Here is a 68,926-nt window from a genome sequence, read left to right as displayed (position 1 = left end):
GGTTTGATGCCCAACTCAGTCCAGTGAAGAAAATGTCAAGTCATGCTCAATGCAGTCTGGTGAAGAAAAACTCAGCCTCCTGGAATTTTCTTCAAAGTCCTTATTGTAATTGGGATCCTCCTTGCTCCTGATGCTTCTGGCGCAACACTCGCAGAACTCGAGTTGCCCTGAAATCGCGACTACGATCAATAACGGTGATACTAAAGAAGAATCAATTAACACCAAATAGAAAACAAAATGAGCCTTAATAGATACCATAATGTGACAGCTGATTAGATCTCGATTTTAGATGAATTTTGACGAAAGAATCGCCGAAATCGGAGCCAGAACGGAGAAGTTACGGTTCCCGAAAGATTTAATCAGAATTTAAATCGAGAAATTAAGAATGGAACTGTTCATAGGTGGGGCCTACGGGTGGGACCCACTGAACAGTAATTTGACCCCACATGAACAGTACAAATTTGGGTCGAATGGGCTTGGATGGGCCTGATACGAGCCTGGATGGGCTTGGACAGGGTTTGTACGGGCCGAGCTGCATAGTGTTAGGCTGCACAGTGACGTCCTGTTCGGGTTGGGCTAGGTGGCTTAGCAGGCTCTGGGAGCTGGATGGCCTTTGGCCGGCCCATGCAAGCGCGACATCTAGCTAAGAAAGAGCACAGGGACGCCTACACGCTATCTAGGAGGGGGTGCTAGGGGGTTGGGGTGCTCACCGTGCTCAAGGACGATGACAAGCAGGTTTGCGGCGGTGTTGCTCGGCTATTGGTGCGGATGGGCTCCCGTCGGGCTTTCGGTGAACAAGCAGCGACACAGAGACGGCGAACGCCCCCTGGTACCCCTTAGCATCACGTTGACTGTGAATGGGCGACGACGAGGTCGCAGCGGCGAAAATGGCGGTGGCGGCAGTGTGGTGGCGAGGTGAAATGGAGAAGAAGGGCGAGAGAAAGACCGGCTGCGCTATTTATAGACGGTGAGGGAGCACGAGGAGGCGGTGCGCGCGCTGGCATCATGGGGACGTCGGCGGTGAGGTGGCAGCCGGCGCCCACCTTATTTCCCGGATCATGGGCATGCTCTACGCCAGCCAAGCGCGTGGGCTGCGAAGTCATGGCGCAGAGGCATGGGTAGCAGAGAGAGAGAGAGAGGGAAGGAGAGAGAGAGAGCGGAGAAAAGGGGGGCCGGTCGGGAGAGCTTCCCGGGGAATGACGACCAGCAGAGGTATCGTCGCACTGGAAAGGGAAGGAGGGAGAGAAGGCACGCGGAACGGAGGCCGGATCAGTGACGCGTGGACAAGCGGACGGTCAAGCGGCGCACGGGGCACGGGCGAGCATGCACGGGTTGGGCCGGCAGTGTTGTGACATGGGCCGAGCACGGCGAGAGAGAGAGAGAGAGGAAGGGCCGGCGTGCGGGAGGAGAGAAGAAGGCCGGCTGGTGGGCTGAGAAAGGGAGAGGGGAGGGGAATTCGGCCCGGTGAAAAAGAGAAGAAGAAAAGGAAAAGAGAAAAAGAAAAGAGAGAGGGAGGAATTTTGGGAATAATTCAAAATGGAATATTTTGAATTTGAATTTCGACTTGGGATTAAGATCAATTCCATTTGGAATATTTGAACTTTGATTTGAATTTGGAATAAGATCTTTGGAGAAGGATTTGAAACAAAGGACTCAAACTCAATTTGGATTGGAGCTGAAAATAATCTAAAAGTAGATTTGAAATTCAGAGACTTCAATTTCAAACCTCCACACAAAGAACCAAAGAAATCTCAAACTAATGCATATGAACCAACTTAATGAAGAGACTATTTTGAAATTGATTCTAGTGCACTTTGAATTACTTATGCAACTTAGCACAACTTATAAATATGAATGTACATATATACTGGTATATATACATCCACTTACATATTCTCTTAACCCATAGTTAGCTTAATTAATCCTAAAAAGTTTTAATTTGGAGTGAATTTTGTAATTAATTAACATGCTCAAACTCAGTATGTTACACTATTGGCCTTGGAACAAGTAGTGCAATAGTTCCCACGGATGATGAGAATGATCATGCACTTTATTTTCTCCACCAATATCTTTGCCCCACTTTGAAGGATGAGTACATGGCAATAACCAACGCTAAGGCACTATGAGACGCACTGCACGAGCGTTTTGAGCATCTTAAATACACCATCAAGCCTCTTTGCAGAGTAAGAATGGGTCAATCTCCATTTCTGTGACTACAAGTATGTCAGAGAGTACAACTCCGAGCTGCACCATTGTCGGTGACATGAGAACCAGGGGTCCCCGAGTCCCAAGACCAGAACAGCAGAGTGCCACGTGGCGCCCTCCCTCGGGGGTTATCTCCCCGAGGTCCGAGAAGACCAAGTTTCGAGAGAGGGTGCTCGGGGTCATGAACAGTGGTCCCCGAGTACCCGAGTTCCCCGATAATCTGAGAAGACCGAGTTTCGGGAGGGGGTGCTCAGGTCATGAACAGTGGTCCCCGAGCACCCGAGTTCCCCGATGACAAGAGAAGTCAAGTTCCGGGAGAGAGTGATCGGGGCCGCGAACAGTGGCCCCCGAGCACCCAAGTTTCCCGAGGAACCGAGCAGTCAAGTTCCGGGAGAGAGTGCTCGGGACCGCGAACAGTGGTCCCCGAGCACCCAAGTTCCCCGAGGACCAAGAGAGGGCATTCCCGGGAGAGAGTGCTCGGGGCCATGAACAGTGGTCCCCGAGCACCCGAGTTCCCCAAGGACCAAGAGAGGGCATTCTCGGGAGAGAGTGCTTGGGGCTATGAATAGTAGTCCCCGAGCACTCACAGTTTCCCAAGAGCCTGAGAAGTCCCTCACCGTTGGTCCCCATAAGGCCTCAGCGGTGAGGTGTCAATTGGTGAGAGGCCCGATGCTGCATTTAAGAGGGCGCGTAGCCTGTCACTTCCAACCACTCCCCCCACGCCTGTTGTCAGTCCCTGCCACGGTCTGGCAGGGAGGCGTGGGGACATTTAATAAGCGGGTCCCATCGCGCGTCATCTGGCGCGCCTCGGGATAACGTCGCAGGGCTCGAGGCGCAACGCCTGCCGCCCTGCTGTGTCAGATTCACTCTGACCGGGCGGGCACGCGGGGCTGCTCGGTGGCTGCCTAGCGGGCCTGCCCCGCTGCCCCCGCTGAAAAGCGGAATGATGACGATGAAGACCAGACGGGGGCGCGTTTTCAACCCTCCCCGTCACCTCACGCAGCAGCCCATGGCGGTTGCTTTCAATTTATGACGCCTTGGAACTTGCGCCAATCCGTTTTGGGCACGCCACCCGCCCCGCCGGGTATAAAAGAGGGGCGGGATCCCCGGAGAGAAAAGAGAGAGATAGGACAGAGCACATCGGACGAACTCCGGTCGACGACGACGGAAGAAGCACGAAGCTCTAGACTTAGACAAACATTCTTGTAACACAGCAGATCCTCAGAGAGACATTCTCAGAGTATGTATAGCATACACACAGGAGTAGGGTGTTACGCTCAGTGTGGCCCAAACCTGTCTAAAAATCCCCTGAGCATTTACTTCCTCCTGCATCCAATCATTCCACTCCACATGCGTCTCATTTACTCCCATTTATTTCACGTACGAGGCGGGTTCAAAATCATCCCCCCCCCACCGAATCTCAAAGGGGGTCCCTCCGGATCCCCGCTTGAGGAGTTCACCCTCCGACAACCGTATTTGCACATTTTTGTGTCTCTATGAAAAAAAGATCACATAAGAGGAGAAAATTGAGAAGACTCTTCACTTTTCACCCGAATGCGGCAGAATCTGGATAGAATCATTGTCAATCAAAATACAAGAAGTATTCCGAACTGATTGACATGTTATATCTTAATGAAGTTCATGATGAAGTCATGAACATGAATTTCTTATCCTAGCCACAAGGAAAGAGTAGTGTCCTAGAAGTCAACGATAGCTTTTTGAAAGCATGTAAGAACCACAATAAGAAGCTATACAAAGAAAACAAGGTTAAACCTAGTGATGATAATGGCTAGACAAAGAAAAAAGTCAAGCTATATTGTGAGCAAAATCAGACATGCTATAAGTGTGATGTTTGGGACTTTTGGTCTCGAATCTGCAAAGCACCAAAACATGTTGTGGAAGCATATCGTAAGAAGAAAAAGGAGCAGCCAGAAGCACACATCACCATTGCAATGGGATGGAAGTGGACAAAGCAACAACAGTTGAAACGGAAACATCTCACATAGAAGTTGATGATGCTCCCACACTAGCAGTAAAAGACCTCCCAATGAAGGATGCAGAGGCCTCTACTTTGCCCTTCTCTACTGCTATAGAAGATGCCATGAAGGATGAAGCGGAAAAGGAAGCCATTATAGATGAAGTGGTCAGATATTTCGCAGACTCTATCTAGAATTAGAGTAATTAGCTATTTACTTAGTTGCTGAATTTAGGAGGATTGAATAATAAATGTAAGCTTTAGAAGAGCAAGCTTAGCTACAAACAATATTTTTCAATAGTTAATAAAACATTTAATCTCGTTGCTACTTCCTCACATGTAAATGATTGAATGCTTTATTTATAGAATATACGTGGCGCCTGTATAGAGGAAGTATGTATTGTGTATAGTGGAACCACAAATACCATCTTAAGAGAAATATCTATGGAACCACAAATACCATCTGAAGTGCATAGTAGTTTCTGGAAGAGCCACAGTCATACTACCGATGAGAACTACTTTGCACATTGAAGAAGCATTGTTGTACCCCAAATCTACAAAAAAATCTCTTAAATTTTAAAAATATTCACGCTAACGGTCTCCATGTAGAGACTAGTAAAGAAGATGGTAGGAAGCACCTACTCACCAGTAAGCATGATAGTGAAATGAGAATACTAGAAAAACTTTCTTCCATGAGCAATGGCTTGTTGATGAGCCCATGACTCTCATATTATTTCTACTTTTATTCGGTGAAAAGGAATACAATGCATCAAATAAATTTTTATACAACTCGGTGCATTTTCTTTTGCTGTGGAGGATGCCAAGGTGAGGGAAGGTGAAACCATAGCTGCTTCTAATGTTACGGTGAGCAAAAAATATGTTTTAAGGAATTAATTTTCAATGTAAGAACAATGAGGAGAATCAAGCAAAGAGGCTAACTGTAGCGAAAATGGCCATAATTAGGTCATGATTATGATTTTGATGATTAATGACAACATAGTCAATGAGACTAATATGTTTATCAAAAATATATATTAGTAGGTCTTATGGATGCAATACATGAATAAGCCACCATAGTCGGGACAAAGTTGGACTGAGTTAGAGAAATCCCAGCAAGATTTTCCTCACCAGATGGTCCGCTATTCTGGGTGTTGAACTCACCGGAGTATGTTTGACAAAGGGGGGGAGAGGCCTGAAGACCTCACCGGAAGGTCTAGTGATTAACAAATATGCTCACCGGAGCAATTCTTCTAGAGAAGGGTGCTGTGCTGAAGCATCAAGATAAGATGATCGGATAGTCCGGTGATGAAGGTATAAAGAACCGAACTAATTCTTGCAGAGAAGAATTCAAGCACAGAACAACGAAGATCACCTCACCGGATGGTCCGATGATAGATGTTGTGTACACCGGTGGTTTACACCGAAGCAATTTAAACAGAGAAGCCGCAAAGGCGTGATATGGCTCAGGATAACTCATCGGATAGTCTGGTAATGGGGATGAAGTATACACCAGATTATCTAGTGTTCAGAATGACTTTGAGTGGAATCCAACGGCTAGTTTTTGATAAAGTACTCACCGGATTGTCCGGTGCTTGTACTACTGTTCTCACAGACAATCCGGTGTTAACAGCTTTTCTGAGCCGTTAGGAAAATGACTAGTTGATGGATTTGAGGCTATAAATATCCCTCTACTCAGTCATTTGAAGGTGTGGCATGCTGCTAGAGTCCTGAGAAGTTCATGCACACATGAGAAGATATCCAAACCACCAAAGTGCTTAAATTGATGATTCAAGACGATTAAGCATAATATTAGAGAGTGTTTAGTGCTTATAGGCCTAGAGTGAGTTGTAACTAGGTATTGCAGTTTGAAGAAGCGATCAAGGAGTGATCTTAGCTTGTACCAAGTGGTACGTTGGCGCCTTGGAGTCTTGGTGACTCGCTTGTATTTTAGGCATTGGTGGCTAAAGCTTGTTGACCCTCTAACATGGTGTGGAACGGTAGCAAGATACGTGTACACGGACATGAAGATCCGTGCATGTGTGGCTCAAGCTCTGAAGTGATCACAACGGCAAGGGATCGGAAGAGAGACTTGTGGTGAGGTCTTATCTTGATGGCTTGGCAGCTCATCCTGGTTGAGACCTTGTCTTTATCACTTAGTAGCTCAATAGCCATGATCGGGTGCCTACTAGGAGCATATCCTTGCTAGAGCTCTAACATGAACTAAGGGTGGCATTCATGCCATCGGTACCACAAGAAAAATCCCTGCGCCGAGTTTACTCTCTCTACCTTATTTATGTTTCTGCATTTACTTAGTTGCAATTTAACTTCTTAGATAGGTTGCAAGTGCTTTGAACGGTAGAGTAGCCATACTAGATAAACCTAGAGCGCATTTAGATAGAAATTGATATAGGTTTATCTTATATTGTTTTTTGGAGCCCAATAGATTCTAAGTGTCCTAATTCACCCCCCCTCCTCTTAGGATATCATCGATCCCTACACAAACAAAGTTTATTTAGGTTGGTACTATGCGATTGGAGCTGCCGACTTAATTATTTTGAAAGTTTGAGTTTAGAGTCAGCAGATCAGCTAGCTAGTTTAATTAGAGAAGTCATAATAGGAGTATTAGCAAGTTAGCCACATTATTTTATTCATGGTATGAGTTATGGTTGAGTCTAAATTCTGGTTGAGTACACTTAATGCATGGATGAGTCAGACTTGTCTGCGTGAGTTGTTTTTGGTCAAGTCAGATCATGGTGTTCGAGTTGAGTTGTTTTTGGTTGAGTAAGGTCATGGTGTTTGAGTTAATTTATTTTTGGTTGAGTCAGGTCATGGTGTTCAAATCCAAGTCGAAGTCGAGGCATGCGTGTCTATATCTGGGTGTCGTCCCTTGTATGAGGGTCATATTTGTTTTGCGTGTTTCATCTTGGGCGTTCCTCCTATGAGTAGACGATGGCGCTCCCATTGCTGATGTTTTACTAAAGGTTGCCAATCTTGAGAGAATTGCGTTGATGTGTGATCAGGTTGTCAAATTCCTAGGCACACAAACGAAATCTTGCTAGTTCCTCATTCTCTGATTGTGTTCTTTCCTAGATCACAGGTGGAGAAATCCTAATTTTGGGTTGAATCTACTTCAACCTTGTAAACCGAGTTGCTGATCCATCTTCTACAGGTTACTTTTGTTGTTTGTGTGAGATTGATCTCCAAGCTTGCACAAGTTCTGGTACCATCGTGCTGTTATATTTGATCTTGCCGAGATAGATTGGTTCTAGTTCAATCTACTAGGTACTATTGCTGTCGTTCGAGTAAAATTCAGAGAATGAGTTTAGTGTTGTGGTTTGTTGGTACCGTGAAAGAGAGAGCCAAATCAAGGCATCAACATCGGTGTTCTCATCACTTGTACTACAATCACATTTAAGCATATGAAGTGATCACTACATTGAATATTGTGTTTATAGTGCAGAATTATTTTCCCTATGGCATGATAGATTAGGTCATCTTGATCTTAGAATGATGATCAATATAATTACTAATTCACAATGTCATGGTATAAATGAAAAGAATTTCCTGAATCATGAAGATTTTATATGCCCTACATATGGTATCGGGCAATTATAATAAGACCGTCTACCTTGAAGGTACAAGATGAAATACATGCATTCCTGAACCGAATCTAAAGGGATATTTATGGTCTTATTCAGTCGCTCTCTGGCCCCATTCCGATACTTTATGGTATTGATAGACGCATCCTTGAAGTTGCCGCATGCATGTCAATTATCTACTTGTAACAACGCCTTTGCAAAGTTAATATTGCGGACCATACAAATCAGGAATAATTTTCCTGACCACCGAATGAAATCCATTAGAATGGACAACGCTGGAGAATTTACTTCTAAAGCGTTCGATGATTATTGCACTGGTATATGAATTAAAGTTGAATATTCTGTACCACACGTCCACACTCAGAATGGACTAGCCGAAGCACTGATAAAAAGAATAAAATTTATTGCTAGACCTTTGTTGCAGCACTATAATTTGCTTGCTACATGTTAGGGACATGTAGCCTTACATACGGCATACCTCATTAATTATATATCATCCTCCTGCAATATTCATTCTCCTATGCAACTAGTTCAAGGGGTAATTCTGAAAATTTTCAATTTACACAAATTTGGATGTATGGTTTATGTGTCAATATCGCCGCCACAGTGAATCGCTATGGGACCTTTGCGAAAAGTTAGAATATATATCGGTTATGGGACTACATCCATAATCCGATATTTAGAACCAACCACTAGAAATTTGCATACGACCCGCTTCACTGACTACATTTTTGATGAAAATAATTTTTCATCATTAGGGGGAGGAAATATACCCTTGGATATAAAATATCGGGAAATTATTTGACAGGCCAAAGGAATTGTGACGCATGATACTCGCACTAGTGAAATGAATGATGAAGTATAGAAAATTATCGAATTGCAAAAATTAGCAAACGCTACGATCATTTTTGTGATTTGAAGAGCGTGACTAAGTCGTATGTGCCTACACGCAATACACCAGAGAGGGTAGAAGTACCAAAAGAAGGCACCTCTCATCTTGTCCTAGGAGCTCCAAAAAATAATAAAAGGACAAGAAATTTGGTTTCTTAAGTCCCAAATAGACGGAGATGTCTAGCAAAAGTGAAAAATGAGAGCTTAACACAACCAATCATAAAAGTACCCTAAAGAAAAAGAAGGAGAGTCAGTTGAGACCTGACGATGATATGAAACCTAAGGAAATATGTATACCAGATTTGACTTCCTACGCAGGAAGAAACCAGCGAAAATGCGTACGTTGAAATTATTTTTTGATAAACTAAAGGACCTTGCTCATGTAGTAAGAAATATTAAAGAGTAAGATGTAGACGCACCTAAAAGTGTAACCCATGATAAAATAACAATAAACTATGTGAATTCAGAAGAATCCTAGAACAGAGCAACCACAATAGTTGATATATATTTCGCAAATACAATTGACGTGGTTATAGATCATGACCCTGAGCTAGCATTGCTCACTGAATGTAAAATGAGGTCAAATTGAAAAGACTGGCAAAAGACAATAACAACTAAATTGTTGTCTCTGAACAAAAGAGAAGTTTTTGGGCCAGTATGTCGCATACCTCCCCACATCAAACCAGTAGGATACAATTGGGTCTTTGTTCATAAGAGGAATGAAAGGAATAAAATTGTAAGGAACAAAGCATGACTAGTGGTACAAGGTTTCACTCAACGACCATGCGTTGATTATGAAGAAACATATTTCTCGGTGATGGGTGATATTACCTTTAGATATTTAATCTCGATGACAATCAACCTGGAGTTGAAAATAAAACCGATAGATGTTGTGACCTCATATCTTTATGGGAGCATTGATTCTAACATTTATATGAAGGTACTTGAAGGAATACTATTGATGAGTCAGGATAGAAGAAATAGACACATTTATAGTGTATAATTGAAGAAGTCGCTATACAAGTTGAAAAAATTATATATAATGTGATACAAACGTTTGAGTGATTTTCTCGAAAAAGAGACTACACAAATAGCACAGATTGTCCATATGTATTCATAAGAAGGTCCCAAAATAGATTATGCATAATATCTGTATATATAGATGATCTGAATATCATCGGTACAGAAGAGGAAATTGAGGAAGCAAGCTCGTATTGAAGTCTGAATTTGAAATGAAAGATTTGGGTAAAACTAAGTTTACTTTAGGCTTGTAGCTAGAGCATGTGGAAGATAAATTTTTTGTAAATCAGTCAAGCTACACTCAGAAGATGTTAGAGTGGTTTGATTTTGAAAAATTATTTCCCGCTAAAACCCCCATAGTCTGAAAGTCATTGCAAGCGGATCAAGATCCCTATAGACCTAGAGAGGAGGGAGAGAAAGTATTGGGACCTATACTTAAGTACAATAGGTGCGCTGATGTATTTAGCTAATTGAACTAGGCCAGACATAACGTTTGCAGTAAACCTATTTGTACGATACAGTGCAGAGCTCACTAAAATATATTGGAAGGACGTGAATGATATTCAACGTTACTTGCAAGGTAGCAAAGATCTAGATCTGTTCTACAGAAAGAATTATGATGTAAGTCTGATTGGATATACAAATACTGGGTATCTGTTAGACCCGCATATAGTGAAATCATATACTGGCTATATTTTCTTATGTGGTGGAAGTATGATATCCTGAAAATTGTCAAAGCAAAGCCTTTTATCTATTTCGACGAACTACTAAAAAATAATAGCTTTTATACGAAGCTGCACGAGAATGCGTATGGCTCAAAAGAGTGATTAATTATATCCAGCAGTTATGTGATTTGAGCATTACTAACACCCTCACTATTATTTATGAAGATAATGCAGCATGCGTTGCATAAATGCAATCGGGATATGTGCAAAATAACTTAACGAAGCATATTAACCTTAAGTTCTTTTATGCACATGAATTGCATAAAATAAATAAAATAAAGATAATGCATATCAAATCATGTGAAAATCTTGCAGATTCATTCACTAAGTCTCTCCCTACATCTAGTTTTCAAAGATGTGTTCATAGTATTAGGATGATAAGGCTTAGAGAGTTGTATATTTTAGAGGGAAATTTTTCACATAATACCGATACAATGAATTAAATCTTAGTCAAGAATACTGAGTGCACAAAGTTAATCATGAAGATTATATGAAGTATTTTTGGTGTGTTGTACTATTTTTTTTATTAGATGAGTTTTCCTGAAGTTTTTCATTATAAGATTTTTAATGAGGCAATTTGTGTGACTATGTTACGAGTTATGTACTCTTTTTCTTAATTTTTTCTATTGAGTTTTTAGAAAATTTTGATGAGACATGTATTTCGCGAGAAGTGACTAAGGAGGAATGCTCGAAAACCTGAAGTTTCATAGCAGAATATGGGTCTATCTCGATCTCTTAAAAGATTTAATTCTATCTCTTAAAAACTTTTAGCTATATAAATACAGAAGTGAACGCCTCATTATAAAACATAAATGAATAAAAAAGAGAAATTTTTTCCTCTATATTATATCTCCTTAACAATAATTACTCAACAATCTCTAACTAGACCAATAACAATAATTACTCAATATCTATATCCGTTTAACCTACCTCTACTCAACTAAAATATAAGCTACAACTTAAAAAAAAAACCTATACGATAACCAATCACAACCAAAAGCACCCGCCCCCACCCTCCTCGATTCCTATCCACTCCGCTTGCTCCTCCATTTCTCACCTCCTCCGCGCCCCGCCCCGCCTCTCCCCGACACACCTCTTTAACTCGCTTCCGATTCCAAAAAATTCTCCTGTAAATTAAGCGATAAATAGACCACGCTCGGATCTCCACCCGGATCCCAGGACCGCCCGCCGACGCCGCGCGATCAGCTCCGTCTCCGGCGGGGTTCGGCGGTCGCTTTCGGGTGGCCGGGGCCGATAGAGGCTAGCGGTGCCCGGGCAATGCGGTCGGTCTGTGGGGCTGTTTGAGGCGCGTGGCTGGGATCTGGGTGTGGGAAGGTGGGTGGGAGCGGGCTCTGCCGGTGGGGAGTTTGGCGGTGGGTGTAGCGCGCGCGCCGGGTTGTGGTGACCGGTATGGAACACGTAATCCAGGGCAAGTTCAAGCTCGGGAAGAAGATTGGGAGCGGATCTTTCGGGGAGCTCTACCTCGGTACGCCCCTGACACGTTGTTGATTTGCTGTTTCACTGGGCGTGGTTTGGTATATGCATCTTTTTGTCATGACTTGTTTGGTTCGTTTGCAGGCGTGAACGTACAGAATGGCGAGGAGGTGGCCGTCAAACTGGTACGTGACGAGCAATTCAATTACGTTTTGTGCGATATTAGTCTCCGTGATCCATTATCTAGGTCACATGTTCTGCATGAAGCAATTAGCTCCAATGGAGCTGTTTGCATATGCAGTTAGCCATGTCGTTACTATGCGGCCTTGCAGCATTTCGGCTTGTTAGGAGCTGGCCAATTTACAACAAGACGTTCCTATACAGAAATGATGCTGTCCAACATTTTCTACTGCCCTTCTCACATACTCCTATTGTCAACAGTGCGTACCTTGGACCATTGGGAATACCGTTCACCCTTGGGAAAGTAATAATTTCTGGCATACAGTTTTATTGTGGACATAGTTGCTCATTGGAGTCAATGAACCAGTAATTTTCCTTTGAAGTGAGGTCTGAGGGTACCAATGCTTAAAAGTAGCCATAGGAAATTAATCTCTGGTTGGTTCTGAAAGGATGAGTCTAAAAGTTGGATTTAGTTTCTTTTGCGTTATGTTTTCTCTATTTATGCTAAATTAAATTAATGTGTTAAGTGAAGATAGAATGCTGCTCCAAGCCTCCAAGGCAGTAATATCAATAGTGGAATACAAAAACTATTTTTTTATCATATACATTTAATATATCTTTTAATTGCTAATTGATCCAAGCATTGATGTTGTTTGCCAGCCTTACTTGCTATTAGGAATTTAAGGCAGCTTGCTTACCTTATTTTGTGTGTATGTAACTTCTTATTAGGAATCGGTTAAATCACGGCATCCCCAGCTTCACTACGAATCAAAACTATACACGCTTTTGCAGGGGGGAAGTAAGTACTACCACAGTACAAGTTGGTTAGTCCATTTACTCTGGTATTTTACTGATTTGTTTCTTTTCCACTCTGAAATATAGCTGGGATTCCTCATCTGAAGTGGTATGGAGTGGAGGGGGAATACAATGTCATGGTGATTGATCTGCTGGGTCCAAGTCTGGAGGACTTATTTAACTACTGCAGCAGAAAGTTCTCTCTTAAAACAGTACTAATGCTTGCTGATCAGATGGTGAGCCTGTCTTACTGTATCATACTATTCTTGTGTTGTTTTGGACATTTTGAAACCAAATACCACCAATGATTAGAAAGATAATGTAAATGAATTCTTCACTTCGCTTTTGATTGGGCTTTTGCATGCAAAAGTAACATGTTTTCTTGGTATTTCATACAGATCAGTAGAGTAGAGTACATGCACACAAAGGGGTTTCTACATCGTGATATCAAGCCCGACAATTTCCTTATGGGATTAGGACGTAAAGCAAACCAGGTTTGTGCTATTTTCAAAAAGAAGTATTTAAGAATCTTATTATGTGATGTCTAATGGTAATTCAAAATTGAATGATAGAATCATTAATCTCTCTCATTATTAACTAATTTGTAATGTAACAGTTATATCAAATGCTTGGGGTGATAATGTTTTTTTGAGAGAAATAACCATAAAATTTCTTATACTGGCTACTGTCTTGTTCCAAAAGATGGATATGCCATTTGTATAGGCTGTTGTGTGCTGGATATAATTTATGTTCAATTTGCTGGCAAAGTTACAGTCTAAAAACAGCTAAGCACCTTCCACAGGTGTTTGTCATCGACTATGGCCTTGCAAAAAAGTACCGAGATCTCCAAACTCATAAGCACATACCATACAGGTAAAAAAGAATCTACAGCTCTAAAAATTATAAAGGAATTCCATAGTTTAGTGTTTGTATTACTGCTTTTCATTTCTTAATTTCTTTTATACCATTCTCATTTTGACACGATTTATGTACACAAATTTTCTGTGGTGCATTATGGTGCAACAGCTTGTTAGCAGTTATTAGATGGCTAGGTTATTTTTTCTGGACCTACAGGATTATGAAGTTTTGGGTTAACAGTACCTTTTGTCTTGGACTAAATTTGGTCCCTCTACTTCCAAAATGACTAAGTTTGGTCCATCTACTTCCAAAACTGAGTGAACCTGGTACCTGGTAAGATAGAAAGCTATTGGGGCACTGTTTGTAGCCAAAGTGGCGGATTTGGTTCATATAAGCAGCATATATCACAAAGCTCCAATTTATTCTCTCCTTGCCCATGTTTCCATTGTCCATCCTGTCTTGCTTCTATGTTGTTCCAAGCGGCTGCTGGCTTATATGGCTTGCAGGCTAGGGGCAACCAATGTTATCTCAAACATATGGGAGTAAAAAACAAACGTTAATAAGCAAAAGGATAAAATGTTAAACATTTTAAAAACTACTGCAAGGATCAGCAAGAACGTTTCATTTTGACATGGAAACTACTATTATTTTTTTCCCCTGAAAGGCTCCTTTTGTTCTAGGCTTGTAGCCATGCTTACTTTGTGTGTATAATCATTTAAAGAGCTAAGTACACTTTCTTTGTCATGCCACAGAGAAAACAAAAATCTCACAGGGACAGCACGATATGCCAGTGTAAATACCCATCTTGGAGTAGGTGAGTTTATGACTTGTAAGTACTGACTTGTGCTACTGTATCATCAGTGTCGGAACATCAAATGATAGAAGCTAAGGGCCAAGTGGAATTAGAAAAGACAAAATTAGTGAATACTTTAAAATTCTCCAGCAATATTGATCCTTCAAAACCTGAAACACCAAACCTTACCTTGAAGTCAATTTATAGCAGACTATATTCATCCACAAATCTGAATGCCTTGCTGCATACATTCATGTTAACCTTTCTTGGTTTTCTTCCAGAACAAAGCAGGAGAGATGATCTGGAATCTCTTGGATACGTTCTGATGTATTTCTTAAGAGGAAGGTGAGATATGAAATTGTTTTACTAGCTTTTCCTAGTAATTTTTTTCTGCACCATTAAATTTTCTTGTCATCTTGGAATACCCCAGTCTTCCTTGGCAAGGTCTCAAAGCTGGTACGAAGAAGCAAAAGTACGATAGAATCAGTGAAAAGAAAATGTTGACCCCAGTTGAGGTACTTGATTTTTCCGATCAAGGGACAATCCAACACAAAGTCCCCATGATCCCATGACTTAATGTGCTGTTCAAACAATATATCGCAGTATCGATTGTTTATAACAATAATGTGCACAAATTTGAAACAGGTCCTCTGTAAATCTTATCCGACAGAGTTTACTTCATACTTCCATTACTGTCGATCACTACGATTTGAAGATAAACCAGATTATTCCTATTTGAAGAGACTCTTCCGTGACTTATTTATCCGTGAGGGTATGGCTAAGCATTAGAAATTTGTAACTGATGGTACCTTGTGGGTGTACTATTGACATGACATCTTGTGGATACTTGCAGGGTACCAACTTGATTATGTATTTGATTGGACCATTATGAAATACCCTCAATTTAGAGATAAAAACAAACTTCAGGTACGTATGTTATTCATTTTGCCCCAACCCTTCATTAATCAATGTGACTTTCAATGTGCTGAGTTTATTGCATTTGTTCTTGACAATTAGTCTAGCGGAAAGGCAACTGGGTTGGCCGGCCCTTCTGCAGAACGGACTGAAAGAACTGCAGGTCTGTGAGTTTTTTAGAATTACGTATTCTGGGAAATAAGTTAGTGAAACTTAAGACCAAACTACCAAAGTTCTGAATCAACGAGCGGTACAAGACATCCCTGATAGATTCTCTTCTGCAGTTGAAGCTTTGACTAGAAGAACTGGATCTGGCTCTGGTCACAATGGAGAGCACACCAAGCACAGAAGTCTTCTAGATTCACTGATGCCATCCAAGGCGGTAAGAAATTGATGCACTGTTCTGTACCAAGTAATCATTCCTGCAGTGATTACGGAAGATCTTACTACTGCATCTTGTGTTTTGTAGACTGTTGATTCAGATAAAACAAGGCCAACATCATCACGCAATGGAAGCTCGTCAAGAAGAGCCGTCCTTTCATCAAGCAAACCAAGCTCCTTTGGAGATCCCAGTGACCCAAATCGCGCGAGCCGCCTAATTTCGAGTCGCAGCAGCCGCCCATCAACTGCCCAAAGGGCACATCATTCGGGTGGAGTTGAGGCAAGGTCCTCATCTTTATCTAAAACCGCAAGGGATTTGCATGATGATACCGTAAGGAACTTCGAGCTGCTCACAATTAGTGCTGACAGAAGAAAGTAAGGAACTGACAAAACGGTGCTATGGGCCAAGGGGTCTCGAGGATGAGGATGGAGTGCAGGAGTGGTGTTCTGAGCAGGCAGCAGCTCCAGTATTTGTACGTTGAAATATTCTTTTCGAAATAAAACAGATGATTCGACTCATGAGATAGTTTCCCAGAGCTTTGTTGCTCCAATGTCATAGGAGAGTTAAGTAGCTAAATATGCTCTCCTACATTACTGTATGGGGATCCATCCCTGCAAAGAACAGGCGGCGGGGGTTGATCGTCGCTATGGTAAACTGGCAATTTGTTTTGCAAGTGCCGTACCGACACAATTACTGTAGGCTCATCAATGGTGCAGGCTCCCCGCGGTAGTATCACGACTCATGGTAGCTTGCTCGTTGCTCCACCTCGTCGAGAGTCCTCCACTCGCTCAGGAAAGCCGTCAGAGGCCGAGGATTCAGCCTCTTTATACAAGTTTTGTATTTTTTTTTAATCATTAGATCAACTCAAAACTAAAAAAAAAAAAACTAGAGTCACTCTCACCTAATTATGTTAAGGAAAAAAATGAGCTACTTAGTGATCTAGAACTACTCATTGAGTACCCACATATATCTCTTATCATTCGTGGATCTCTATTGCGCATGCGTGGTGTACTTGACAACCACGTCAATTGGTACTGTTCCAAGTCCACCGGCAACTTCCGCTCGTTGCTTCCTTGGTGACTATTCGCGACCAACCGGCGGCGTGAAGAAGCACTGTCGCTACAAACCTAGGACGATGACACGGTGCGAGATCCACGAGCTCTTGAAGAGTATCGGGTCTTCGTCCTACCACCTCATCGGGGCAAGCAACATCGGTGACCACATCATCGCGCTTGCTCCGACTAGGAACACCAACGTCCACGCTCACTGCACCGTCCCTATCTCTACTAGTGCTACCGCTGTGTCAACCGTCATGCCTACTTCCATCACCGTGCCTACATTTGCGTCTACGTTGAGCCCTTGCTCTGGAGCCACCACGGAATTCCGCATGGGCTCATAAGCGTTAGGCTTTACTACTACTGTTGTGAACCTCCACATTGTACAAATCTGGGGCCAGACGAGGGTGGCCAACATGCTGCACGCTTGTGCAGTGCTGCTCCGCCGCAGCGGTGATTGGGACCGCTTGATCAACTTCTCCGCCTCCGACTACCCGCTGAAGTACTTCATCGACTTCGTGTCTTCGACGAAGGGCTACTTCCAGACCATGCTTTGCGATGAGCACCACCCCAACCTGTTGTTATGGTGGCGGAACCTGGCCAACATCATCGAGGTCGGCACGGGCCCCGATGGGCTCTTCGACCTCACCGTGCTCCGTCACGCGCTTGCCAACGACAATGCTCATGATATGCTCGGTGTAATGATACAACTGTGGCCACCACCTTCGTGGATGCACTGTGTTCCATGCGCGCTCAACGTCGACACCACCGTGCTCAATGGGCTAGTGCACAAGTTACCTGCACGTGGCATGCCTCCGGGGCTTGTTGCACTGATCTGCGCGAGTGACCTCCGTGTCGTCGAAAATTGTGACCATGCGTCCCTCCCACTCATGCATTTCTCACAACTTGACAGTGACATCAAGAAACGTGCAACGACGTCTCCGCAGAGGCATTGGCGAGGTGCGTGCTCCGGGTGTGGCTAGGCCTGTGCCAAGTGATGCACCTACTCCTGCCCCGCGTGGTGCCCACACTGACAGAGTTTGCCGCCGCCAAACAATCCATCTTGGAGACAATAGAGTCCAATAAGATCATGTGCATTATCGACTTCGATGGCGTGGACACCACCCAACGGCTCAAGCTCCTCCACCTTCCAGCGACGCGACTAGAGGGCTCACCACATCTCCGTCTCACCACCATCCACGAGCTCAAGGACGCTCCATTCTAGTTCAACCCCATGGTATGCTACCTGGATACACTCAACTTTGAGTATCTTCGCATGAAGATTGATGAGGCGTTGTTGAGGCGCACACGGCCTACTCGGTGGCCACCGCCGTGATAGCCCGCTCGGTCTACTGTGCATGCCGCTAGGCGACCACAACATGTGAAGAGGGTGAAGGTGTTTCGGCTCAGCAAGATAGTGTTCACCTACCGTGACATCGTGGTGGTCACAGGCAACTTCTCGGATGACCTGGTGATTGGCCGCTGCAGCTACTATGTGGTGTACCACGGCGTGCTCTCCGATGGCCGTACTATGGCAGCCAAGAAGGTTGTGAGGCTACGTGATGGTGACGGAGAGTACGAGTTGCACGCCGAGATGGAGGTGCTCATTGTAACGAGGGCTCCCACAAGAGCTAGGACTTCGAGACCATTTCTAGCCATGGTCGCCTGTGCCACCGCATTCACGTGGATCCCCAGCACACGCAACAAGAGCGGGCCAACTCTTGCATATGTCGATCAAAGTAGACAGTGACGTTGGAGAAAGGGGGAGTCACAATAAAGGGAGACTAGGTGGTAAGAACATGCATCCAAACAATGTGGTAAGACTTTGTGCTCTTTATAATTGATATCACTTATTACTTGCCACTTGCTTTGGTTGTGTTGTCATCAATCACTAAAAAGGTGATATTGTAGCAAAAATGAACCTATTAGGCTATTATTGTGATTAATGACAACATAGTTAATGAGATTAATATAATTAATGACAACATGGTCATGAGAATAACATGTTTGTAGCGAAAATGACTCTATTAGACTATTATTTTACTTGTTTCTTCATGAGAGACCACACTAAGAAGGATGTTGGATATAAGTCTTTTGTGGTAGATGGTTGGAATAATTGGCATAATAAAGATAGATTAAGGGATCATGTAGGTGGTGTTAGTAGTCCTCACAATGTAGCTTTAAAAAGTTGTGATGCTTTGTTGCAAATAGAACATCACATTGATGTTGCTATTCATATACAAAGTGAAACTTCTAATAATGCATATTTTGTTTGATTTAATAGCGCAATTGATATCTCCAGATTGCTACTGAAGCAAGGATTGCCTTTTCGGGACTATGATGAGTAAAAAAATCCTACAGCAAGGGGAACTTCAGGGAAGTTTATGCTTGCTTACTAGAGCAGAATGTAGCTTTAGCAAGGCATTGACAATTGATGCTGCAGATAATAGTCTCATGGTGTATTCTTATATCCAAAAATACATTGTTAAATGTTTTGTTGATGAAATTTTACATTCCATTCTTGAAGACCTTGGGCATGATTTGTTTTGCTTGCTAGTTGATGAGTTTAGAGATGGCTCCTGCAGAGAACAAATGGCGGTGGTCTTGAGATATGTCGACAATTGTGGACTTGTGAAAGAGAGCTTTGTTTGTCTCGTTTATATGAAAGAGACAACTTCTTCCAATCTCAAGTCATATATTGATTCTCTATTTGCAAAATTTAAGTTGAGCTTAAAGAAAATAAAAGGCTAAGGATATAATGGTGCTAGCAACATGCGGGTGAGTTCAATGGATTGCAATCATTGATCATGAGAGAAAGTAATACTATATATTATGTGCATTGCTTTGCTCATCAACTTCAACTAGTAGTTGTAGCTGTTGCTAGAAAGCATATGTGCATTGATAATTTTTTAGTATGATTTCTACCTTGTTGAATGTGGTGGGTGGATCTTCAAAGAGAAGAGACATCATTCAAGATTTCAATCTTGAAGAAGTGCGTAAGGTCTTAGGTTGTGGGTTGCTTAAAATGGGGATATGATTGAATCAAGAGCAATATCTTCAAAAACCTAGAGATACACATTGGAGTTCTCGCTATAAATCTCTTAAAAGTTTTCTTAACTTGTTCCCAACAATTATCAAAGTGCTAGAATTTGCTGAAAAAGAAGACAAGGATGGTAAAAATAGAGAACAAGTGTATGGTCTTCAAGTGTACTTCTAGTCTTTTGCATTTATCTTCTATTTGCATCTCATGTTGACTATTTTAATAATCATAAACACCTTTTCAATTGCATTGCAATAGAAAGATCAAGATATTATGAATGTTGTTAAATGTGTGAAAGCAACTAGAAGCCATTTGGATGAACTTCGAACAAATGGGTGGGACAAAATCCTAGGTGAAGTGTATGCATTTTTTTTTTGACAGAAATGCTATTTCCAAGTTAGAAATGGGTGAGGCATATATTAACCCACGGAAGCCAAGGCAAAAAAACTGGAATAACCAACTAGCATCATCTTGAAGTTGAATGCTTTAATGATGTTCTTGATTGGCTACTTCAAAAGCTGGATAGCCGTTTCAATGAAAGTATCTCTCAACTGTTTGTTTGCTTGGCTACTTTCAATCCAATAGATTCATTTCGCGATTTCAATGTGGAGAGTTTCATAAGCCTAGCTAAATTATATCCCAATGAATTTGATTATGGGAAATTGAGGGAACTTAACCATATTCTTTCTCTTTACATTACTGATGTGCGGGAAGATGATGGATTCTCCAACATACAAATTATAGCTAGGCTTTCCAAAAAAGGTAGAGACAAGAAAACACCTTTGTTATGGTTTATCGTCTTTTGAAGCTAGTACTTATATTTCCTATTGTCACTGCTAGCGTTGAGAGATGTTTTTCGGCTATAAAAATTGTGAAAACATATTTGCGCAATCATATTGGTAATGAGTTTATGAGTAGTAACCTCATTGCTATGTTTAGAAATAAGAAGTGCATAAATTACATATGATGTTGTGATTCGTCGCTTCAAATTCTTAAAAGAACATAAATACTAAAAGGTAATGTATTACTTTTAATCTTTTCAATACAACTTCTCATTCAAAAATATAAAATCATTTTTCTTTATATTTTGTAGGCCATCTAGGTTGAATGGTGTATTTTGCTAATGAGTAATGCTGATTGTATTTTGTTCGTGATTTATCCGTTATTTACCTTTACTATGCTATTTAAACAAATCTTATGAGATTTTTCATTTTGGTATTGTTACTTTTTTGTTATTGTATATTATATTAAGAGGGATCAAGTCACATGATACGGTGGACCGGAGTAAGAGGGAAACATATGTTTAGGTGTGCAGTAGGGGACACTTGCCACGATGGGTTTCCAGGGGCACGACATAGAGGTGGCAGGTGACGTGAGGGGTGATCGTGCGCCCCTCCCGCCACTGTCACGATGAAACCTGGCAACGCCACGAGCAGCGAAAGCTCTCGGCATGGCACCATTTGGTTACAGAGCAGGAGTAGGTGGACACCCGTCTAAACTTCGAAGACTTCGAATCGGACTGGTCAATTTGTTCCCTATTCAGTCACTGCCAACTTGGATCCACATCTAGCCCCACAACCGAATCATTCATGCGGCGCGCGACTAGCTTGCCTAACAGCGAGGTCACCATCATCTCCCACCTCCAAATATAATGGGATTGGTTGCTCGCATTGTGATTGGCTGCCAGTATTTTAAGATCCTGTATTTTGAGATGCTGGAGTGACATATACATATAATCTCATAAAAAACGTATTTGGTTGTTCGTATTCATTATTCAAGCCTAGCCTAATAAATGCAAATATATGTCTTCAGCCTGGTATATGAGTCTGCGGCCTAGCTCGACGAATACAAGCTTCTGCATCCGCTCATGCAGTTGGACACACTTGTCAATGTCAAAATCATCTTCATGCGAACAATCAATCATAATCTCAACTTTTATATCTGCTTATGTGACCTCAGATTTGATTAATGAAACAGAAACTTAGCTCAGTCTATCCAAACATATACAATCGGTAAGTCAATCATGCTTTCACATTTAAGGTGTTTGATAATAGAACGAGTAAAATGAAGAATTAAATTTAATATCAAATATTTTTCTTTTTAAAAAATTACGACGGTGCATACAAGCTAAGACCACCACCAATCACACTCCAGGTCAAAGCTGCTGCCTTCCGCAGGCGAAAAATCCCACTGCCAGCCCAGCAGGCGTTGCAGAAACCCGCGGGTGGAGAAACCAGAACCGAACTTACTAGGCGTGTACGCTTGCGCAGGAGAAATGGCGCCGCACGCAACGTGTTTGACGGATTGCCTCTTCGAGATCAGCCCGCCACAGCACGGCATGGCGGCCGTTGCTTCGCTTGGGATGTTCTTCTCAGGAAAGGACGAGGAAACTGGGTCATGGGGAGATGTTCTGCTGCCTGCACTCGGCTTCGACCGATGGGCGATGGGTTAACCAGGTCTTCCTTCCCAAATGATGACTTTTCGTAGCTCCAAACGCCCGACTGGCGCGTGGATACTTTCCTCGCAAGAACCGAGTCCTGACATGCCAATCATCATCGGCAGAACGTGTCGGCCATGCCCGTGTTGCCCAATTCGCTTCAGGGACCGCGTAACGTGTCTCCTCTGCACTGCATGCTTCCTTTATAAGCTTCAAGAACTCTGCTTTTTGCAGAATCCATGTTCGCCTGCTGCACGCTCACTGCCGTCCCCAATGGCTGATGCAATCAGCGCGGCCGGCTCGTGCTTGCAGCCCCTGTGGGAATGCCTGGATGCCACAGGTGTGGCCGACGCGGTGGCCCAGGATGTCGCCTCGTTCCTTCGCCTCAAGTCTAACTGGGGTGATCTAGACAAGGCCCGGGGCAGCTTGAGAGCCGTCGAGACGAAGGTTAGAGGTCGCGTCACCATGGAGATAGACAAGCTGAACGTCTGCGATCCTCAGGTGCAGGTGTGGCTGAATCATGTCGATGAGCTACAGCTGGACACCATTGACGAGGATTACAGCCAGTTTATGAAGTATTCTTGCCTCTGCCAGTGCACCGTGCATGCTGCGCGCCGTGCATGGATCGGCAAGCGTGTTGTGGAGGCGCTGGAGGAGGTGAACAAACTGACCGAGGAAGGGGAGCGATTCAACAATTTTGGGTTCAAGCCGCTACCGGAGATTGTTGAGCGCTTACCCCAAATCGAGACGTTTGGGTTGGAGTCCATGCTGACTAAGCTCCATGATCTGCTTGAGAAGGGAGACTCGAACATAATTGGTGTGTGGGGTCAAGGCGGCATTGGTAAGACAACTCTCCTCCACGTCTTCAACAATGATCTCGAAAAGAAGGCCCGTGACTATCAGGTACTATCATGCTTCCTCAAAAGTTGCAATTGTTAGCGTATTCAGAAATGATATGTAGAAACGGCTATAATTAAACTGCAAAATTATGTGTTTCAGTAATGGTTGGATAATGCTGTTGTTCTTGTACCGGAAAAAACAAATTTAACATTTCTCTCACATGTTATTCAAAAGCGCTAGTTCAAACTGAAGATTTTGCAGCTTTTTAAGTATATGTCCGTCTGTACAGTAGCCATTTATATTAGAGGGGTAGAGGAAAGTAGCATCATCGTTTACGGCATGAAGTGTGTGTGTGTGATTCTTTTGTCTTTTGCAAGTTTCTTAAGTTTGCTATAAAAGCTAGTTTGGAGCTAATGCAATTGCATAAATTATATATTACTGTCACTGGAATAGATTAATGAGTATAAATGTTGCACTGGAGAGTGGAGACACATTCAATAAATGTTGCACTTGTAACTTATATGTTAAAGTGGTATTGAATTAGTAAATTTTGCATCTTTGCATACAAATTCCGTACATACTTCCCTAGCTTACTGTTTCGGCATTTCTACTTTGCTAAGTTGTGTTGTCAATTACAAACTACTTGTGGACTGCAACTAATATTGGTATTTTCCCTCAAATCGGTTGTGCCAGGTTGTTATTTTTATTGAAGTATCCAATTCAGAGACACTAAACATAGTGGATATACAACAGACTATCTCCGAAAGGCTTAATTTGCCATGGAATGAAGCAGAGACAGTTGACAAACGGGCCAGATTCTTGGTAAAGGCACTGGCCAGGAAAAGATTTGTATTGCTGCTTGATGATGTAAGGAAGAAATTCCGACTGGAAGATGTCGGTATCCCAACTCCAGATACCAACAGCCAAAGCAAGCTGATCCTGACATCACGTTACCGAGAAGTATGCTTCCAGATGGGTGCACAGAGGAGCCTGATCGAGATCCAGGTTTTAGATAATGTTGCTGCCTGGAAACTGTTCTTGAGCAAGCTGAGCAATGAGGCTTATGCAGCAGTTGTATCACCCAGTTCTAACAATGTTGTTAGGGAGCGTGCTATGGCAATATACCAACGTTGTGGAGGTCTACCACTTGCACTCAATATCATTGGGACTGCTGTGGCAGGCTTGGAAGAACCAAGGGAATGGATTTCAGCTGCGGATGCAATTAACACCAATTTGGACAACATTGATGGTGTGGATGAAATGTTTGCTCAGCTGAAATACAGCTATGACAGGCTCACACCCACTCAACAGCAGTGCTTTCTGTACTGCACTCTTTTCCCGGAGTATGGATCTATTAGTAAGGAGCAACTAGTTGATTATTGGTTGGCTGAAGGTTTGCTACTCAATGATTATGACAAGGGTTATCAGATAATTCGCAGTCTTATTTCAGCTTGCCTGTTGCAGACCAGTAGTTCAATGTCATCAAAGGTAAAAATGCATCATGTAATCAGGCATCTGGGGCTTTGGTTGGTTAACAAGACAGATCAAAAATTTCTTGTTCAAGCAGGGATGGCTTTGGATAATGCTCCATCATCTGAAGAGTGGAAAGAAGCTACAAGGATCTCCATCATGTGTAATGACATCACAGAGCTTTCTTTCTCACCAAAATGCAAAAACCTCACCACATTGTTGATCCAGAATAACCCAAATTTGAACAAGCTGAGTTGTGGATTTCTCAAGTTTATGCCCTCCTTGAAAGTGCTAGATCTTTCTCACACTTCAATAACATCACTTCCAGAATGTGAGACGTTGGTTGCATTGCAGTATCTCAACTTGTCACATACACACATTATGAGATTACCTGAGAGACTGTGGTTATTGAAAGAGCTGAGGCATCTGGATCTTAGTGTGACTGTTGCACTTGAAGATACCTTGAACAACTGCTCAAAGTTACTGAAGCTAAGAGTGCTTAATCTCTTTCGCAGCCACTACGGGATTCGTGACGTCGACAATCTGAACCTGGATTCCCTGAAGGCACTAATGTTCCTCGGAATCACTATTTATGCACAGGACGTGTTGAAGAAGTTGAACAAGACTAGTCCGTTGGCAAAGTCGACACATCGCTTGAATCTGAAGTACTGTGGAGAAATGCAGTCGATCAAAATCTCCGATCTCAACCACATGGTGCACCTTGAGGAGCTGTTTGTTGAATCATGCTATGATCTGAACACACTGCGTGTCGATGCTGAGCTGACGACTTCATGCCTGCAGTCCCTGACCCTCTCGGTTCTTCCATCATTGGAGAATGTCATTGTTGCACCAATGCCCCATCATTTTTGGTACATCCGCAAACTGGTCATTTTGAGATGCCCCAAATTGCAGAACATCACATGGGTTCTAAGGCTTGAAATGCTCGAGAGGCTTGTCATATCCCATTGTGATGAGATGCTGAAAATTGTGGAAGAAGCTGATAGTGATGAGGAGTCTGGGGTACAAGAAATGAAAATTCAGGATCATCCTTCTGAAGAGCAAGAAGATGACGCTATGGCAGAAAATCCATGCGAGGAACGGGATAATGATTATCAAAGCATAGGCAAGAGCAAATTAACCATTGGCACAATCCACACCGACTTCCCGAAGTTGAGATCAATCGTATTGACTGATGTTAAGAAGCTGAGAAGTATTTGCAAGCCAAGAGATTTCCCCTCCCTTGAGACCATCCGGGTGGAGGACTGCCCAAATTTGAGAAGCCTCCCACTGAGCAGCACATACAATTGTGGGAAGCTGAAGCAAGTATGCGGTTCCTTCGATTGGTGGGAGAAACTACAGTGGGAGGACAGGGAGGAGGCTGCATCCATGGAGAGCAAATACTTCATTCCAATCTGATACGATCCCATTTTTGTGTATGGTTTCTTCGTCATAGACAAGCGGCTTCGTTCTGTATTGGCATAAACAGGCGGTTCGGAATATGCGTAGGTGATGAGATGTTCATACAAGTAGGCTGTATATGTTACATTGCTGATGTTTGCAATCCTGTACATGATATGATTCATTGTGGTAAAATACGAATCCAATAAATTCCAATTGTCGACATGTTTAAAAAGTTCCAATTGTTTACCTCATTATCTCTTGCACGATCTCTTTATGGGAAAATACTTCGCATACGACTTGTTACAATGCTTGCCCTGATTGACACGTGCCAACCAAATACGCTGCCCGCCCGCGCGTGTTGTCGAATCGCACGCACCGAAACCGCGTGGCTCGTCCGCCGCGCCGCCGATCCCCCCAGCCGCGCCGCCGCCGCCGCCGCACCCACCCACGCGGCTCCGCTCCAGCCAGATGCTCAAATCGCACCGGCATCCGGCAAGCTCCACAGCCAAGCACTTGCTCTCATTGCCGCCCGCGTGTCAGCCGACGCCGCGCGCGCGAAAAGCCCGGCAAAACTAAACGGCTCATGCGGCGGTGCGCGCATGCGTTCCGCTTCCGCAGCTCGCCTTCGCGTCGCGCCCAGGCCGAGAGCCGAGCGGCCTCCTCTCCGCTTCTCCCCCGCCCCCGCCGGCGCGGCGGGCGATCCCCACCCCGCGGCCTACTACGACAGCGTCCTCGCTTCCCTCTACCAAGAGTGCCACGCCCACCACCCGTTCGACACAAATCCTCATCGAACCGACCCCTCGCGGGCATGCCGTGTCCTGCACGCGCGGATACTGCGCCTCGGACTGCCCCTCCGGGGACGCCTCGGGGATGCGCTCGTCGACCTCTACGGCAGGTTCGGCCGTGCGGACTGCGCCTGGCGCGCGCTGGGCTGCTTCGGGGGGCGAGCTTCGGACGCGGCGGCGAGCTCGGTGCTGTCTTGCCACGCGCGGTCGGGGTCTCCTTGGGACGTTCTCGATGCGTTTCGGTGCATCAGGAGTTCCCTTGGCGGCCGGCCGGACCAGTTTGGCCTTGCGGTGGTTCTGTCCGCGTGTTCGAGGCTGGGCGTTCTTGTCTACGGCAGGCAGGTGCATTGTGATGTGCACAAGAGCGGGTTCTGTTCCAGTGCCTTCTGCGGAGCGGCGTTGGTGGACATGTATGCCAAATGCGGTGAGGTCGCCGGTGCTCGGAGGGTGTTCGATGGGATTGCTTGCCCGGACACAATATGCTGGACAAGCATGATTGCAGGCTATCATCGGGTTGGACGCTACCAGCAAGCGCTGGCTTTGTTTTCTAGGATGAAGAAGATGGGCTCTGTCCTGGACCAAGTAACGTGCGTTACCATCATTTCCACTCTTGCAAGCATGGGTAGACTGGACGACGCGAAAACTTTGCTGAAAAGGATACATATGCCAAGCACAGTTGCTTGGAATGCTGTCATCTCCAGTTACGCACAAAATGGGCTTGAGTGTGAAGTGTTTGGCTTGTACAAGGATATGAGAAGACATGGATTCAGGCCAACTAGGTCCACTTTTGCGAGCATGGTAAGTGCAGCAGCCAACATGACTGCGTTTGATGAAGGCCAACAGGTACATGCAGCGGCAGTAAGGCATGGTTTGGATGCAAATGTTTTTGTGGGCAGTTCTCTGATCAACCTGTATGTGAAACATGGCTGCATCTCTGATGCAAAGAAGGTGTTTGACTTCTCCTCTGAAAAGAACATAGTCATGTGGAATGCGATGCTTAATGGGTTTGTTCAGATCAATGAGCTGCAAGAAGAGACCATTGAAATGTTTCAGTACATGAGGAGGGTTGACCTTGAGGTTGATGATTTTACATTTGTGAGTGCCCTTGGCGCATGCATTAACATGGATTCCCTTGGTTTAGGAAAACAGGTACATTGTATAACAATCAAGAACCACATGGATGCAAACTTGTTTGTTGCTAATGCAACACTAGATATGTACTCAAAACTTGGAGCAATCGACGTTGCAAAAGCACTGTTCACTCTCATTCCAGACAAGGATAATGTATCCTGGAATGCTCTTATAGTTGGACTTGCACATAATGAAGAGGAGGAAGAAGCAGTCTGTATGCTCAAAAGGATGAAGCTGTATGGTATAACACCAGATGAGGTGTCTTTTGCTACTGCAATTAATGCCTGTTCCAATATTCAGGCTACTGAGACTGGAAAGCAGCTACATTGTGCATCTGTCAAGTATAATATCTGCTCAAATCATGTTGTTGGCAGCTCTCTGATTGACTTGTATTCGAAGCATGGAGATGTAGAATCTTCTAGAAAGATTTTGGCACAGGTAGATGCAGGCAGTATAGTCCCAAGAAATGCGCTTATTACAGGTCTTGTGCAGAACAATAGAGAAGATGAAGCCATAGAGTTGTTTCAGCAAGTGCTAAAAGATGGTTTCAAGCCCTCGAGCTTTACATTTTCAAGCATGCTTTCTGGTTGTACTGGCCTTCTCAGTTCAGTTATTGGCAAACAAGTCCATTGCTACACACTGAAGTCTGGTCTTCTGAATGAGGATACATCCCTTGGCATTTCACTGATTGGAATATATTTGAAGTGCAAAATGCTTGAGGATGCAAACAAACTCTTAATGGAGATGCCGGATCACAAAAATCTGGTTGAGTGGACAGCTATCATTTCAGGGTATGCTCAAAATGGTTACAGTGATCAATCCTTGGTGTCATTTTGGAGAATGCGCAGTTATGATGTTCGTTCAGATGAAGCCACATTCGCAAGTGTTCTGAAAGCTTGCTCTGAGATAGCAGCTCTTACCGATGGAAATGAGATACATGGCCTCATCATTAAATCTGGATTTGTTTCTTATAAAACTGCAATCAGTGCCCTCATAGACATGTACTCCAAGTGTGGGGATGTAATTTCTTCCTTTGAAATCTTCAAGGAATTGAAAAACAAGAAAGACATAATGCCATGGAACTCCTTGATTGTTGGATTTGCAAAAAATGGTTATGCCAACGAGGCACTTCTTCTCTTCCAGAAGATGCAAGAGTCACAACTAAAGCCAGATGAAGTTACATTCCTTGGTGTCCTAATTGCTTGTAGCCATGCTGGTTTAATTTCTGAAGGCCGGCATTTCTTTGATTCTATGAGCCAAGTTTATGGATTAATGCCCAGAGTAGATCATTATGCATGTTTCATCGATCTCCTTGGACGTGGTGGTCATCTTCAAGAGGCTCAAGAAGTTATTGACCATTTGCCCTTCAGAGCTGATGGTGTAATCTGGGCTACATATCTTGCAGCATGTCAAATGCACAAGGATGAAGAAAGAGGGAAAATTGCAGCAAAGAAACTTGTTGAGTTGGAACCACAAAGCTCATCCACGTATGTGTTCCTTTCAAGCTTGCATGCCGCGGCTGGTAACTGGGTTGAAGCTAAGGTAGCCAGAGAAGCAATGCGAGAAAAAGGAGTGACAAAATTTCCAGGATGTAGTTGGATCACTGTGGGAAACAAGACAAGCTTATTTGTTGTACAGGACAAACATCACCCGGACACTCTGAACATCTATGAAATTCTTGCTGATCTAACTGGAATGATAAAGAAAGATGACAAAATTGAGGAATACGATCAGCTTATTTCATCTGGACTGCTTGCTTGAGGGGCAAGGACCCTTTTTAACTAAATTTATGCTTAAGGAGTAGATTGATCTTCTGGCTCATCCTGGACCTTAAGTATATTTTGGCTGTTTAGGTGAGGAATTTTGTACTAATTGCATATTATTTGTTCAAAATACATTTGCTCCATCATTAGGGATCTATGTTCTTATCACTTTATATGCTGTTTTTAGCATCAAAGTTTCAAGCTCAAAACAACTCCAGGATTTATTGGTTTCACTTTGTTCAAGGGATCTCTCTTAGTTGCTTGTAGCGAAAATCAATCTGTTCAGGTTCATTTCTGGTTTTCTTTTTCCTACATGATTTTTTTTTGTTTTGTTTTCGTGATAAGCATTTGTTTTCTCACAACTTTTTGTATCTATTAGATGTCACCGGATGGCATGAGAAGTGCATCTGAATCGGACAGTGCATAGGATAGGGAAATGGTCCAAGTTTGAGTAGCAGAATCAAGAACAACAACATGCTGCTATTTCTTATCTGGTAAGGAGTATTTCTTTATCTCCAATTGTTAGAACATGGTACTGCCATAGCCCAACTGGGTGCTACAAGTCCAAGTAGGAAAACACCAGCATCAGATAATATCACAGGCTTGCTTTTTTTTTCTTTTTTCTTTTTTTTTTTAGGAAGCTACGTTGAGGAGTCCCCCACCTGAATTTTACTCAAAGAGTAAGAGTTTGACCAGAGTAAAATTACAGCCTAAAACATGGGCTACGAGATTACAGCATGGGGAGGAGAGGAAAAAAAAGCTAAGCAATAACATGCAACAATTAAGAACACCAATTTAAGGCCAGAGAAGGACGATCTCCTGGGCAAGCATGGCTAACCCAGAGCTCTAAGTGAGAGTGGAGGAGCTAGGCTGCAGCCTTGTCATATGCACGTTGTTGGACACCATCCATTGAAAATATTTATCCTCTCCTCTGCTCGAAGTGAGTATCGGCTGCTGACAAGTGTAAATATCCTTTTTCTGAAGAGAAAATGGCAAGTGAAAATGTCAGTGAACATGTCCATTTGAAGCCTGATTTGAGAAAGAAATTCCTTTCTTCGTTAATATATTTTCATCTACTATTGTACAAGAAATAACATTACAATATCGCTATGCCTCTGCTTTATGTAGGAATGACAGGGCCACTAACACTAGCCATGTGCATACTCTTCAATTATTGTGATAAAACTGATTAATTTGCTAGTATCTACATATGCTGTTGTAGATGTCCACGAACAAGGCAGAATGTTGCTCCTAGGTCTTGCTTAACTTGGCATTACTTTCTTCCCTTCACAAACATCACATACAATGGAACCAAGGCCTTCGCAGTATGTGCACTTTGTATCTTCGCCGACCCATTCCAAAAACTTCATTTTTAAGGAGAAAAGTGAACGTTAAATGCATATAAGAGAACAAAATTTAATTGACAGTGTTAATGTATTTGTGCAACAGGAATCTAGCATACCTGTGGTTCAATGTTTGGCTCACCTGATCCATCACATTCTGCAGGAGGAAAAATTTTATCAATAGTCAAAGCATGGGGGATGGAGAGTGCCGCTCGATTTTCAGTACACCACAGATTTTTAACAGAAAATCGGGAAATAATAAAGTCAGCTGCCCATGTCAATTTCTTATGATACAGCAGATATCAAATAGGGATTTAGATAACAATGTAGAGTGAGAGTGCCTGGAATGAATTGCACTATACTTTGTCCAGCTAGAATACTCTGTTCGCCATTCACAAAGGATAATGTTTGTTGACAAAGTGCCATGGTTTGAGGGCCGTAGAGGGTACCAGTTGTACTATCTTTTCGCTGACCATGGCAGCAAACATTGCAAGCAATAACTTTTAGTTACCTGTGCACATGAGGCGGCCTTCACCTCTACATGAGATGCATGTCTTGGTCGATGCAGCAGTACCGGTGCTGGTTGGTTTTTTCTTCTGGGTTAACCTGGATGGGTCTTCCCACCTGTTTTCACCAAGAAGAAACACTCTGTGTTCGGAGACCCCCACTCCTGAGACACCATTTTCTGTAACCACAGTTTGTCGAACCTCTGCGATTCCTGTTACAGCAGGAGCAGCTGCTCCGTTTATGCCATCCTGCAACAAAGAATTTCAGCTGTGTAAATCAAGTGTCATGACTGCAGTACCGAAAATACTGCTTGAAGTTTCTCCATGTACAAAGCGATAGGAAGCCTGGTACAATTTACAAGAAGCTCTTGCTGTACTGCAGGACTGAACAGTTCTGGTTCAGAAAATATTTGTTTTCCTTTATGATTTATGTGTACTTGTATATCATGTATCTTTAGAAAATCAAGTCATTTTACAAAGAACAAAGTCTTGGAATCATGCAGAAATTATACAGTATATTCAGAAATGCTGTTACATTGAGCTGCATGCGGCAAAGTATGCGTGCAGCTAAACTCACTTTTGCTGTCACATCCTCCCGAGTCTTCCCTGTAAATAGCATCTCTAGTAGCTCCGACGTCATCACCCCGTCCTCTGAAGTCCCTACCGTTGCCTGAAAGAGAGTGTATGTTAACTCACCAAGTAGCCGATGGAATTGTATAGTCCAGTAGTGAAGTGATGATGAAGCAGTGTGACCTGCCATGTCTTGACAGCTAGCTCGGTGCCAGATGAGAAGCTAGAGTACTCCATGTCTTCCTCACCCGAGTAAAAACCGAGCTTTTGCAGAGCTTCCTGCATGAGGCAAAAATGCACTCAGATTCTTACTACCGATTAATGCCGTGCTGTGCAATTGTACTGCAATGCATGAAAATGTTCAGTGAGACGTTATCGACGTATAAACATAATCTCACTAGCTACGTCCATAACCAATTTCTGACAATGTAGAGCTAGTTGATCGATTTCAAACGTGCAAAATTGTACAATGAAATTTCAAATTTGGCACAGAGCATTGGCTCTAGGCATAGACTCTGGTGGGCACAGGCGAACAGAGCTGGGCCAGGGTGTGTCAGCTGATCTCAACTCACGCATGGAGCATAGCGCAGTTGGATAGAGTTCATGTGCTGGAACATATTCACCCGAATTCAAGTTCACGAGTGCTCACATTTATAAAATAGCTAGATATATAATTTACGTTGCTAGAAATTGTACTTAATTTTATGTTAAAAAAAACTCACGCACGGAGACACACGTTATGCAACACGACGCTGACCTGCATCGCGCGCACGTCCTCGCCCTCGGCCCCCGCCCTCAGCGTCCTCCTGCTCTTGCTGCCGGTGCCGCTCCCGGCCTCGGTCTTGGCCTTCTTCTCTTCGACCATCACCACCTCCTTCCTCACCTCGACCTCCTCCACCAGCGCAGACCTGGGCTGCGGCGCGGGCACCGCAGCTGGGGGCGCTGGCGAGGCCACGGCGTCGACAGCCGCGAGGTGGGACGGCGGCCCCTCGAGCGCCCGGAGCCGGAGCCGGAGCGCGGCGATCTCGGTGAGGAGGGCCTCGCGCTCAGCGCGCCAGCGGGACTCCTCGCGGAGCCAACGCTGCTCCTCGCGCAGCCAGCGCTGCTCCTCGCGGAGCCACCGCGCCTCCTCGCGCTGCTCCCAGGACGAGGAGGAACCTGTGGCCCGGGCAGGGAAGAGAACGGTGACGCGGGAAGGGCAGGGCCTGAGGCGCGGGCGGTGGAAGGAGGAGAGGAACGGGAAGGTGGCGGCCGCGACTGTGGAGGCTGCGGTGATCATGGCAGGGGAGGCGGAAGGTTGCGGGAGCGAGTGACGACGAAGTGGCGGGGAGTGAGGAGATTGGCCGTGGATATTTCTCGGTCCCGGCGGTTGATATCTGCAAGGTGTGGCCTCGCGCGAGCCGGGCCCGAATAGAAACTTGATGAGTAATTTGTACAAGGCTGGCCCAACTTGCAGCGGACCAGCCCAGAAATAATCGAAAGAGGCCTCTGCGCCGGACCCTGCTAATTCGTGGGCGCGCGCTACCGAGGGCTGGAGTATTTCGATCGATTGGCCACTCATATCGTAGGCTCGCGCGAGCGCACGTTCAGGCAGCCTTTTCTTTCCGTTTTCCTGGGGAGCGACGCGTCTAGGTCTTCCTTTTCTGACGTGGTTCTCTATACTTACTTCCCTGTTCAATCCCCTGCCCTTTCCAATAATTTTAGGTGAAATAGTTTTAGCTCCAAGTTTATGGGGAAAAAATTGAAGAAAAACTTACTTCAGTTGAACTGTTTGCAAAAGATTCCCCAAAAAAAGATTATCTGATTTTTTTTGCAAAAATTCACACAAAATGTCACGAGAAACTTTTCAAAAGAAAAATTGTGAAAAACTTCTCGCAAAAAATGGCAAAAAACTTATCATGAAAACAATAGAGAAAAACTTTACACAAAAAATTGGAAAAGCTTCTAAAAAAATTGCGAAAGAAATATCACACCAACAATTAAAAAAACTTTACATAGAAAATTCAAAAAAGTCGTGAAAAAACTTTTCACAAAAAGAATTGCAAAAACTTCTCACAAAGCTCAAAAAAATTGTCCCAAAGTGGTAGGGAGAGGGAGAGAGGCACCCTCACTGGCAGAAGGGATGTAGATATGTTCTTTTGTTAGTGGGATGTAGATCTACTAGGAGGAGAAGAAAGGGAGAGACGAAATGATGAGGAACGCGAGAGATGGGAGGATCAGGATCCTTCGATTTCACACTTTGAAGTCATAGCGTGACTTTAGCTCCAATCCCTATCCAATCCCGTCGTTTGTTCACCTGCCTCCCTCCTATGGCTGCAAATCACACGGGAGAGTCCTTTCACGGGAATGCCCCTTCATGTAAGGTGGCAGGTCGATCCAAGAGAACTACAGCGATGTGTAGCATGCTTGGTTCCATCGCCTGGCTCATCTCCCCTCGCCTAGCGAAGCATGGCAAGCTTTCATTAGCGGTGTTGGTTCCCTTGCCTCATATTTTCCCCCTTCCTCCCTTCTTCTTCCAAGCTACAACACTATCCATGGAAGAGCTCGATCCGACGGTGGGAAGGTTGATTTAGGCTGCGATGACCTCGATTTGGATGGTGGTGGATTTGATTCGGATGGTGGTCAGCTCAATTTGGATGGTGTTGGGCTCGATTCAGATGATGGTGAGCTCGATTTGGAAGGCAACAAACTCAATTCAGGCGGCGGGGGGGGGGGGGGGGATGTCGATTCAGCGTGGGAGATGGTCAATTCGATGGAGGAGGAGAACGATCCAGCGGGGAAGAAGGTCGATTCAATGCGGGAAAGACCGATTTGAGTGGCTACGAGTTCATTTTTGAGAAGCGACGTGCTCAATTCGGCAACTAGCATGCAGGTAACTGGCACCACGAGTGGAACTTGGAGGAGTGGAGGAGCTCTGTCATGGCAAGCGCAGTCGACATGGAACGACCCAGGTTCCTCGTCGGAGAGAATGTGACAGTCGAGGTAAGTGAAATAGCCGATGTAGTCATCGAAGATCTTGTAGGGCGACCGGGGAAGCGGTTCCAGGACGCGCGTCAGGGGATTGTAGGCGGCGATTTGCTCGGTGCTCCAGTTAATGAGGAGGTAGCCGCTTCGGCAGTCCCAGATCTCCCACCCAGGGCCACGCCATCGTGGTCGGGGAGGCGGGTGAGGAAGAAATCGGCACCACGAATGGCGGCAGTGAGGTTCGGGTCGGAGCGACGGCGGGGATGGCGGGGCCGTCGGGGTCAAAGAAGCGAAGAGTTCTCACAAAAGGACTCTCCCGTGTGATTTTGCAGCCGTAGGATAGAGGGCAGCTGAACGGACGACAGGATCAGGGGTGAAGTCGCATCGTGACTTTAAGGGGTGAAGTCACATCGTGACTTTAAGGGGTGAAGTCTGAGGATGTTGATTCGAGATGAGGAGTGTCACTTGGGCCACTACAGAGTTGTACGGTAGGGGAGGGAAAAAGAATGAGTGATGGGAGGGCAGCCGTGTGTTGGACAAAAGAGTTTGCGCAAGCGAACGAGCGAGCGCACGTGCTCCGAAAAGCAGTTTCGCTTTGCGGCTGTGGTTTTTCTTAGAAGATGAAACTATAACCTTTTGATTAGTCTTATTTCCTAGTACAGTACTGTTGGCTATTGGTGTTCTTCTTGAGCCTCAGCAGCTTAGGGTAATGTGTGATTACTAGGACTAGAACCATGGTTCTTTGTACCAAGAAGAAGTCTTTTCCTACTCATGTTAGGTACATGTCTGCCTCAAAAGCGAGAAGAGTTCGAACAAGCAACCAAGAGAAACAGTGAGGCGCTCACACCCGGGTCAAGTGCAGAATCTGACCACCGTACGTGTTCTTTCTTGGATAAAAACGGGACACGTACGAAGCGTGCTTTTGCATATAAAGCATCGTGACGCGGAGAGGAGAGGTAATCCAACCCCTCCCGATCGGCACGACCTTAGGGCATAACAAGGAACCAGAATTCTTTTGTAAAAGGATTTTTATTTTTCTTAGTATTTTAACGACTACTGTTTATGATTTTCGTTACGATAGAATTTTTAAGATCATTCTCTCTAAATGGAATTATATCTTTTTTTTTACGAATCATTCGAAGAGAAGATATTAAAAATAAGAAAAAATAAAGAGAATGAGAATGAAGAGATAAATTAGGAAAAGAATGAAATGAAGAAAATATGATTAAGAATAGTCTTAGCCAGTACGCCCCACCACACGACTCGGTGGTGAGACGCGCACTGGCACGCACACGCTTCCCTGTTCGTCTCGTGGACGGCAACAACCAGCTCTCCCTGCTCTGTCAACCGGCGACAATTTTTCTAGGGTCGGTGAACCTTTCAACATCGTATCCGATCTGTTCGCGGCGAGGCCACGTCATGCAAATATTTGCTAAAAAGTACCTGCTAACTATTGTTTTCACTGTGACTGTCTCGCCCTCGACAATTTTACAATCTAGGGTTTCCTCTTGGGTTAGGTCCGGGTTTCCACGGTGATCTCGATCGTTGGTTCGGGGCCTGCCTTAAGGCAGTGTTTGGTTCTTGGTTTATACATATTTTAAAAGTGTTCTATCAAGATATTGAATCATTTTATAAAAACATTGGCCAAACGTCTTTAGCTCCTGTAATTACATGTACTTAGTGATGATTAGTGAGAATTAAGAATAATTAGCTAGGTATTAGTTACAATTATATGTTATTAGATATAACTAAGTATTATGGTAGGTAAGATGAATAGTGACATATTAAGTTATAATTAATTGTAATTAGCAAAGATTAATACTAATTAGAATAATTTGCTAATAATTATAATATTATAAAGACATTACGTTATAAAATAGATACAATGCTTATCTTTTTAGCAACTCTATATATTTATATATACATCCCTTACATTCAATCAAACACTCTCATACGCCATTCCATATATCGAACCAAACATACTACTCCTACCTAGGCTAAAACTTTTTGTTCCGTATGTCGCTCCGGCCCATGCTTGATTTTTCTTGTTCCGGTCCATATGTACTAAAGCCTAATATAGAAAAAATGTGCAAGAACCATTCATCAAATGTTAAACTCATAGGTACTTATCCAATTTTAAATTTCAAGTAAAGTAGGCAATATTTTTTTACTCTTTTGAATATTTAAATTAAAAATAAATATTAAAAAAGAATAAAATATCTGCAAATACTGAACAAGTATGGTCTACTGTCTTTGCTTCGTTCCAATTTATATGTCTTCTATTTTTTTCTATAATATCAGGTATTAAGAAAGATTTTTTCTTGTGATAATATAAATTTTCTATTTTTTCAATCTAATTGTTAAATTAGAAGATGTATAGTTAAATAAGATCACATAAAAACCTTTTATATATTTTAGTGGCGGTGGGAGTTGGATAGCTCAAAGCATGAAAAAATAATTACTGCTTACCTTTTCTTGGTTTTCACACTATGTTTGACCCGGCTATGAGTTGTTCGGGCTGAAGTAACAATCTGTAGTTCCTCACTGGTCACTTCAAATTTGATACGATAGAATTTACTTCCTACCCCTTTAACTACTCTTTGGTCACTTCAAATTCCTCACTCTCCCTTCGCCTTCTCAACCACTCCACAAACCTGGATTCCTCCGCCCACTTCGCAAGCCCTTCCCACCTCTGATTCCAAAATCATGATGTTCTATCAGCGTCACCTCCACCTGATGCTCTCTATCTAGGATTACCATGTGGGGACGGATGCACAACAAATGGGACGCAAACACGATGCACCCTTTTTAACCATGCAAAAGGTGATTCATCACCACACATTTACATGTGGCAGATGCTTGAGCATCACACGTGTTCTCGGATGCGCAACCGGTGCGATTTTGACCAGCTAAAATTCACATAAACAACATTAAAGTTGCGAGTCCGACGAGGAATGGTTAAGCTCTTTGATCTAGCTACACATACATTGTAAGTTATGTACTCGAGCAATTTACTGGTGTATAGCTCCCATAATGGCAGATGTTTATCCATGAGCAAAGCATGTGGTTTCGTTAAGCATGAGTAAAGAAGATGCGCATACAGCCTCGTGGGAGAACCGAACATGTGCACCAGATTCTCAACGACCCACATGATATGGAATACGGGAAGGGAACACAACAACTGGTCTGCTAGCCGTAAGAAACCACAACTTGAAGCGCGCCAGCGCCACAGAGACCCAACCCAGCGCGCACGTGTGCTCCTAGATCAGCGCTCCACATCGCGATGGTAGGAACAAAATTAGCGACTGAAGGAGTAAATATACTTCTCAACAATTTTTTTAGATCGATGACACTTTCCTATTTAGATCATCTAAAGTATCTCAAAATTCAAACAGAAGTAAAAATCGAGAGAAGTTTTAACAAAAGAAAATCGAGGTAACACGACTCTACGGATGGTATATGAACCATATGTTCTATTTATGATCAATTCATGTGTCTTAGCACTCGAAAGTTCATAACTAGCAAATAAACAAGAAAAGATGAATACCGAGCAATGAAACTGTCAAAATTGATTGTCTAGAGGCAAGAGAATTTAAGACCCTATCTAGCAACAAGAAGAATAATTTCATAAGGTGCTAAAATTTCAACCCAAAAATTAAAACCAGAAAGGACACACAAAGTAAGAAAACCAAGAGAGGGAAACTAGAAGGAGAGAAATTCAAGCATACGAAACAAAAATAAACTACATCACTCAAAGAGATCAGTCCTATTTTAAACGGATTATACAGATTTTTCTCTTAAAACTCTCACATATTACATATGCTAAGTACTCATTATCCTCTCCACTAAAACCTTAGCACAATGCTCCCATATAGGTGACATAAGGGGTTTAAATAGCTAGTTCAACCTCTCATATAGTCTTACCCCTTTATTTGTAGACCTAAGAAACTTGAGGTTTAAGTTTTCTATTTTTTTCCTAAAATACCCCTCTCTTATAGTATATTTCTACCTACCACCGAGAGTATTTTAGGCCATTTTATTCTCCATTCATCGGACGGTCACGGCGCTTTTACGATTTAGCTTCGTCTCGACATAAGCTTCGCGATAGTGCCACGTACTCCTTCAGTCCTCTTACGGTTTTGAGACCAAATTAGAAACCCTAGCACACTTTTCAAAGTGTGACTAGCTGTCACTTGCTTTGACTAAAGCAAGTGCTCCGATAATGACGTGTGTCCTCCGTCTTACGATTTTGACCGCCAGCAAGTCTCTCCCGTCCTCTATCCCTCGGGCCTCCTTGTCACTTTCACCGGTATCCCCTTCGCTTGACTTTATCAACACGTTATTTTCATTCTATGTTTCATACTTTGCTTGACCTTCATATATACAGTTAGGATCAACTTTGACTCCACCCGACCATCCATGATTGTTCGGCACCAAGCACTCACTTAACCTCGATCACCCGTTGTCGATCGCCAAGTTGCATCCATCACCTGCACACCTTGAAACAAGCAAATACATTTCTCCACACTCTAAAACATCTCTAGATTAGCATTAAATCAAAAACTTCAAGTCAGAGCACATCCTGCAGAAAACGTGAACACCAGATATTCCGATGTGTTCTGCTCCTAAACACCGGACTATCCGGTGAGTGTAACACTATTTGATCTAGAAATATTTTGTTCTCTGCAAGAAAAGGTCCGGTGTTAGCTTCCGGTGATCTCATATCCATCACCGAACATTCCGATGTGTGCCAATCCACAAAACCACCCTTCTGTAACCTCTCTGCAACAAAAGTTCCGATGCATTCTCCAGTGCTCACAATCTTAGCATCGGACTATCCGGTGTATATAATCAAACTTAGCGCCAAAAATCTTCTCTCTGCAGAAAATACTCCGGTGCTCTCAAAGTCCATCACCAGACTATCTGGTGTTTGCTTTCATTTCCGCTTCAGCATGAAAATACCCCGGTGCTATCTTCCGATGTAGCCACCACACTCACCGGATCTTCTGGTACATTGATCTTTAGTTTCACCCAAAAAATTACTCTCTGCAAGAAATAGTCTAACTGACAAGTATACACTGTCCATACCGGAGCTTCCGGTAATTTTTCTATGTATAGAGAAGAATTCACCGAATCCAAATACCGTCAACTCGAATTAGATATAAATAAGAATGAACATTAATAAACACATGCTAATCAATATATAACTGTCGTTAATACTTCGTCACTTATAAATCATGACATTTTTTATATTTTTTTATGCGTGCACGGTCACCGTCTGGGACATCACGTCGCTATCCACGTGGATCACATATAATCTGAGACATTTTTTTATACTTTTCGTATACATGCACGGCCACGGTCTGGAAGATCACGTCGCTCTCCACGTGCGCCACGCGAAGGGCCGGCACCAGTCGCTTGACTCGACACGAGCCACTTAAATAAGCGACGCGACGCGACGCGCGAGCGCTTGACACTCACCGTGACCGTGAAGAGAAGCTGTGGTCTGAGCAGCTGAACGTGAAACGAGGACAGGGGCGGGGGAAGATCGAGCTAGCGACGGAGAGACGGAGAAGAATTCTTGAATTCCAATTACCGTTAATTCGAGTTAAATATAAATATAAATAAATATATATGAACACATACTAACTAAATTCAAGATATATTAACTGTTATTAATATCTCAGTCACAAATAAACCGAGATATTTTTCTACTTGGTTTCTCAGTGATCTCGATCGGTGCCATGCTGCTCTTGGGCTCTCGGCCATGACCCGTGAGCTGAGCTTAGAGCAACTCCAACAAAATATCCATATTTCATTCTCTATATCCGTATATGAATTATTATCTATAAGGATTCCCTCTCTATATTACTCCACCACTCCAACAGCACATCTATATTTCACCCTCCGTATTCTTTCTCTTATTTTTTAATAGTATTCTATAACTAACAATATATTCGTAATGACTATATTTTATAAACTAGTATATTAGTTTATATGAATATTCATGAATTTTTCCTATTTTTTGAGAATTAAATTTATGCTCTGAAAATTCAAGCAAAAAATAGTCAAATTTGGAGAATTTTCATTTAAAATTTGTACAATATTTTTAGTGGGAACCATTTAAAATGGATTCTTTGTTATATATTCTATTAGTATAAAAATCCTTGTGATTTTAGCAGCTTTACAAAGTCACTTTTTGAATTTATAAAAGAGGAGAGAAGAAATAAAATTTTAAGCAAAAGCTAATTAATTGCTGCTGGCCTCTCTCGATCCTCTACGGAGTCTGCGGTTGCTAGATAGCGGTCCAAGCAGGACACGCTAGATTTAGCGTGTGGGCAAGATAATTTAGAGGATATCCATAAACAATGTATGTGTTACCGTGTCTGTTAGAGTTTGGTTTTGAAGCTGCACACGCTACTTTGAAGATAGAGAACGTGATAGCGTGAGTGTTTGAGTTGCTCTTAGAGCGCCAGCTAGACCACCGACAACGACAAGTAAATCCGGCGCGTGACACACGCACATCGTTGCAGCTCAGCTGCCGCGCATCATCTATAGCTACGCTCCCCGGCGCTTACAGCGCACGCACCCACCTACCATTTGGACGGAGCAGTGCCGTGTTTACCTGCCCAAATTATCGCTGTCCTGCTGTTTGCTTTCGTTGGTTTCTTGCGCGGACGGTGCACCGGAGCCAGACGGTGCTGTGTTTGGTTGGGGCCAGCAAGTTGAGCTTGCTCAGGCCGGCCTGCGCCATCGACGGATGCAGGATATATAATGAAGCTTCCCTGGGATTTATCCGGTGAAAATCGTTTAGTTTCTCAGACGAGCGACGACGATTCTTTGCTACTTCCTTGTTAAGACGTCCTTTCGAAAAATCTCTCTATTCTCTGTTGTTACAACTAGCGACACATCTTGCAGGGCAAATTATCCTTTGTTGTTGCTCTCCTGTTCGGCTGGACTCCCATCACCTTAGGTGTTTCGCGTCAGTGTCAGCGCTCCGACGTCCTAGGTCCCTGTTTGTTGCTGGCGGTTTGGCGTGGAAGCCGTTGATCGAGTTGATAGTCAGGCGTGGGAGCAGAGCTCCGGCTATTGAGTTATCGGGTTGTCCTGGTTGAGGTGCTAGCTAGGTACAGTTGCTTGGCGTGGGTGTCATTTGTTCGATGTGTAGTGCTAGGTTGTTTGCTATTTGTTGTGGTTGCCGGATTGTACGCTGTTTAGCTGTGACTTATCGTCCAGTTGTGTAGGGGTTTGGGGTTCTTTCTTTCTTGCTGTGTCTTACGCGTGAACTGGGCTCCGTATATTGTAATGCTATGTTTGTTAAGATTTTTAGGTTTGATTTCACTTATAAACTGAATCACTTTTCTTCTTAATAGAATGACGCGTAACTCTTCTGCATATTTGAGAAAAAAATTTGTCAAGTAGACTTTCTTTCTACTCCCTCCCGTCTGAAACCAAAGTACCATTTTGAACATTGATGTGGTCATTAAAATACATCTTTGAATATTATTTTTAATATAATATATTAATAAAATATAGAAAAATATTTTATTTTAAAAATATTTTTTAAAACAAATATTTTTGTATTATTTTTAAGTATACAAACCCAATACATAAAAAAAATTATAGTCAAAATTTGAAATAATTAACTACACGTAACTCAAAATAACATTTATTTTAGACTGAAGAGTATTAAGATACATATACCGATTAGTTCACTTAAAAATCTAAGTTGAGTGGAAAACACTCTCGCGTAGAGGCTTCCGCATGTTTCTTACGTGTAAATATGAGTTGGCTATAATTTTTTTTAATTACGTTTGTTAGAACTTAAACTGAAGATGCCTCATCGTGATATTATATTAAGCTATATGCGCAATCAATTCAATAGAAGGATAATAATTTACTTATACTTTTCGTATGTATGCGTGCACGGCCACGGTCTAGGTTAATATCCACGTGCACCTCGCGAAGACAGGAGGGCAGGAAGGGCCGGCACCCGTTGCTCAACTAGGGTTTACGTTACCGACCGGAGCTCGGTTACCGAGCTCCGGCGGTAACCAAAAATACGCGATAACTGTGGTTATCGGTCAAAAATTCAAAAAAATTCGGAGAAAATTTAGTTGGCAAAATTTAAATTTTGGAAAAAAATCACGATTTTAGCTGTTCGGTAACCGCTCGGTTTTGGTCGGTTATCGAGCGATTTTCTCGTATTTTTGAATTGGTCGGTTACTGAGCGGTTTGGGTCGGTAACCGCTCGGTTTTCTCGATTTATCGAGTGGTTTTATCGAATTTCAGCGTAGTTCAACAAAAAACCAAAAAAAGGCTCAACCTTGTAAAATCAATAACTAATTCATCTGAGCTTCAAATCAAGTGAAACAAATTTTGTTGGCTTCCTTGTAACATGATCTATATGATAAAAGTATTTATACTCATAAAAAAGTTAAAAATTTTCTGTGAGAAATTGTATTTGTTAAACTAAGTTAAATGCATAGTTTACTTTTTTCTAATCCAAAAATCATGAAACTAATTTTCTTAGTCTTCTTACATGATCCTATGTCTTTTAAAAATACATGAACTCATGAATTAGTTATTGTAACATGCATGATTGTGTAAATATGTTGCGACTAGATTAATTCATAATTGACCCATCACATCTCAAAAATTAGTGAAACCACTTTCATTAGCTTATTTATACTATGATTTACGTAGAAAAAATAATAGTAAACATGAAAAAATTAATTACAGTGCTGTTTGTTAACATATTAACTTTATTCTTGTGAACTTTGTAAAAATCATAGATAATTTAATAAAACTATAAATAAAGTGAAATCAATTTTAAAGATTCTCTAAAAATACGTTTTATACAAGAAAAATATGTGTTTACATGTTACACTTTTCTTTAACGTGAGTTAATAACTGAGCCGCACACTTCAAGTTTTTTCATTTTTTTCAAACTTTCTCCCTATAGAATATGATGCAAACGATATTATTTTTGAATTTTTTTCACAGAAGGTCTTAGAATTATGTCTAATTTTGTTTAAGATTTTTTTAAATTTTTTATTTTTTTAATTTAAATTTTGGTTACCGTTCGGTTTCTGAAATCGGACCGTATCGAGAAGTTCGGTAACCGCGATTTTCGAACGGTTACCGACTGTTTTTTAAAACTGTTCGACTCGACACGAGCCACTTAAATAAGCGATGCGACGCGCGAGCGCTTCCCACTCACAGTGACCGTGAAGAGAAGCTGTGGTCTGAGTAGCTGAGTGTGAAGTGAGGATAGGGGCGGGGGAAGATCGAGCTAGCGACGGAGAGACGACAAGGGAGCGCGCGCGAGATGGCCGCGGCGAGAGGCATTGCCGCCGTGACGACGGCGCTGGCCGTGGCCGTGGCGGCGGCGCTCGCGCCGGCCGCGCGCGGGGTCGACCGGAGCGAGTTCCCGCCGGGATTCCTCTTCGGCGCCGCGACGTCCGCTTACCAGGTGGGTGGGTGCGTTTGTGCGCGGCGGAGCTTAGCGTCTCCCTTTCCCTCCTGCTCTCGCCACGCGCGCGGTTCACTTCGGTGAAGGGGGGAAGCGGTGGCGCCTGACAAGTGCTTTGGTTTCTAATTCGGCTGCCGCTACCAGGTTGAGGGCGCGTACCTCGAGGACGGCAAGGGCCTTTGCAATTGGGATGTCTTCACCCACACGCACTGTAAGTCATTTCTGCACACAAAATCCCTTGATTTCCCCTTGATTTCTTCCCTCTCGCATGATGGTTTTAGTGCGTAGGAAAGAACGGAAAAAAAAAAAAATCAGAGCTTCCGTTCCCTGCTCTAAAATTTATTGAAGCGGTGGCGCCTGACAAGTGCAAATGGCCAATAACATTAATTTATTGAAAATTGCAAAAATAATATTTAAATTCCGATGTTTTCATATCTAATTTTTCAGATCTAAAATTTGTAATTATTTTTTAGATATTGAACGGATTTAAATAGAAAAATGTTTAATTAAAAAATTGTAGGTATTGTCGATAGTACAAATTTCATATAAATATCATTTTAATCTGAGATCATATAAAAAATTATGATTTTTATTTAAATATCGTTTGCGGGACATAACATCTATGAGCATGCAGTTCTACGGCCCACTGACACGTAGCATGTCGGTACATAAGTATCTATTTATGCAAATACTAGATTTTATGTATTATTTTTTGCAATTTTCTAATGAAATAATATTATTTCAAGAAAATCTAACGTCATTCAGTTTCATCAGAGTTGGCGGCCTGTATCTTTCTTTCAGAAAATCGTTTATAAAAAAATCATTCAGACAAGAAATGCTAGTGACGAGATTCGTCCTTGCTCCAAGCATCTGGATGATTTAACTACTCCTGTTTGCTCATTGACAAAAATTTTACAGGATAGAGACACATGCAGAATATTATTTTTGAAGTGAGGCTCAGTGGCCTTGCAGGCATCCATTTCGATGACTCTCCGAATTATTTGGCAGAAAGGATCACTTTCTCCTAATGTCGCTGACGAGGTTGTGATGTTAGTGTTACGCAACCGTTCCTACCATTTGATTTCTTTGTGCACCCTGTGACATTCTCTTCTCAGTAAGTTTGTCCGGCTCATCCATGCACTGACATCAAATCGGTGCTGCCCACGGTTACAAATATCGTTCCTATCATTTGATTCCTTTGTGCGCCCTGTGACATTCTCTTCTCATTAAATTTGTCCGGCTCATCCATGCACCGACATAAAATCAGTGCTACCACGGTTACAAATATCGTCGATAACCGCTCGTTTATCACGGTTACCGGACGATTCGGTCTGCACCGCTTTTATAAACCGAGCAGTTACCGACCAAATTTAAATTCAAAATTCAAAAATTTAACAAAATTCGATCGGTTTCTACCGAATTCCACCAAATTACTGTGCGGTAACCGTGTTTACCTCCGGGGATCGGTAACCATTTGCAAAATGGTAACTAAAACCGAGGTTCTGCCTACCTAAAACTTTGAAGCAGTTCACATGCCTACGTGCTGATCAATTTCAGGGCACCAGTTTTTCTAAAGAGTTTCCGTTCTGTACAGCAAGAGGAATAAGGGACGGAAGAAATGGGGACGTAGCAGATGACCACTACCATCGATATATGGTACATACTGCAGATTACAGAATTAACAAATATCCCATCACTAATGAAGTGCACTTATGTAACGCTGACACTGTTCTGAGCAGGGAGATGTGGAGATCCTGCATTCCCTGGGCGTCAACTCCTACAGATTCTCGATTTCATGGGCAAGGGTTCTACGAAGTATGCTAAGATCAAACTACTACCTTCATTCTCTTTTACTTGTCATTTAAGATATCGATACGGTTTTTAATAAGTATGTTTAACTATTACTTTTGATAACTACATATTAGTTAAAGTTGATAAAAATTAGATAATATTAAAATATTTTTCATGATAAATTCATTACTATCATTTTTATATGCTAAATTCTAATAATTTTATATATATTAGCAGTCAGAGTTTCTAAAGTTTAACTGTACATATAGACGACATGGATTTGGAAATGGAGGTAGTAGCAATCTAGTATACATGTAGCACCGTTTGCCTTGCAGTTTCTTAACTAGATGTCGCATAATCTTCGTAGGAGGTCGGCTTGGTGGTGTTAATTCAGATGGGATAGCATTCTACAACCGCCTGATCGATGCGCTCTTGCAGAAAGGTAGCCAGGCCAGGCCTTCTCCACATTTCACCTCTCAAGCCGACTTCTTTCTTCCAATCTGTAACAAAGAGCAAGCTGGCACGTTTGAATTCTGTTTCTTTTCTGAATGATCAGGAATACAGCCATTCGTCACACTGAATCATTTCGACATGCCGCACGAACTGGAAATCCGATGCGGTGGCTGGTTGGGCGCTGGGATCCGGTACAGCTCTTCTTCCGCTGGCTCAAGTTTGTTGCGATATTCAGAGACTCTTAACAGCTTCGGTTGCGATCAGCTACTAACCAGTGAGAAGCTTCATCATCGCTCACAGGGAGGAGTACGAGCACTACGCGGACGTCTGCTTCAGGGCGTTCGGCGACCGGGTCAAGTTCTGGACGACGTTCAACGAGCCCAACCTGTTCACCAAGTTCCAGTACATGCTGGGCGCGTACCCGCCGAACCACTGCTCGGCGCCGTTCGGAAGCTGCAACAGCGGCGACTCTCACAGGGAGCCGTACGTCGCCGCGCACAACATCATACTGTCCCACGCCGTCGCCGTCCGCAACTACAAGGAGAATTATCAGGTGAGATCCGGCAACTTACTCCGCTGCCGTTTAGTGCTATCTTCTGCTTTGTGGCGATGTACTGCTGCTGTTTCAGTGACTGCGAAAATAAAATAAAATCATGCGGAGATACCTTTGGATTAGCAATTCTGATGCATGTTTATTCTCAAGGCAAAGCAAGGCGGCTCGATCGGGATTGTGATCGCGATGAAATGGTATGAGCCGCTGACGAATACCACGGAGGATATTCTGGCCGCACGACGTGCACTGTCTTTCGAGTTAGAGTGGTATGCCATTTCCCCTCCTAAACGCAATATGTAGTATCTAAAAATAATCATCGAGTATTAAGTCGGTTTTAGAATAAATCACTATATAGGTAATATGTTCTTTTCGTCACATTGTCATGCATTTGTGTTCATATCAACTTTACTTAATTTCCCAACAAGAGAAAACAAAAAAAATTATAATATATCAATCAGAATTAATACTTGATAATTACAGCATTCAAATACAAAAAAGTACCTTCTTTTTTTAAACCAACAACAAAATACCTTCTACGGTTAGTAATTTTTCCACTAGCTTTTTCATGTGTTTTTTTCTAGGTTTCTGGATCCGATATTCTTTGGTGATTATCCTAGAGAAATGCGAGAGATCTTACAATCAAACTTACCGACGTTCACCTCGGAAGAGAAGAAGTTACTGCAATACAAGGCAGATTTTATTGGGCTAAATCATTATACAGCAATTTACGCCAAGGATTGCATTTATTCCCCGTGCAACCTTCAAACTTATGAAGGGAATGCATTTGTCTTGGCTATCGGCGAAAGAGATGGAGTGAAAATTGGAAGAGATGTAACGACTACTTGTCGCTGGACTTTTTATACATTCGCTTGATCGCGTGATTTATATATACGACTCACAGTACATGTCTGATTGTGAACCTCGTAGACCGCATTCGCCGGATACTATGTTGTTCCAGAAGCCATGGAGCCGGCTATCATGTATGTCAGTCAGAGATACAAGGACACGCCGGTTTATATTACCGAGAACGGTGAGTTGCAACTCTGGCTAGGACCTGGGAATTCCTTGGTCCAGACTCCGTACTCCCTGAAGATTGAGTGCCTTTCTGCATTTCTTCCCTCCTCAATGATCATGTGTTTTGGTACTTGTTTCCAGGTTACTCGCAATCGAGTGATGCCAGCAGGGAGGAGTTGATGAATGACGTCGAAAGAGTCAACTACCTGAAGGGCTATGTCGCATATCTATCTGCAGCAATCAGGTGACTTGGAGCTATCTATGATCTACTCAGTATTTACCACGGATGCACCGATAACTCATAAGCGATGAATCGAAAGAAGAATCCGTGATGCCTTTTCTTTTCTCACACAAATGTTTTTCTACCTGTTGGCATGCATACAGGAACGGAGCAAACGTACGGGGCTACTTCGTGTGGACTCTCATGGACAATTTCGAGTGGACGTTTGGTTTCAGCGTAAGATACGGACTGTACCATGTCGATTTCGACACACAAGAGAGGACCCCTCGGATGTCTGCAAGGTGGTATCAAGACTTCCTCACCGGGTCCAGCCTCACGCTCGAAGCGCAGGCACAGAGAGCAGATTCCTGATGCTTCCGGTGGTCGAATGTATAGTTAGACACAGCAGCTGTTCTCTGAACTTGTTCAGCGTGGTTGCGATATTAGAATGCGTGTGGTGGCAGACAGGCAGGGAGCCCGGTGGCAAAGCACCGAGTGGATGCCGAGCCAGTATGGGATCGAATCCCACGTCCTGCACAAATGATTCCTCGATAAGGTCTCTAAAGATGACCGAGTAAAGAGGATCTAAATCTAAATAATAATAAAAAAAGAATACGTGTGATGAACTGATAAGTAACCTAGTAGTTAGCACTATTAACCAGGACTTGAACTCTCTTTCCCATAAATAAATGTACCTTACTATATGTTATTTTTAGCGTGATCCTAAGTAAAATCGTTTTTAAGATGCCACGGCACCAGAGATTTTTCGTGGATTTTACGACTTATTTAAAGCACAGGATGCTACACTGGACACAGCCACACAGGCCAGGAGAAGATGGACGCACACTGGACGGTAAGACGTTATAAAGGGTTTCCATATTTTGGTGAAGAAGGCAAACCCAAAAGAAGAAGAATCTCGCTTGCTAAGTTGGCAAAAGGAGAGGAAAAGAGAGTAGTAGCAGCTAGCGGCAAGAGAGAAAGGAGATTGGGGGCGACCTGGTCTGGCTCGCGCTCATGCTCGCTCACGAGCTCCTGCCGTGCGCTTCGGCCGTCGATCGCGGCCAGTTCCCTCGGAACTTCCTGTTCGGGACCTCCACCTCCGCTTACCTGGTATGCTCCCGAGCAGTTTGTCACCTGCACTGCACGCACGGCGAATTTTCCATTCCTTACACGACGCTTGATCCAAAGCTATGCTGAATTCTGTACTAGTAATTGGCAAAAAAAAAAACTTTCAACTAATGATGACCAAATGGATCTGGTGGGCCAACTCGGTATGAGCATGATAGCAGCATGGCCCACCGGGTATGATAATGTTGGTGGCATGTGTCGTGCCGTGCAGTGTCGGGCCTGTTCTTAAGTGGCGGCCCATGGCATAGGTCATCAATATTTGTGCTATGCTGGGTTGACCCACGACATGGTAGACCTGTTGGACATGGCCGGCCTATAAGATAAAATGTCTGTGAGTATAGCCGGTTCGTCATACGCAGATAAAATAAAAAATAAAAAAATTGGTGTTTTTTAATGTTTTTGTATTTTTTATAACTCAAACGGTCAAAAAGCCATAAAATGGCTATATTTTCAAAATAAATGGATTAAACGAGTTAAATGGGTGAACCAGGCTAATCGTATCCCTTGTTTGGCACAATCCCTATTTGGGTCATGCCATACCACCACACCGTGTCAGGTGGCGATCCAGGCACAGCTTGACGGCCCGACACAATTCTAGTCGGGTCTAGTCGGGTCATACTGTGTCTATAGTTTTTTTCCGAAGACATTCGTAAATGGCACGGAGTTCATATAACTCACTAAAGAAGAATAGTGTTGATCTAGTTTATAAAGAAATCGAATCTAAAAACTTTATTATTGCACGGTTTTTTAGAAGAAAAAGGGGAGAAATCCTTAAATGCAATCGGAAAAAGTTCTATTTCCCTTTATGCCACTAAAATTAATAAAGTTTCTTATATGCCATCGATTTTAACTTTCTTTGTATGCACCGGTACTGTTCACTGGGTACTGTTCACTGGTACTCTATTTATATGTAATGAATATAAATAGAGCATTATAAATGAACTCACTTTTTTATCATATAACTTAGGGCTAGAAATAATTTTAGAAATTAGTCTGTCACATAAGAATATTATTAGTGATTTTTCTCAGATTTTTGGGATTTTATTTGAGGCCCTAATAATTATTAGAAGTTATAAAAGTAGTTTTTTGAGAATTTTATTTTAAATTCTACACATGATTTTTGAGTGAATCTAATTAAAATAGGTTTCACATGGATTATGAAACTTGTACAATTTTTTTTATAATTTTTGGAGAAGCAGAAGATTACTATTTTTTGAGTAACAGAGGGTCGATATGCTTGTGAACGACGGGAGTGGCAGTGAAGGAAGTAAGTTAAAATCGATGGCATACAGGGAACTTCAAAAGTTTAAGTGGTATACAGGGGAATGGAACTTTTTCAGATGGCATTCAAGGAACTCTCCCAAGGAAAAGATGATGAAAACCCTGACAACAACAGAAAATGACTGGGACGGCCACCTTGTGTGACCCACCACTACACACCTACAACTTACAAACAACGAAGCCTGATATGAGTCATCGTTGCCAAGCTGATCGCTAAAGTGACGAAGCAGCTCCGACTTCTCACAGTAGACCTCGATCTCTATCCCCCGACGCTGCACCCAAACCCACAGCAACCACCAAGACACCTGTGAGAGTGAGCCTATCGCATGTCATCGTTGCCAAACTTCACCGCACTCCACGATGTAGTAGCTCTGACTGCACACAACATACTGTACCCCCCCCCCCACATGAAAACCATCCACTGTGAAGCATGAGGCAGTTTCGAGGGGTAGAGGCCGCACCAAACTTCCCAACCCTGCGACAAACCAGAAGTAAGCGACGTTAGAGGTGCCGCTGTCGCCCGTCCAGGAATTGGATAGGGTGAATCCATAGGTTAAGCGAGGGTGGCACCACGACTACGCTTTCATGGCGGAGAGCGACATTCGATAGTGTCACTGTTGTTGGCATCGACAAACTATTGGGCGAGGCTTTCGCCCGGAACCTCCCCACCCCTACCCCGTCGCCCACCATGGCCTCCACCTCGAAAGCAAGAGGCCACCATCGTCACCGACGTCTCACACGCATCCACGCTCAGGCCACCACGGGCGTCCTCCGCCACGCCGCCGTTGTCATGAGTAAGCGCGACCATGAGCAGCCCACCACCAAATTCGGCCTTTGCCTACCAGGGCCAGCCGTAGCCGAGGCCTCCTCGTTGTCAACCCGGTCTCTCCCGCCACCTCATCACGAGTGCACAACCATTCCCGAGAGTAGCCACCTAATGTTGCGCCGTCATGCGCACAACTCGCACGCCCGTCAAGACCCGCCATCGCGCCACGAGCGCCTCACCGGACTCGCCTAGATATGGCCACGAGGGAGACGACAAGAGGAGGGAAAGCTCTGCCACCGCCATCCTTGCTGCCGTGTGAGCTTCCAGCGTCGGCAAGGCGGGAGGAGTAGTGGGGGAGGGGCGGTGGCACTAGGGTTTCAAGGTCGCCCGAGCCGCCCCTTTGGAATGATGCGAGGGCAGCCACATAATATCCAGCTAATCTCATGTCTAATGTAATGAGCGTCGGGCCGGCCCAGTAGGCACGGTCCATTTTGCAGTCTCTACTTTCAACACCCAACTGCTAATTCATAAACTCAGTTACCGCGTTTGTCATAATCATGTTGAAAAGTCATCCATGGAAAGCTAGGATTTTTTTATATTTCAAAAATAAAAAAAATTATAACTAAGCGTTCATTTGAAAAAAGTAAAAATATGCTACTGTCGCCTGTTGGAAGGGCAACAACTTCTAGCAGGCGATAGGTTTAAAAGAATAAACATGTTGCCCTTCCAACCGGCGACAATAGCTTATTTTTGAAAGATTGGTAGTTACAAGTGGATGCTAATTGTTACTGGTGATATAGGCCTACTAGTTAAAATCTATTGTTGAAACTAATGCCATTTTCCAGTGCCTTTATTTTATGAGTGATGATATTTATCATATGCCTTTTTTTCTCCTTTTTCTTCAAGTGATCAATCTCAGCCATCCGATGAAGATCAGATGGTTATCCTTCTCTCTTCCTCCTCTGGACGACTTCATCCCCTCCCACCACGCGCCGCGCAAGCTCCCGCTCCCGCAATGCTCCCCCACTTCCGATCGTCTCCGTCGGCTCTCCTGCCGCCAGGCCGCATCCTTGCCTCCCTCACCGCCGGTACCGCACACTAGTCGTCCTCCGTCGCCCGCGGCCAGCGGCATCCCCGCCGCTCCACCCCGCATCCACCTCCTTCGCTTGGCCTACCCTACTCCCTCGAAGCCTCTTCTAAGTCCGGCATCCATAGAGGACTCCCTAAATCCCGAAACCCTTAACCCTAACCCCCGCTAACAGCCGCCGTCCTTTGTTGCCTGATCACACCTCATAAATTTCAGCCATCTGAAATTTAGGAGGCATGCTCTTTTATTGGATTGGTGTTGCTATTATGTGACGCTTCTTTGATACTATTGTTTGGTTCTTCAGATTGAAGGCACATATTTGGAGGGTAACATGGGCCTAAGCAATTGGGATGTCTTTGCCCATAAGTGAGGTGAAGCATGCTAATTTATAGGATTGCTGTCCAGTTTCCATCTCCACGCTGCCCCTTTTGTGTCAAGTGCCGCCCCTTTCTTCCTCTGTTAACTTTTTTGTTTCTTCAATCCTTAATGGGTTCAGTTACTGTTGAGGATGGAAGCAATGATGATACCGCTGATGATCACTATCATCGTTACATTGTATGTTCTTTTTTTTTGCAAAATGCAAATAATATCCAAGGGTTTCCTATTGGTTGATTATTGTGCAAAATGAAAATCTATACCGGTAATATTGTTCTATTGAATCTTCCCATCTATTCAACTACATGAGATTGGAAGTAGGTGTCTCTGCTCCAGGAAGACATTGAATTGATGCATTCCTTAGGTGTCAACTCATACCGATTCTCCATAGCGTGGACAAGGATTCTACCAAATGAGTTTAACATACGTCTTTGTAATTCATTCTTGCTTTAGGAGGCCAATTCGTAACTCATATCGACATTGAATTGATGCATTCCTTGGTTCGTAAGGAACTTATTATTGTGCCTTGGAGAGTTTGTTAAATAAAGGCTGTGTTCGTAATTCATTCTTGCTTTAGGAGCCGGTTCGTTATGTTAATCCAGATGGCGTAGCATTCTACAATGCCCTTATTGAGGCTCTTCTGCAAAAAGGTATTCAAGGGTTACAAAATCTGTGCAATGGGAACAAAATTTGAAGATATGGGGTTGTTAATTGCATCCATGAATAGGCATAGAGCCGTTTGTAACAATATCTCATTATGACATTCCACAAGAACTGGACATGCGATATGGCGGATGGTTGAGCCAAGAAATTCAGTATGTCTGTTGTTGTGACCTAAATATACCTTATGATTCTTGATTAGTTGATATATTTGACTTCTAAATACTGTCGGTGATATGGAACTGGGGGTTCCCGAGTCCCGAGGCCAGGACAGCGCAGTGCCACGTGGCGCCATTCCTCGGGGACCATCTCCCAGAGGGCCTGAGAAAAGCCAGACCCGGGAGGAGGTGTTCGGGGCCAAGAACAGTTGGTATTGAGTACGTCACGCCTGTTGCCTGTCGTATTGAGTACGTCAGTCCCTGCCACCGCCTGGCAGGAAGGCGTGGGGACAATTAATGCGACGGGTCCCATCGCACGTCACCCCACGGGGCCCGTAAAGGAAGACGGCTTGAAGATATCGTCGATAGGCTCGACGCGTATCGCCTGTCGCCCTGCCGCGTCAGACCGTGTCAGACCTACTCTGACCGGACGGGCATGCGGGGATACTCAGTGGCTGGCCGGTGGGTCTCCCTGCACCTGCTAAAGTTAAGGCGTAATGACCTACGGGACCGTTCAAGGGGCGCATTTTCAACCACTGTAATATCAAATTGTAGACCCATAATAGTTGTTTTCCATTTATGATTTACGAGAACTTGTGCCCTCGTTCTGGGCACGCCAAGCCTCCCCCCGTAGGATAAAAGAGGGGAGCACTTCGTAGAAAGACATGCCAAGTCGAGGCTAATCGAAGCTCATCTCCACACAAGTTCAGAGAGATCGGCACTTGAAGACCGAAGCTCAAGACTTGATAGATAGACAAAAAAAACTTTGTAACACAGAGATCCAGAGAAAGACATTCCAAGAGCATTAATAGCACATCAGACACACATGAGTAGGGTATTACGCTCTGTGCTGTCCGAACCTGTCTAAATCCCTTGTGCATTTACTCCTACTAGCCGACGATCATTTGTCCTGCTTAGATCCCATACATTCGCATTAACCCCACGTACGAGGTAGATCCAGAATCAGCCCCCTGGCCGAATCTCAAAGGGGGTCCCTCAGGGTCCCCGCTTGCGGTGTTCATCCACCGACACTCTGGTATTCATAATCTCAGCACCAGACTATCAGGCGTATATAATCAAACTTGGCACCAAAAATCTCCTCTCTGCAGAAAACACTCTAGCATTATTAAAGTCCATCATCGGACCATCCGATGTTTGCTTTCATTTCTACTTCAGTACTGAAAATGCTCCGATGATACCCTCAGGTGTAGCCACCACATTCATCAGAACTTCTGGTGCATTGATCTTCAATTTCGCTCGAAAATTGCTCTCTGCAAGAAATAGTCCGGTGAATACACACTGTCCACATCGGAACTTTTGTTGTGTGTAATTTTTCTACGTATAGAGAAGAATTCACCAATTTCAAACACCGTCAACTCAAGTTAGACATGAACAAGAACAAATATCCACAAATATATGCTAACCAAATTTAAAACACATTAATTATTGTCAATGTCTTATCTTCTAAACCAAATTTAAAACATATTAATTATTGTCAATGTCTTATCTTCTAGGTGATTATCCCTCAGAGATGCATGAGATCTTAGGTTCAAACTTATCTGAGTTCACGTCGAAACAGAAGAAGAAATTGCAGGCCACAAAATTGACTAAATCATTATACGACATTATATTTGAAGGACTGCATCTTCTCACCATGTGAAGTAGATCCTATTGATGGGGATGCCCGAGTTGTTAGTTCAGCAGTAAGAGATGATGGAGTACTTATTGGTGAAGCGGTAAACATATAATTGCTGAAATTTTAATTTATTTGAAATCGGAATAGGCCAACAGCCTGGTGGTGGAGACGCTGTTTAGCCTCGTTGCCCACCCGGGTTCAAGTCGTCTCCTTCTTTAGGGAGTGCCAAAGCTTGCGGCCGGTTTTCTAAACAAACGAAAAACTAATTTATTTGAAGTCCTATATGACAACATGAAGGGAAGAATAGGCAATGGTAATTGGTGGTTGCAATCTCATTCGTGCAGACAGGATCACCATTCTTTTACTCTGTTCCAGATGGGATGGAACAGGTGGTCATGTATTACAAACAAAGATACAATAACACACCGACATATGTTACAGAAAACGGTATGGCTTCTTTATATCAATTGTTTTTGGAAGCTAGAATAATCATTAGACACAATTTCCTTGTTGTATGCTTTGACCGGTGTAATTTGAATAGGACACTACCCAAGCACAAACACCCAGTGTTCTGCCGCTACATTGCCAAGACCGTGACACTTTATCTGAGATATAATGAAGAGCCCGCTTTCCTCAAATGAGAAAAAAGAAAGAAGAGAAACAAACAAAAACACACATGTGGATGGCTAGGTAGTTTCATGTATTTTTTCCTGCTTTCTTATAAATTTGTTCCTAGTAAAACCTCTCTCTTTCCTCCCATGAAAAGAAAAGAAACAAATGCAACGACACACAGAGATTTTAGGCGGCCTGATTTTTTTTCTTCCAATTTTACTTGATCTACTGTAGTGGAGATTGGTCCGATCAATCTTTTGAAAGCCTGAATCAATCAATACATGGGTATGGATTTAAGTTCCACCAGTGCATCCAAGCCTGCCTTCCTACTTTGAAAACCAGAATTCGTCTGTATAAACAACAAAACTATAAAGAGACATGGCTCACTAAACTAAGCTAGTTATTCATAGTGTAATATTGTTATGCCACAGCATAATATAGTGTATGTGATATCTACCATATGTATGAACATGATTCACATTTTTTTCAGGTTACGCTGAGGCAAGCAGTAGCAGCATGACTGCCAAGGATTTTACCAACGACACACCAAGAGTTGATTATATTCGTGGCTACCTCACCTTTTTAGCCTCAACAATAAGGTACTTACACAACTCTTAACCAGTTCAAGCAAAATTTGGCTTCAAGCTATGCATTAGATGTGTAGCTGCTCTTGCCTCCTGTCTCTCTGAATACTAATGGCCTGTTTGGTTGCAAGCCACAGTTTACTAAACTTTTTGTAGCAAACTTTGTCATGCCATAGTTTTTATGATGAACAAATCGTTTGTCGCAAGTGTGGAAAGTTTTAGCATGAAATTGTGTGTATGACATATATAACATGCTTCTAAGAAAGTGTGACATGTGAAAAGTGTCGTAACAACCAAACCCTAGCCAAACCTATGTCTGCAAACCAACAAGCCCTAAGTCATACCTATGTCATCTAACCTTTTGAAGGAAGGGAGCCGGCGTGCGTGGTTACTTTGTGTGGTCTTTGCTCGATGATTTTGAATGAACGTCTGGATACACGCTAAGGTTCGGGCTCTACCATGTCGACTTGAAGACGCTGAAGAGGACTCCAAAATTATCTGCGAAGTGGTATGGAAAGTTTCTCAAGGGATCACTTATGGGAACAGGGCTCCGAAATGAAAATTCCCAGCTGCAACAGTACACTGCTTAATCCATGAACCGTCATCTTGTTGTCAGATTTATTGTATCATATTTTCATATCCAGCTCGTGATATTGTTCTTATGTATCTTGCAACTAATACCTTAAGGAGGATGCATGTTTTCATTGAATAAAGGGGGCAAATGGTTCTTGTTATGTTTGTTGATGGCACTCCTATCCAGCTCTCACAAATCGCAGCAGCCGGCCTGAGTCTGGACCAAGGACAGGTGACCGGTGAGCTGGGTTTGCCCAGCCCAGGACGAAGTATCTACTGAGCACCGGCAAGGCGACCGGCAGGTGGCAGAACAATGTACAGAAGATTAATCGAAGGATCTATGAGTATTTTGGGGATTTTGGGTTGAGAGGAGGTATGAGCAGAGAATGAGGAAAACTCTGGATCTATACTCTTGATCCTTCCTCTACTCCTTTCTTCCTATTTGCTAAATATATGCGTGGAGTATTTGCTAAATGATGTAGGAAGAGTTAAATATATGCGTAGACACCTGACATTTTTAGTGTCTGCGATAAGCTAATTACATCTGCAAATTATCCTGATCAAGCACGTCCCCTGCTCAACGCTTTTAGCTGACGCTGGGCTGTCATGATATAGCTGCTTGTACCTCACATTCTGCTAATAGCATTGTGACCTCTTTGACACTTTGTTATCTGCACTGCTGCATGTCCTTCCTCTCAAACTCTGAATACCATGCTGCCCTCTTCTTGTCAAATTGTGTTAGGGAAGGAGCCGACGTGCGTGGTTACTTCGTGTGGTCTCTCCTCGATAGTTTCGAGTGGAATCTCGGATTCACGCAAAGATACGGGCTCCACCGCTCCACCATGTCGACCTCAGGACGCTGAAGAAGGCCCCAAAATTGTCAGCAAACTGGTACAAAAATTTTCTGAACGGATCACTGCTGCGAGGACACTCCAAAAGGAACTCGAGCTTCATCAGGGTGATTCTTGAGCCACGAACCGTTTGCCTTCTTCCTGATATGTCTTTGATAGAGCTCTAATTTTCTATATTCTTAAGCTAGGTATCTCTAGCTTTAAGATTTTGTAGAGCTATAGTTAGCATAAACGAAAGGTGTTTAGATTAGCTATTTTATTTTTATTTTAAATTAACAATATATACTTAAACTATTTTATTTTAATCTACAAAACTCTAAATCTTAATTGGAACTGGGAGCTAGAATATAATGGTGCGACTCGTATGATATATGAACAGTCTTAGCTTTGTTTTTTGTTTTTGTTTTTAGGAGTACCTTTTTTCTTAATAGAGGAGTACCGGTTTTGTTCGTTGATAAGATGTAGTTTGATCAGCTATGGAGTATGTTGGATAAATAAAAGGCTCCGAGTTGAGTTGCTAGGAGCTGCGGGAATCTTTGCACATAAGCCCTCTAGCTTGTTCATGTTTCAGCTACACCCTGTCGTTTGATCGAAGAATTTCCCAGCATCCGTTGGATCAAAGTTGCACGGAGAAATCTGGGTTTGGCAGGTACAGTATGTACTTGCAGAAGGGAGACCCAGATTGGTGCCTCCGGGATACGGACGCTGAGGCGGCGGTGAAGCTCCGGCAAGCGGCGGCAGCTGCGGTGGAGAGACGATGGCCTTTCTCCGTGCTAAGCTCGCCGACGGCTTCGTGGGTTGCTTGTTTGGAAAGCACAGCTCACATTTCACCGGGCCTACCAGCTACGGTTGTGGCTCCCTGTCATGGAACGTGCCGAAAAATCTAAAATTAGATAATATATGTGATTCTATTTATCAAAATAGATAACATATTATCATATTTATAATTTTAGCATTCGTATTCGGTACTTTATTTATCAAAAATTGACTTTTAGTACACCGTACCCAAAATAACATATTCAGCACGAATATGAACAGTGTCGTGTATGAACAGTAATACCAGCGCGTTTGAATTTCGCTTTCCCTCTTCTTCAAAACGGTGGTCTTCTGTTACTCCTAAATTTTTTTTTAAAAAAATTACATGTTCCATAATATATGTACAACCCATTTTAATTAGATTCACCGAAAAATCCTTTGTATATTTTAAACTAAAATTCTCCAAAAAAAAAAGCTATTTTTATAATTTGTAACAATGGTTAGTGTCTCAAATAAATTCCCAAAAATATAGAAAAATTCACTAATATTCTTCTTATGTGATGGACTAATTTCTAAAATTATTCATAGCCCTAGGTTATATGAGTTTCTTTGTAATACTCTATTTATATAATAAATGATAAAAATGCATATAAAATCTCATTTAGAAGTTTATACAATTTTCTCATGTCAATATAGGCTTAGTCAGTGGTGCCATAGCTAACTCATACTAAACTTAGCAATCAAACTAGTCTTAGACCCCACTTCATTCATTGAAAAATTAATAAGATAAAGTCTGTCCTTCAAGCAACCGGTGAAACCTATTGAGGAGTCTTCCCTTCGAGATACGGTCACACCCTTATTAGTAAAAAATTAATTATAGCTTATTTTATAAAGTTATGATACAGTCAACAAATTATAGCTAAAAAATTTAACTAACAAAATATTTGAGATAGAATGATCGTTTGATATAGTAAATTTACCTAAGCTAATTATCTCTCCTTTTCCATCATCTAAAAAAAATGTTCTTATTTAAACCTCTATTTTTTCGAATGATTAGAACATACTCTTTTCTCTGATCATATGATTGGGGCATTTGTACGACAATATTTTGTCGTATATATATGCAAGACGCATGTATATGTGTGTATATATATATATATATATTTAACTATATAAAAAAAGGAAGAAAAGAAGAAGCCTGGGAAGCACATTTTCTTTTCAGCCCATGTGCATTTCCTTCTCCTGTTGAACCAGCCCACACCCTCCTCTTCTCCTTTTCTGCAGCACAGAACCAGAGAGCAGGCCACATGCTTTTCTCCTTCCTCCAGCCGCAATAACATCAGCCGAGCTGCACCTGTACTACCTCAGCCCATGGCCTCAAACCAAATCAAATCCGGATTGAATTCCTCTCTATCTCCAAACCAAACCACCATAGATCCTCTCCTCTATCTCCAAGAGTCCACGTGAGCCCAGCTGCAATCTCTCTCCTCTATCTCCAAGAGTCCATACAGGATCAAATCTCCACCCAAATCCAATCGGATAGAGCTGCAACCAAATCTTTCAAATCCCAACCGATTTACCTTAGCTACCACCTATATAAAGAGGAGGTCTTGATCTGTTGAAAAAAAAAAGAAAAATTAGAGGAGGGGGGAGGCTTGGACACCTTGGTGAGGCCCTATCGCATCCAATTGCTGCCGCACGAAATCGCCGCCGCCGCCGCGCAAGTCCGCCGCGTACCGTGAACACAGAGCGCAAGCCGTCGTCGCCATGAACACCAGCTGCATCTCCACCGCTATTGACTCGCAAGGTGAGCCCCCGGCATGATTGCCGTTACTTCCCCTCTTTATGTTCGTGCGCGGCCGTGCCGTCGTAGCCGGTGCTCCGGCCGCGCCCTTGCGCTTCTCCCTCTCTGCTCTGTGATAGCCCGGCCTTCGCGCCGTCGTGCTTTTGCCGTGGCCGGTGATGTTAAAACTGAGGCCCGACCGCCGTTTTTTTCCTTTTTTGTTCTTGCCCGTGCCTCTGTGCGTGCCATCGTGCCGCCTTGAGCTCACTGTGATGTCGTCGTGCTCGCCGTGGCCGGTGATAAAAAAAAAACTGAGGCCCGGCTGTGATCCCCTCCTCCTCTCCGTGATGGTCGCATTGCTATTGCGCTCACACTTCTCCCCAGTCATCGAGCCATGGCGCTGCTGCATATGTTGTCTCTGTGACGCCTGAACCCGGCCGTCATGCCGTGCGCATTGCTTGCCGTGGCCAGTGATGCTAAAACTGAGGCCCGGTTGTCGCCATGTACCTGTCTGTTATGCGCGCTGTTGTGTTTCGAAAGAGCCCAGCCACCACATCTTGGCCGCCATTAAAAATCATCTTCTCGGTTAATCTTGCTGATATATGGAGATTATTTCCATATTCTTGACTGATGGCTGCAGATTGCCATTTGATGCTTGATGGCGCTAATGTTTGGGTACTTTGTGATGACACAGCTGTGGTTGCTATCCAGATTGCTTGCAGTGGCTATGCGCAGGGATAAGTTATTTAAAGGGCTTCATTTGTGGTAGCCCTGTTGATTTGTTCAATAAGCCTGATGGTGACTTGGTGGTATTGCTAAAGAGCTATCTGTTGCTAAAGGTGTTGCTGGGTTATGATCTATTGCCTGCATGTTTGACCTGCTGCTACTCAGTTGTTATGGCACTGCCAAGTGGCTGCTTCCCTGTTATCTTCCTGCCGACATATGTGCTATTTTGCATGCTCTTTTGCCGAGCTGATGAAAGGATGATGTTGTTGTGGGCTTCTTCTGGCTGCCCCTGTATCAAGTGATACAATTGCAGAGATTCTGTTGCTGGTTGCCACTACGTCATTGCCTTTGTGGCTCTGTTGATTGGTTGGTACAGTGGCTTCGCCTTTGTGGCCCAAAAAGTGATCACCCTCGTCTTTATGGTCTTCGCCTTTGTGGCGCGTTGCCTTCGGTCGGCCGATGAGGACAAGTCCGAGGCCCAAAGAGGAGCTAGTGAGTCAAGCACGGCGTCGGAGCTCCCGATTGTGGTCATGCTGCTGCTTTCGGTCGAAGCTACGCGTCGTGCCGCGCTCGTAGCCCACCTCTTCATAAAAACACAATTCTGAGGCCTATGTGGCCGATGATGATCCGGGATACATAAACAGTCCAAAAAGCTTATGCCAGACTGTTGTCCCGTACTTTACCGCATTTTATTGCTAACGCTTACTTTGTTTGGTCTTTGTTGCGTGTGACTACAACCTTGCAGACTCGGAGATGACCTCGGTATGACGACTGCCAGCGCACTTAATCGGAGGTAACCCGAAGACGGGCGTAATTAACCGGAGAGCTTCGCAAAGCCCCGGGAACCAAGACAAAGCAATCGCCAGATCGTGAAGATAGTCAGATAGCGTGTGCGTTGTGGAGTAAAAATGTATATGAGAAACCGTACTTTATGATTTCGACATGAATGAATAAAGTTACATGTTTTCGATTATTACATTCTCCTGTCTTTTGTATACTCTGTATACTGGCACGTCCGTAATATTACATACACAGTTTCAAATAGAAATTCAAACGTGAGACGTTTCGAATCCGCGAAACAGTGTGCCATCAAAATATAGTGCATGCCCGGACGGCACAAAATGTAAGAATGAGATGAATTTAATTCATCATAATTGATGCCAATCTCAACTCTCTTGTTTTGCCGTCGCCCGATGTGTCATCCTTAGGATTTTTCGGGCTTTTCTCCTCAGATGTTGACATCTTCAAATACTCCATGTGGTGAAGCCTTATAGGAGATTAGGCTCTAATATCAATTGAATGTACGAGATGTCGCATAAAGGGGGGATGAATAGGTGTTCCTGAAAATTAAAAACTTCACAGCGGATTAACAGAATCCAGAACTTCCGGGTTCCGTCCAGAACTTCTGGGTTCCGTACGAAACTTCTGTGTACCAGAAGTTCCAAGTTTAGCCCGAACTTTCTGGATAAATAGAACAAAATCGAAACAAACAACACCTAGGTACTTCTAGTTGAATCTAGTTGTTACCACATGTTCCAATGTAAGTGTAAATTATTTTTCACCTTTCACATGCAGCCACAAACTCACAAACACGCATATCGGGGCAAATCACCTAAAAGTTAACTAGAACAACAAAGAACACAAAGAAAACAAATAAGACATGAATTTGTTTCCCAAAGTTTGGATCCAACGATCCTACGTCTCCGTTGAGGTACAAAGAGTCAGATCTCTTTCAACTCTATTCCTCACCAAGCGACCACAAAGATCGAGCTTGGGATTACCCAATGTCCTCTTTCCTTGTGGATGTGAGGATAAATCTTCACAAACATCCCGCGGCATACCACAAGCCTGGATGCTTGGTGGGTGATGCCTAACCATCTAGGAGCTTAAAGCTCCAAGAGTAACGAATGTGAAATCGACCGGCTTGACAACAAACCCCAGTGCTCAAAGGTTCGAATGGATCTCACTAGCATTCAATCACTCAACCCAACTCTCAAAACCTTGCAAGATTTAATGTCTACGGGATTGGGAGAGCTATTTAATGGCTATGAATGCTTTTGTCTTTGTGGTTGCTCAACAGTAAATGAAGGGAGGGGATGAGGGGGTATTTATACCTAACCCCCAAAAACTAATCGTTATATAGCCTTTCTGCACTAACCTAGAACTTTCAGGTTAGCTCGAGACTTAGTAACCAAGGACCCCTGTTTGGTAAGAATCCAGAGGTTCCGATTACCTAGAACTTCCGGGGCAGCCAGGAACTTCTGGGTTGGATTATAAAAGCAAACCGAGCACCCTTACTCGGAGATCCATCCAGAGGTTCTAGCTACCCGAAACTTCCGAGTTGCACCAAGAACTTCCGGGTTGGTTTTAAAAGGAAAACCGAGTATCCTTTCTTAGAGCTCCACCCAGAGGTTCCGGCTACCTAGAACTTCTGGGTTGCACCCGAAATTTTCGAGTACATAGAGCAACTTTGAAAAACCCGATGTTCGTGGGGTGATTTGTGTCTCTTATCTTTTGGATAAAAGAATACTTTGAGCACTGAGATATCCTCAAGACAATCTAAACGTATCCCTCTTGATAGTACGGTATACCTATACTCAAATTCAAAAAATAAAATCAATTAAAACTATTGAGTACCCATGTGCCGCTTCTCTTTTTCTTTCAAGGGATGCCAACATCATTTAACATCTTTAACGGGACTAAAACTTGTTCATAATCTCACTAAACTCATTAGTCCTTTAATCGTTTGTCATCAATCATCTAAAACCCACATAGGGGGCCTAGATGTACTTTCACCACCAACAAAGTTGCTCAACATTTAAGCTGATGGTGACATCTCTCCTACCATTATGGCAGTCACCTGCTGTTGGTACATCGCTAGATTTCTCTGGTGGAACTCTCTAATACAGATGGTTCCCATTAGATATTTGCCCGCATTGGTAATCATCTGTACTTATAGTACAAATGGTTGCTATTTAGAGTCGTTTGTACTATTAAGCATCCCACTAATCAGCATCGACTACATGGATATGTGCCTTCTCAAACCAGGCCGTCTCACGCATGGTGGGACCCACAACACCTTCATCCTCCTCCTTATCTCTCATGCTTAGATCTGAGTAATATCGAGTTTCTCTATGACGACGGCACCTTATCTCTCCACAACGAGGTCATCACCAGCGGTGTCGAGTTTCTCTACGACACGAAGCCATGCGTGAAGGTAGAGCAATGACAACCTCGAGTGGCAGCGTCCACGACCTCCTCGACGATGGCGGCCTTGAGTAATGGTCACCACTACTTCCTCGGATCTAGCTCACTGACTGGAGGTGGTCACAGGCAGAGCGGCTTGATGCACTACTATAGAAAATATCATCACTACCGGCTCAAAAACTGTATTATTACTGGTTTTTGAACCAGCGGTGATAATCCATAGTTATCATTGCTGGTTACAGAATTGACAATAATTGTATATATCATTGTCGGATCTTGAGCTTTTTACCGATTTGTATACTTACCACTGCCTGTTCTAGTTATGAACCGACAGTGATAATCAATCTGGGACAGAAACAATTGAACATTCAAATAATAATTTAACTAAGTTTTATATTAATAATCTCCATAATATTAAGGTTTATATCACACTAATTTATAATTAACTTACTAACTCGATTATTATACACGAAAAGCTAACGTCATGCACGGCCGCGTGAAAAAAACTCTTAACCCGTGCACGCAAAAACCCTAAACCCGACTATCGACTGCGACCACGATGATGAAGAAGAAGTCATCGTTGTTGTTATCTTCACCGAAGTTATCGCTGGCCTCCTCCTCCTCCAAGCTCGATTGGGGATTCTTTGCCTTTGACTCATCGACAAAGAAGTCTCACACCTCATCCTCGGATTGGGACCTCGCCGAGTCGCCAAAGTCTGAGGTCATCGTCGCCTCGTCAAACGACCATGCCGGTGGGGCCTCCTCCTCCTCCCCAGACAACAGTGTGGGTGTGGGAGGCATGGTCAAAGAAGGTGGCGATGGAGTCGGTGGTGACAAATCCATCGCGCAGCGGTGACAAATCCATCGCGCGGCGACGGGCGGCGGCGGTGGAAGGGGAGAGGGTGAGAGCAAGCGAGAGCGAGACAATTCGAGTGTGAGAGATGTGATCGAATGTGAGAGCAATATTTGAAGGCGCTAGGAGAAGCCGAGCAGACGGGCGCATGAAGCCGAACAGGTGCACGTATGAAGATGTACATATTTTTGTATATCAGTGTAGATTCTTAAATACAATAGTCAATGATGTCACTATCGGTTATTAAAGATATATTTTTTGATAAATTAATATCACTTTCGGTTCATGATATGTATTACTAATGGTTAGTATAATTTGAATATCACTATTGGTATTACTGTTAATTCATGTTACTAACTGGTACTGATAATTATTATTATTGTCGGTTCTTGCTGACTCGATTTTTTTTTACGTGAGTTGAAGGTTTTGAACCTATAATGTTATATTATTACTATCAATTATTTTTAAATCGGTATAAAAGAGAGAGTGCAAATGATTTTTTTCTACAGTAGCGACAGGACTCTCCTCTGCGCGGGGCCAGGCGAAGGTGCCATGGGCCAAAGTAGTGGCTGCTTTGGCGACGGCGACGAGGCAACCGCCTCCATTTAGGTGATCACTCCTCTCTCTCTCTCTTAAATCTCTCCCATCGCCAGCCCGTTCTACGTCTCTTGCAGGTGGAGCGGCTGCTGGTTGCATGATACTTGGTGCGCGCGCGCAGCGCTGCGTAGCTGATGTACTAGTTCATCGGCTGACGTAGCGCCAGCGTTCGCCGCAGTGTGTCTCTCACGCCTCCACAGCCCAAGCCTAGATTTTCGTCCTCGTCCACGCCGCACTCCCCCACGGTGCCCGCGTGTGCCACATTTTTCACCGCGTGCGCGCCACAAGGGCTTCTAGCCTGCCGAAGTAGACGGCGCCTGCGGGAGGCCGACGCCGGGAGGCACGCGAAGGTGAAGAAGGCGGTAGCCGGGAGGAAGGCCGGCGGGCCCCTGTCTACCTTGCTGGTGTCCTTGAGTATCTTGCCGCAGAGGCCGGTTCAATTGGTTGTTCCCTCTTTTCCTCTCCCCGCTCGTGGAATCGAAATGGCAACGAGTTGTGCTGACTCGTTTGGATTGCAGGTCCTGGAGCTAGCGGGGAACACGACGCGCGACAACAAGAAACCATCCCTCGCCACGTGCTGCTGGCCATCCGCAACGACGAGGAGCTCGACAAGCTGCTTGCCGGCGTCACGATCGCGCACGGAGGCGTGCTGCCCAACATCCACCAGGTACTACTCCCCAAGAGGGCCACCAAGAAGGCCAAGAAGGAGGCAGCCGAGATCAAGTCGCCCAAGAAGAAGGCCGATGAGGCCTAGCCCCCTAGCTCTCTGCTTGTTTACAGTTTTAGTATAGGCAATGCGCTTATAGTTGTGGCTATGTCTGTCTTACAAGGTTTGTATGTTGTATTAGTGCTGTTGGCAAGGAGAAAACATAAATTACATTTGGTAGTGGAATCATAGAAGAACTGAATCATTCTGCTAGTGTGCTCTTCGAATTTGAAATCGCCTTGCTTTATTTCTGAATTCACTTGTTCACGAAACCATATGTGGTATTATCATTTGTACATACGGGCCAGCCTGAGCTTTAGAGTCGTTACTACTATAGAATTAGGTTTATATATCGACTCGTCACTGTCGGTTGCTCATGAACCGACAGTAATAGGTCATCACTATCAATTCATTAGCTGCGTAGAAATAATCAGTTATTGTGGCTTATGAACCGATAATGATAAGGGTCATCACCGTCAGCTGATAGATTGAGCCGGTAGTGATGCATCCACCCTCATCACTACCAGCTTAATCTACTGACCGGCAGCAATATTTCTACATCATTGCTGACGGAATATATGAGTCGGCAGTGATATCCTTTTCTTCACAACCTTCTTATACCTCGAGCTAACAGAGTCATTTCATAACTCTCTCCCTCAAAAAATCTCATATGGCAACAACCACTTCATCCATTCTTCCACATTGATTTCTTCACCACTCAAGCTCAATTTTGGTAAAGAAGGTCTAGATAAGCTCTCTCTAGCTTCTTTCCTCCATTTGCTCATTTTTGTCTTTTCATCAGTTTTTAGGGCAAGTGAACTTTGGATTTTTTTTTTCTCCAACAGCAAGTAAGCTTCTAGCAGGAGCCTCTTGAGGTTAAGTAAGTTGAAATTCCTAAGGTTAATTCTATATTTAGTATTTTAACTCAAAATGTTACATGAAAAAACAAAGGTGATCTTATCCCTGTAGAGACCTAGGCAAATCTTCAAAGTTGATCCTAATGAACCACGGGAATAAATTTAGAAGTCTACAATGTAGAAACTTTAGGTATGAGCATATTATTTTTTGATTTTTCATAAATTAGAAAAATTAACCATGATATTTAGGTATGTAGTAAGATCCAATTGTATTTTTTATATTTTATTTAATTAGCAATCTCCAATATAGAAACTTTAGATATGAGCGTATTTATTTTTTGTTTTTCCTTAATGAGTAGTAGATAAGGGTTGAATAATAAAGAAAATTTTTAGGGATAGCACCAACAAATAGTTATTGGAAGTGGACGCGAAAGCATAAAAAAATGGTTCCTCCAACCTAGGCCAATTGCCGGTAGGAGATGGCGAGATAATTTATTTGTTGGTAATCGTAAAATCTTCTAGTATTTTGAATTTAAATTTACAATAATGATATAATTGTAGATGGACAGAAGATGGATGTACGATGCGAGCCGTGTGAGCGCAGAGTTCAAGAATAGCGTGGAGGGTTTCCTAGTAGGAGTCATGGCCCACAAGTCAAATACATAGTCTCAATACATGTGTTGTTCATGCATCGATTATGAGAACAAGAAGCAGTTCTCCATAACCCAGCAGATACATTATCACTTGATGTCAAGGGGCTTTATGCCTGGCTATACCCGTTGGACCAAACACGATGAAGCTGAGATCATACAAAAAGGGTAATACAATAGAAGAGAAGACGAAGACATGTGCACTGATATGCCGGTCGACGAATACATCTATATACCGCCTGCTGAAGATACGTTGGCCGATGATGATCTAGAGGAGATGTTGGACGATGCCGGCGTCAATGATCTGGAGCAGATGTTACGTGATGGGGAGGGGAACTTCACTAATGAAAGAGAGTTTCAAAAGTTCTAGTGTATGGTAGAGGACTTTAAAACACCGTTGTTCCCGGCCTGCGATAAGGAGCACACAAAGTTGTGTATTGTGCTTTTACTGCTGCAATTGAAGGCAAGCAACGGGTGGTTTGATATAAGCTTCACAT

General features: G+C 43.3%; 5 protein-coding genes, 2 long non-coding RNA genes and 1 pseudogene across 13 annotated transcripts; 7 read left to right on the top strand and 1 right to left on the bottom strand.

The window, feature by feature from the left end:
* The first annotated feature begins 11,434 nt into the window (after positions 1-11,434).
* Positions 11,435-16,290, top strand: LOC133924578 (casein kinase 1-like). Of its 2 annotated transcripts, XM_062370176.1 has the most exons (14): positions 11,435-11,901; positions 11,994-12,034; positions 12,759-12,828; positions 12,912-13,060; positions 13,223-13,318; positions 13,627-13,697; positions 14,435-14,496; positions 14,757-14,820; positions 14,906-14,990; positions 15,121-15,247; positions 15,329-15,402; positions 15,493-15,553; positions 15,675-15,772; positions 15,860-16,290. In XM_062370176.1, exons 1-14 carry the CDS (start codon positions 11,826-11,828, stop codon positions 16,148-16,150), a joined length of 1,365 nt encoding a protein of 454 aa, XP_062226160.1. In that variant the 5' UTR covers positions 11,435-11,825; the 3' UTR covers positions 16,151-16,290. The 2 variants fall into 2 exon arrangements, with proteins under 2 accessions (XP_062226160.1, XP_062226159.1); XM_062370175.1 differs by lacking the exons at positions 11,435-11,901; positions 11,994-12,034 and adding an exon at positions 12,058-12,333.
* A 6,237-nt stretch (positions 16,291-22,527) lies between these two features.
* LOC133924576 (disease resistance protein RPS2-like) lies at positions 22,528-26,237 on the top strand. Its single transcript, XM_062370172.1, has 2 exons — positions 22,528-23,207; positions 23,838-26,237. The coding sequence occupies exons 1-2, from the start codon at positions 22,578-22,580 to the stop codon at positions 26,028-26,030; spliced, it is 2,823 nt and encodes a 940-aa protein (XP_062226156.1). The 5' UTR covers positions 22,528-22,577; the 3' UTR covers positions 26,031-26,237.
* Positions 26,238-26,305: 68 nt separating this feature from the next.
* On the top strand, positions 26,306-31,736 carry LOC133924575 (pentatricopeptide repeat-containing protein At3g09040, mitochondrial-like). Of its 4 annotated transcripts, none has more exons than XM_062370168.1 (4): positions 26,306-29,784; positions 29,882-29,980; positions 30,074-30,188; positions 31,201-31,736. In XM_062370168.1, the coding sequence occupies exon 1, from the start codon at positions 26,321-26,323 to the stop codon at positions 29,690-29,692; it is 3,372 nt and encodes a 1,123-aa protein (XP_062226152.1). In that variant the 5' UTR covers positions 26,306-26,320; the 3' UTR covers positions 29,693-29,784; positions 29,882-29,980; positions 30,074-30,188; positions 31,201-31,736. The 4 variants fall into 4 exon arrangements, with proteins under 4 accessions (XP_062226152.1, XP_062226154.1, XP_062226153.1 ...); XM_062370170.1 differs by having other exon boundaries at positions 30,336-31,736; XM_062370169.1 differs by having other exon boundaries at positions 30,332-31,736.
* Positions 30,362-33,495, bottom strand: LOC133924577 (protein disulfide isomerase pTAC5, chloroplastic-like). Of its 2 annotated transcripts, none has more exons than XM_062370173.1 (6): positions 32,871-33,495; positions 32,297-32,392; positions 32,121-32,213; positions 31,549-31,792; positions 31,157-31,194; positions 30,362-30,672 (listed from the first exon to the last, which is right to left on the bottom strand). In XM_062370173.1, exons 1-6 carry the CDS (start codon positions 33,390-33,392, stop codon positions 30,541-30,543), a joined length of 1,125 nt encoding a protein of 374 aa, XP_062226157.1. In that variant the 5' UTR covers positions 33,393-33,495; the 3' UTR covers positions 30,362-30,540. The 2 variants fall into 2 exon arrangements, with proteins under 2 accessions (XP_062226157.1, XP_062226158.1); XM_062370174.1 differs by lacking the exon at positions 30,362-30,672 and adding an exon at positions 30,728-31,058 and having other exon boundaries at positions 32,871-33,487.
* A 10,788-nt stretch (positions 33,496-44,283) lies between these two features.
* Positions 44,284-49,216, top strand: LOC133924571 (beta-glucosidase 16-like). Of its 2 annotated transcripts, none has more exons than XM_062370165.1 (12): positions 44,284-44,552; positions 44,697-44,763; positions 46,147-46,208; positions 46,292-46,367; positions 46,711-46,785; positions 46,900-46,987; positions 47,097-47,349; positions 47,500-47,615; positions 47,931-48,180; positions 48,277-48,379; positions 48,505-48,607; positions 48,748-49,216. In XM_062370165.1, the coding sequence occupies exons 1-12, from the start codon at positions 44,409-44,411 to the stop codon at positions 48,953-48,955; spliced, it is 1,545 nt and encodes a 514-aa protein (XP_062226149.1). In that variant the 5' UTR covers positions 44,284-44,408; the 3' UTR covers positions 48,956-49,216. The 2 variants fall into 2 exon arrangements, with proteins under 2 accessions (XP_062226149.1, XP_062226150.1); XM_062370166.1 differs by having other exon boundaries at positions 44,412-44,552; positions 46,110-46,208.
* Positions 49,217-49,330: 114 nt separating this feature from the next.
* Positions 49,331-57,460, top strand: LOC133925546 (probable inactive beta-glucosidase 14; annotated as a pseudogene).
* A 2,793-nt stretch (positions 57,461-60,253) lies between these two features.
* On the top strand, positions 60,254-61,686 carry LOC133924570 (uncharacterized). Its single transcript, XR_009910824.1, has 2 exons — positions 60,254-60,857; positions 61,528-61,686. It is a non-coding gene; the product is annotated as an uncharacterized LOC133924570 (long non-coding RNA).
* Positions 61,687-66,140: 4,454 nt separating this feature from the next.
* Positions 66,141-67,177, top strand: LOC133923570 (uncharacterized). The gene is made up of 2 exons (XR_009910643.1): positions 66,141-66,659; positions 66,735-67,177. It is a non-coding gene; the product is annotated as an uncharacterized LOC133923570 (long non-coding RNA).
* Positions 67,178-68,926: the final 1,749 nt, after the last annotated feature.

Source organism: Phragmites australis, chromosome 7 (assembly GCF_958298935.1).
Source record: "Phragmites australis chromosome 7, lpPhrAust1.1, whole genome shotgun sequence".
Lineage (NCBI taxonomy): Eukaryota > Viridiplantae > Streptophyta > Magnoliopsida > Poales > Poaceae > Phragmites > Phragmites australis.
This window is presented reverse-complemented; position numbering and strand designations above follow the sequence as displayed.

What these genes read in the sequence shown, in the direction of transcription:
- LOC133924571 (XM_062370165.1), top strand. Translation starts at nt 44,409, where the DNA reads ATGGCCGCGGCGAGAGGCATTGCCGCCGTGACGACGGCGCTGGCCGTG. An exon ending in CCGCGACGTCCGCTTACCAG is followed by an intron (nt 44,553 to 44,696) that starts GTGGGTGGGTGC and finishes TGCCGCTACCAG; the next exon opens with GTTGAGGGCGCGTACCTCGA. An exon ending in CTGTCTTTCGAGTTAGAGTG is followed by an intron (nt 47,616 to 47,930) that starts GTATGCCATTTC and finishes GTTTTTTTCTAG; the next exon opens with GTTTCTGGATCCGATATTCT.
- LOC133924578 (XM_062370175.1), top strand. Translation starts at nt 12,145, where the DNA reads ATGCAGTTAGCCATGTCGTTACTATGCGGCCTTGCAGCATTTCGGCTT. An exon ending in TAATGCTTGCTGATCAGATG is followed by an intron (nt 13,061 to 13,222) that starts GTGAGCCTGTCT and finishes TATTTCATACAG; the next exon opens with ATCAGTAGAGTAGAGTACAT. An exon ending in ACGGACTGAAAGAACTGCAG is followed by an intron (nt 15,554 to 15,674) that starts GTCTGTGAGTTT and finishes TCTCTTCTGCAG; the next exon opens with TTGAAGCTTTGACTAGAAGA.
- LOC133924577 (XM_062370173.1), bottom strand. Translation starts at nt 33,392, where the DNA reads ATGATCACCGCAGCCTCCACAGTCGCGGCCGCCACCTTCCCGTTCCTC. An exon ending in TAGCTGTCAAGACATGGCAG is followed by an intron (nt 32,214 to 32,296) that starts GTCACACTGCTT and finishes ACTCTCTTTCAG; the next exon opens with GCAACGGTAGGGACTTCAGA. An exon ending in AGCCAAACATTGAACCACAG is followed by an intron (nt 30,673 to 31,156) that starts GTATGCTAGATT and finishes TTTTCTCTTCAG; the next exon opens with AAAAAGGATATTTACACTTG.
- LOC133924575 (XM_062370171.1), top strand. Translation starts at nt 26,321, where the DNA reads ATGCTTGCCCTGATTGACACGTGCCAACCAAATACGCTGCCCGCCCGC.
- LOC133924576 (XM_062370172.1), top strand. Translation starts at nt 22,578, where the DNA reads ATGGCTGATGCAATCAGCGCGGCCGGCTCGTGCTTGCAGCCCCTGTGG. An exon ending in AGAAGGCCCGTGACTATCAG is followed by an intron (nt 23,208 to 23,837) that starts GTACTATCATGC and finishes CGGTTGTGCCAG; the next exon opens with GTTGTTATTTTTATTGAAGT.